The 72,089-nt window shown below is 48.3% G+C and overlaps 2 non-coding genes across 2 annotated transcripts; both read left to right on the forward strand.

The window, feature by feature from the left end:
- Nucleotides 1–8,940: 8,940 nt before the first annotated feature.
- Nucleotides 8,941–9,013, forward strand: Trnak-cuu (transfer RNA lysine (anticodon CUU)). The gene has a single exon. It is a non-coding gene; the product is annotated as a tRNA-Lys (tRNA).
- Nucleotides 9,014–23,512: 14,499 nt separating this feature from the next.
- Nucleotides 23,513–23,585, forward strand: Trnak-cuu (transfer RNA lysine (anticodon CUU)). Its single transcript has one exon. It is a non-coding gene; the product is annotated as a tRNA-Lys (tRNA).
- Nucleotides 23,586–72,089: the final 48,504 nt, after the last annotated feature.

Below are 72,089 nucleotides of genomic sequence, written 5' to 3' on the forward strand. Positions count from 1 at the left end.
CCGCGTGGCCTAATGGTTAAGGCGTCGGACTTTGGATCTGAAGATTACAGGTTCGAATGCTGTCACGCTCGTGTTTTTCCAGTTCTGAAAAAGAAACATACCGTTTTAATGTAGCAATTGAGCAGTACGAAACCGTCTCAATGTTGCTGTTGACCATTTATTGCTTGGAGATGCTCTTGAGCTTGAATAACACACACAACAAGACTGGTGTTAACTAGCGAAATGGTCGGCAGAGTGCCGACACCGCGAGTTTTGACTGGCACTTGCACATCTAAAACACCGTCGGAAAGTAACTCGTTCGGCTTTTGAGTCACATAAAGTATGTGTGTTAATTTTGACGCCACTAGCTCTGCATGTTGTCATGCAATTTCTTTACCTCTCAGAAATCATTATGACATAAAAGTGAAGTACGTGACGAGTGTAACGTCAGGAAAACATTAGGCAGCATGGAGAGATTCTGTATGGGACCACCCAACCCAAACGAGTACTGTGTGACGTGCTACCCGGCAGCTACTCACCGAGGTAGCAGGCTAGCTCAGTCGGTAGAGCGTCAGACTCTTAATCCCAGGGTCTTGGGTTCGAGCCACACACTGGGCGGAACGGAATTTTTTCCGCTGCAGATGTAAATTACCGTTTTTCTGATTAACGAGATGTAAAGGAAATAGCAACTTTAAACTTTGCCTACGTCTCTGTCAGTCGCAAGGAAACTGTATTTGAAGTTGAAGGTGATTTTGTAGACATGTGTGAAAGACATGTTCTGAAATGCAAGTGTTGTTGTTTGGAGAGCACATCGGTTACGTGTCAGATGTGTAGCCAAGCAGTAATGGGTCGCCATAGCTGCAAATATTTGCCGGTAATATGAAGTGTTGTCAGCTGACGTCTGATGATGCAGACGACCGTAAGGACGAAGTACCCAAGAGTGCCGCTAGGCCGCGCCTCTTTAGCTCTGTGGTAGAGCACTGCTCTAATAAACCAGCGGACGTAAGTTCCATTCTCACATGACAAAGATGAATTTTGAAAATCAGTTGCGCGTCGTGGCCGTATAGCAAACAGCATCTGTGATGACGAACAATTAGCGGCAGGCGTTTTTTTAAGAATTACTCTCAGATGTGATTAAGGCGAATGGCACAAATAAAGCATTTACCAAAGTAGTCTAAATTACATTTTATAGATGTATTTCTCACATATCTCAGAGCCTGTCGTCGTCGTCGTCGTCGTCGCCGTCGTCGCCACTTCTGCAGAAGTAGCAAATGGCCATCGTAGCAAATGCAGCGAGGCACGCCCTGCATTCGATTCCGAATGCACAAAGTGTGTGGTCTTGTTTCTCAGTGTATATTTGGTCGGTCTCGTAAGAGGTTGAATGTAACGAATGGGTGGGAAAGAGCAAGGGGCAGCGGCTGTGTAGAACGAAAATACAAATCCTCAGGGATGTGAGCGTTACGAGATGAGTCGTATACATGTTATAGTTGGTCGTCAGTGACCGTGTGGCCTAATGGATAAGGCGTCGGACTTCGGATCTGAAGATTACATGTTCGAATGCTGTCACGCTCCTGTTTTTCCAGTTCTGAAAAAGTTACATACCGTTTTAATGTAGCAATTGAGCACTACGAAACCGTCTGAATGTTGCTGTTGACCATTTATTGCTTGGAGATGCTCTTGAGCTTGAATAACACACACAACAAGACCGGTGTTAACTAGCGAAATGGTCGGCAGAGTGCCGACACCGCGAGTTTTGACTGGCACTTGCACATCTAAAACACCGTCGGAAAGTAACTCGTTCGGCTTTTGAGTCACATAAATTGTGTTTGTTAATTCTGACGCCACTAGCTCTGCATGTTGTCATGCAATTTCTTTTCCTCTCTGAAATGATTATGACATAAAAGTGAGGTACGTGACGAGTGTGACGTCAGGAAAACATTAGGCAGCATGGAGAGATTCTGTATGGGACCACCCAACCCAAACGAGTACTGTGTGACGTGCTTCCCGTCAGGTATTGACCGAGGTAGCCGGCTAGCTCAGTCGGTGCCGGCCGTGGTGGTCTCGCGGTTCTAGGCGCGCAGTGCGGAACCGTGCGACTGCTACGGTCGCAGGTTCGAATCCTGCCTCGGGCATGGATGTGTGTGATGTCTTTAGAAAACCGTCAGTCGAGGCGCGGCCGTCGTGCAGGTCGGACGTGCCTGGAGCGTTGTTTACGTGCTCAGTTGCGGCTTGCGGTGCGGCACGTGGTGAGTCGAGGGCCGTTGCGGCGCGCAAACATCTTGTTTGTAACGAATAGAACCTAACATGGATCACCCAGAGCGGAAAGATACTTTGAAGTTTATGTTTGATGGAAGTTTTTCTCGACCGAAATATTACGAAGTCGAACGATTTCTCGATGAAGACGTAAAATTGCCTCCCACCGATATCATTGGTATCCATTTGTCTATTGTCAGTAGCACAGTTTATATCAAATTGCGTGACCCAGAATTGTGCGACAAAATCATCGATTCATGTGGCGGTACCTATAAATTTCGACACAGTGACGGGAATGTTGGTGAGGTGACTGTTGTCCACGCTGGTCTTGGTATTCGTACCGTCAGGATTTTCGAGTTGCCTTTTGAAATCTCGGCTGAACAAATTAATGCTTCTATTAAGTCCTACGGCAAAATTATCAGTAACATTGCCGAAAAGTTGGCCCCGTTCCATTAGTACCCTGTTTTGAACGGTGTGCGGCAAATTAAGATCGAATTGCAACGGCATATTCCGTCCTACCTAACGATTTGTGGATATAGGGCGATAATCATATATGAGGGACAGCCTCGTACATGTTCAGGCTGTAATTCCACGGGACACGTCCGGGCACAGTGCATCCAACGACGTGTAACGCAGCTGCCTGCGGGTGAACTGGGCCCTCCCCCGCAACCGACAATATTACCGACTACTTATGTAGCGGCGGTCCGTGCAAATACACCCACTGCGTCGGCTGCGGAAGTCGGACTTAGTGTGGCCGATGTTACGAATGACGGAGATGTACCTATGGAAATCTCTACCGCTCAGGAAGCCTTGCCGGTCGCTGGCTTGCTAGCCGCGGTGCCCCGTGACGCCTCACGTGAGGAAGCCAGGGTTGACGTTGTGGAGGCGGCCACTACCGCCACTGACAGCCAGCAAGAGACAGAGACTCTTCCTCTTCCTTTAAAGAATGCGGAAGCCTCTGTCAGTGGGTCCTCCCCGAAAAAGCACAAGAAACGTCGGATCGCTCGTCCGGCGGCAGCTCAATCGGCACCTCCCTTGCGTGAAAAGGCCAAACACGCGGGCCGCATGATCTGCGATGACACTTCGGGGACCGAAGATTGTCTTCCGTCGTTGGCCTCACCCATGAATATTGACGATGATGTATCCAACCTTGACACGGGGAGGGCACATATTAGTGCACCACCGCGGACGGCCCAAGTTGCAGATTTGCAGGGTGACGGCCCGCAATGCGGTTCCGGAACTGCTGCAGCAGGCGCGACGACGGCTGTGTCTGTCGATAATTGGGCGGATGATATTGAAGATATGACTGGCAATCCCAAGCGTGAAGAACCGATGGCAACTGGTGATACGCTGCTTACGTCTCGGCGCAATGCAGCGTCCACGGACGGCGACGTCTAGACTTATACGACCTCCGAAGCGGACGACTGTTGAAGGGATAAAAATCGTACCTGTTTTCATCTGCAGATGACCACTCATCCCACATCGCTCCGTTCACGACAATCCTATAAGATTTCTACCATAAATGTTAACCGCATTATCTCTCAAGCAAAAATCCACAGCCTTCGACATTATTTACGGGCCGCTGATATAGATATTCTGTTCGTACAGGAAGCACTGACTCCACTCCTAGCCGACGTCCCCGGTTATGACGCCATTGTCAATATAGGGACGGAGGCAGGTACGATCATTCTGTATCGGGAAGGCATTGAATGTTCTTGTTTGTCCATGTTACCTACCGGACGAGGCATTGCCGCACAGTTCCTTGATGTACTCCTTCTTAATGTGTACGCCCCTTCCGGTTCCAACGCGCGAGCGGCGAGGAGGGAGTTTTACACGGGTGAGATAGCGAATCTAATCACCGACTTGCGTCTGCGTATTATTATGGGTGGTAACTTTAACTGCGTATTGCGCCGCACCGATCAAACGCCGAACTTTAACTTCAGCCAGGAACTGCTAACACTGGTTACAGAATTGCAGTCAGTCGACACGTGGGCGACCTTACACCCAGATGAAGTTGCCTTTACTCACTTTACGCAGACATCTTCCAGCAGGTTAGATCGCATATATGTGCAACGCGGTCTTTTAGCCGACGTGGGAACTTGCGAATATTGGCCCGTTAATTTCAGTGACCATATCGCTTACCACATCGTCTTTAATCACACACCGCAGAAAGTTTATAGAGGCTTCGGACGATGGCAACTCAACTGTCGCCTCTTACAAGACGCCACTTTAGAGCGTGAGATCCGGTCAGTTTGGCACTCCGTAACATCAAGCAGGCCCACGTATTCCACGTGGATTGATTGGTGGACGCTTCATGCAAAGGGGAAACTCATTACTTGCATCAAGCACCACGCCCGGATTCGTGCTCGCGGTGAGAAGGAAATCACTGAATTCTATTTCTGTGCCCTGCGAGAATTGTACCGGGATTATCATCAGGTGCCTAATAACATCACGCACGTACGCAGACTCCAAGCCAAGATTACATCCTTGACGGGCTGCACCGCCGTCGGCCACCAGATTCGAGCACGTGACTCCACAAACTTGACGCAACAGCAGACGTCAGTCCATCATATCGTCCAACAGTTACGTGCAGCGCGTAGGAAACTTATTCATAAGTTGCAGGATGCAGACGGTGCTTGTTATACCCTACAGCGAGACATCAAAAACCATGTTACCAACCACTTTGCTGCACTTTACACCTGTGCTGGTGTACCACATGAGAAAGTGCGGGAATGGTATCATTATGGACCCCCGCCGTACCGCTTTACCGACGACCTCAATCGGGACCTGCTTGCTCCCTTTACCAAAGAAGAACTGAAGGATGCCCTGCTTGCTGCGCCACGAAATAAATCTCCGGGCACGGACGGGCTCTCTGTCGAGTTTTACGTCAAATATTGGCCTATATTAGGGGACGAACTCACAGAGATGTACAATGAAGTACTACGTGGGATTGCTGTACCCCCAGCCTTCACAGAGGGGTTAACTGTTTTAATACCTAAGACGCCGACGCCGACCACCACCAAAGATCTGCGGCCCATTACTCTGCTCAATGCCGACTTTAAGCTTCTGACGCGCGCCCTCAATGCCCGATTACGGCAGCTGTTACCCTATCTTCTGGGACCATACCAAATGAGTGCGATCCGTGGTCGGTCGCTGTCCACCATTTTGGCGCTATATCGGGATCTCGTCTCCCTCACCTGGGCCACCCGCACTCCTATGGCCATAGCATTTCTTGACTTCGATAAGGCTTACGATCGAGCTGACTATCTCAGTGGCGTGATGGGATCAATGGGCTTCAGTCTTAATTTTATCCACCTCATCAACAACTGTATCAGTGGTACCCGTACACGCTTCCTGATCAATAATACATTGACGGAGTACGTCCAGCTCTCACGGGGTATCAAGCAAGGCTGTCCTCTTTCAACGACGCTCTATGCGATCCTCATGGAACCCTTGTTGCGCCATCTACATCATAGCCTCCCTGGATTCCAGTTTTATGGTATCAAGTCTGTGGTCCAAGCTTACGCAGACGATGTCAGCGTGCTTCTTAACGACGTTCGCGATGTCACCGCAGCGAAACGCATTCTTGAGGAATTCCAAAGAGATAGTGGTGCCATGTTAAACGCCAATAAATCCGCCGCCTTAACGCTTGGTCAAGAACGATCTATCACAGGCGACGCTTGGCTGCCCTGTGTACAGTCTAGAAAACACCTTGGTCTCTACGTTACGGCCCGGCCTCTGGACATGTCTCACAAAAATTGGATACCCAAAATTCAGGCGATAAAAGCACTCCAGCGCGACAAGAACATGCGACACCTCGATCGTCTGCAGCGAGCCTTTTTCGTCAACTCTTATGCCCTCTCCAAATTACAATTTGTTGCCGCCGTCCTACCTATGCCACCCACAGTAGCAAGATCACTCCTAGCGGCGGCCGCCTGGTACGTCTGGAAGCTCAATATTTTTAAGGTTTCCTTCACCACGACAGCACTGCCATGCGATATGGGAGGCCTTGGCTTGAAAAACCCCGGCATTCATGCCCTAGCCCTGTATCTGAAACGCTCATGGCAGATACTCACCGCCAGCGAGGACACCGTCACGAAGCGGCTCTATCAACTGTCCCGCCCCCGCAACTTATCTCCGCCTGTGGACATTGGCCACGTCGGCCCGCACTTTCAGCATATAGCACTGTATTACCTTGAAAGTAGCTATCTCGACGACGAGCTTTTCAAGAAGCCGACGGTAAAACTGTACCGCCACTTACTTCGGCCGTCACTGCCTGGCCCCTTGGAAAAGAAGTATCCGGCTTGCAATTGGTCCCTCGTTTGGGCTAACATCCATAATCCAACGCTTCCGACAGATGTCCGCTCCAAATGGTATGACGTGGTCGCTGAAACTATTCCGACGAAAGAAAAGCGGCACAGGATTAATCTTGCACCCAGTCCCTACTGCGACTTGTGCCACATGGTTGAGACTATTACACATCTGTTTGTCTGCAAGGATCAAGGGCACATCTGGAATTGGACGCGCAAAAAACTCGCTGTGCTCAACCGGACTGCGCCTCATGTGATTCAGATCCACGACATTCTGCGCCCGGACTACCGACTCTTCCCTGCAGCCAAACATAACAGCTACCTATGGCTCATGGGACATTTTATCCACTTTATTCTGTCCGGCAGTGCGCCTAATAATGTCTTAGATTTTCAAGTATATCTCTCACACCGACACTGGCGCACAACCAACAAATAATGGCACCGGTATCAGTCAACATTTCAAAATTTTCTTCACATCGTCCTTGAGATGAAGTAGGACGTGGATAACATGAATATCTGTTATAACAATTCGTTTTTCCTGTACTATAGTCAAGGTTATACCCACTGCAAAGACTTCCATTTGTCTCATTGTGATTCTGAATAAAGCAACGTATGAGATCAAGAATATGTCCTTCCCAGGAGCAGTTATTTCTACGACATATTAAATTTGGTGTATTTTGAATGAAACAAAAGCGCAAAACAGACGGCAGAAACGAGCAAAGAAGATGGATAGAAAACAAACGAATATACAAATTACAATGAACAAAAAAAATGCAAATTTAAAAAAAAGCAAAAAAAAGAAAAAAAGTGGTAGAGCGCTGGTCTGATAAACCAGGGGTTGTAAGTTCCATCCTCACAGGAGATAAAAAAAAAAAAAAATCGGTAGAGCGTCAGACTCTCAAACCAGGATCGCGGGTTCGAGCCACACGCTGGGCGGAACGGAATTTTGTTCCGCTGCAGATGTAAATTACCCCTTTTCAGATTAACGAGATGTAAAGGAAATAGCAACTTTAAACTTCGCCTACGTCTCTGTCAGTCGCAAGGAAACTGTATCTGAAGGTGAAGGTGATTTTGTAGACATGTGTGAAAGACATGTTCTGAAATGCAAGTGTTGTTGTTTGGAGAGCACATCGGTTACGTTTCAGATGTGTAGCCAAGCAGTAATGGGTCGCCATAGCTGCAAATATTAGCCGGTAATATGAAGTGTTGTCAGCTGAAGTCTGATGATGCAGACGACCGTAAGGACGAAGTACCCAAGAGTACCGCTAGGCCGCGCCTCTTTAGCTCAGTGGTAGAGCACTGCTCTATTAAACCAGCTGTCGTAACTTCCATCCTCAAAGGAGAAAGATGAAATTTGAAAATCAGTTGCGCGTCGTGGCCGTATAGCAGACAGCATCTGTGATGACGAACAATTAGCGGCAGGCGTTTTTTTAAGAATTACTCTCAGATGTGATTAAGGTGAATGGCGCAGATAAAGCATTTGCCAAAGCGGTTCAGCATAAGGTGGGACGAGGCAGTTTGAATTACATTTTATAGATGTATCTCTCACATATCTCAGAGCCTCTCGCGATATTCGTCGTCGTCGTAGCCTCTCGCGATATTCGTCGTCGTCGTCGCCGCCGCTGCTGCTTCTGCAGAAGTAGCAAATGGCAATCGTAGCAAATGCGGCGAGGGACGCCCTGCCTTCGATTCCGAATGCACAATGTGTGTGGTCTTGTTTCTCAGTCTATATTTGGTCGGTCTCGTAAGAGGTTGTATGTAACGAATGGGTGGGAAAGAGCAACGGGAAGCGGCTGTGTAGAACGAAAACACAAATCCTCAGGGGTGTGAGCGTTTCGAGATGAGTCGTATACATGTTATAGTTGGTCGTCAGTGACCGTGTGGCCTAATGGATAAGACGTCGCACTTCGGATCTGAAGATTACAGGTTCGAATGCTGTCACGCTCGTGTTTTTCCAGTTCTGAAAAAGAAACATACCTTTACAATGTAGCAATTGAGCAGTACGAAACCGTCTTCATGTTGCTGTTGACCATTTTTTGCTTGGAGATGCTCTTGAGCTTGAAACACACACTACAAGACCGGTGTTAACTAGCGAAATGGTCGGCAGAGTGCCGACACCGCGAGTTTTGACTGGCACTTACACATCTAAAACAACGTCGGAAAGTAACTCGTTCGGCTTTTGAGTCACATAAAGTATGTGTGTTAATTTTGACGCCACTAGCTCTGAATGTTGTCATGCAATTTCTTTACCTCTCAGAAATGATTATGACATAAAAGTGAAGTACGTGACGAGTGTGACGTTAGGAAAACATTAGGCAGCATGGAGAGATTCTGTATGGGACCACCCAACCCAAACGAGTACTGTGTGACGTGCTACCCGGCATGTGTTCACCGAGGTAGCCGGCTAGCTCAGTCGGTAGAGCGTCAGACTCTTTTTCTTAGGGTCGTGGGTTCGAGCCACACGCTGGGCGGAATTCAATTTTGTTCCGCTGCAGATGTAAATTACCGTTTTTTTGATTAACGAGATGTAATGGAAATAGCAACTTTAAACTCTGCCTACGTCTCTGTCAGTCGCAAGGAAACTGTATTTGAAGGTGAAGGTGATTTTGTAGACATGTGTGAAAGACATGTTTTGAAATGCAAGTGTTGTTGTTTGGACGTAGTTCCGCTTCAGACGCCGTGCAGTGTGGACGTGCCTAGTCTTCCGCTCCGCCGTAGCGTTACGTATAGTGGGATATCGTTTGTTGACGTGTAGTGTTGTACCTTCTTTAAGTTTTTCTCCGTCGTTGTTTCGTTCCTTGTGTTACTTTCTGTGTGTATTTCAGTGTTTTTTGTGTAGCGGTTTAGACCGCGTAATTTTTGAAAATGTCGTTTCAGGTTATTCCTCGTCAGGCTACAGTTAGTTTTGCTTTCGACAAGTCCACCCGCGATGTGCAACATAGTTCCCTTGAGATTCATGATTGGTTAGTAGATAGCCTTGGCTTTAATTGGGATCAGGTGCACACTGCATATTTTGATACAGAACTCTATGTTTTCTTTGTTAAATTTATGGACCCCCTTCAGGTTGATAAAATTATTTCCAAATTTGGTCATCAGGTTCTCTTTCGGCATCGGGATGATTCTCCCAGTACCGTACTGCTTTCAAATGCTTCCATTACGTACACCAGTGTTCGTGTTTACAACCTTTTGCCGGAGGTGGATAATGTGTATCTTAAGGAAGGTTTACTCAAGTATGGTGATGTTAAGAGTATTCGCCTTGAACGCTGGTCCAGCCAACATCGCCTGCAGTGTTACAGTGGCATTCGTTCCGTCGAAATGCACGTGAAGCAGAATATTCCCTCGCACCTGCAGATCGGTGGATATCGTGTCCATGTAACATATAGTGGTCAGGTTGGCACCTGTTTTTTTTTTTTGTAATGAGAGTGGCCACGTGCGTACCAACTGTCCGCGGAGGGTTTTTGTGTTAAAAAATTCTCTCGAACAGCGTCGCAAGTTAACGGTCGCTGACCTCGTTGCAGGTGGTTCTGCTCTTGGTGTCGAACAGTCCAGTGGTAGTAGCGCCAAGCCGCAGGTTGTGCACGCCCCTGACACAGAATTTCCTCCTTTACGTGCCAAATCTGATGTTGTTCAGTCGGTTCCTCAGGTGGGTGAGCCGCTTTTGAATAATAAACGGCGTCGCGCACAAGATGGAAATAGTACGGATGAGGATCTCCCCGAGATGCCCCAATCCGAGAGACCGACATCCTCCGAGCCACAGAGTAGTGTAGATGCTCCCTGTTCCCCAGAAGTAGCTGTTCCGGTAGCGGCTGCTGACGCCCCTCCGGCTTCCGACACAGCTTCTCTCGAGTCGGCTCGTCGGTCGGGCCTGTTGGCGCAGCCTTCCGAACCGACTTCGTTGTCACAACAAGTTGAGTCGCAACAACTTCCTGCTTCGCTGCCCCGCACCTCTGCCAGCGGAACTGCTCCGCTTCCTTCCAACATAGCTGTTTCTGAGCTTCCTGCTCACGTTTCGCCTCCGTGTAGTCCATGTTTGCCGGAAGCTAATACTGGTGTAGACCAGTCCGTTTCGTCGGATGTTTCCCCCGCGACCCCGGACCCTGACTGTGGACCGGCGCGGGTATTGTCAGATACAGAACTTGACCCTCCTACGTCATCGGCGGCTGCCGCTTCCTTGCCCGTCAGCCGACGCAAATTGCGCGTTCAGCCGAACGTCAATGCTGTTCGTAAAAAACCGAAACGTAAGGGATCCGCGGAAGGGGTTAGCAGTCCTCCTCCCTCGGATGCCTCCGTCTCCCCTGCTATGGACTGTGATGTTGATGCGTCGGTGTAGGTGATTTCTTCCCTCGCTTTTCTCTCCATGGTTCAAGCATACACCTTTCTTACCTTTAATGTTAGCCGTATTGAGTCCGACGTTCTCATTGCCTCTTTGCGGCAGTTTCTTTACGACTCCTGTGCGGACGTAGTATTTTTGCAGGAAGTATTGTTTTCTGATCTCTCTCTACCTGGATTTCAAACTGTTTTTAATGTCGCACCGGAGAATTCAACAGGAACTACTCTTTTCTTTCGAGAAGGTATTCCTATTACTGACATTGAATTCCTTGACTCTGGCCGTGGGATTGGTTGTCGTCTTTTTGATCTCCACCTAGTTGTTTTGTATGCCCCCTCTGGTTCGGGTCGCACTGTGGCTCGATCGCGCTTTTATAAGGAAGAGCTTATTTATCTTTTACGCAAGAGTCCTCGGAGTCTCCTGCTCGGAGGCGATTTTAATTGTGTTTTACGCCCTGAAGACCAGTCCCCCAATTTTAATTATTGCCGAGATTTACATGACTTGGTTCATACGATGCACCTGCGTGATGTTTGGGAACACAAATATCCAACCCTGGTGAAATTTACGTATTTTACCGCGTCCTCATGCAGTAGACTCGACAGATTCTACTTCTCTGATTTTTTATGTGATAACATTCTTTCTGTCGATGTTATTCCTACTAGTTTTTCTGACCATTGTGCTTTTACTGCAACTGTAAATCTTAGTCACCAACCAGCAAAACTTTATCGTTCCCAGTGGATGTTAAATGTTTCCCACCTTGCTGACAGTGCCATTGATGAAGTTGTAAGTGCCGTGTGGGAGCGATGTCTTCGCTCCGTCCCGCGTTACCCCTCCTTGCTCGTTTGGTGGACTGCGTTTGCCAAGCCCAAGATTCGTCAGACTTTGATTTTTTACTGTGCCGCAAGGGCGCGTGATTTTAAGAACACGTATGAATTTTACTACTCTGTCCTGCGTGAACTGTATGACGCGGCGGGTCCTTCTCCTCTGCGGATCCATGATGTTCGTCGTATTAAAGCCAAGCTCTTGACCCTCAAACGACGACAGTTGGATGGTCTGCGAGTAAAGTCGAAACCTCACTCTCTTGTTGAAGGTGAACTGACTTCTTTGCACCACCTGCTGCGGCATCAGACTCGACGTCGTCGCTCCTTCATCTCTTCTCTTATGGTGGATGATGGACGACAGCTTATTGCACAGGAGGAACTGACTCGTGCTCTTCATCAGTATTACGCTAGTCTCTATTCTGCCGATGATTCTGGTGCGTCACTTTCTGATGATGTCCTTGAGGATCTTCCTGCGACAATCACGCCTGACGCGAACGGCGACTTTCTCCGGGAGTTGCAGGTAGATGATGTTTTTGATTTTATTGCTCACTCTCCGTCCGGTAAATCGCCGGGTCCAGACGGCCTGCCTAAATAATTTTATCTCCGTTTTTGGCCTCTTTTGGGTGGCACTTTTACGCAGATTTTAAATGAGATTGTCAGGGGGATGGATGTGCCTGCCGATTTTAAAGTAGGGAAAATTGTTTTGATTCCGAAGTCCACTGGTCGTTTACCTACTGCCAATCTTCGTCCGCTCACATTGCTGAACTTTGATTACAAGACAGCTGCTAGAGCACTCAATAGTCGATTGTCTTCACTGCTTCGGGGTGTGATTGATGAACATCAATGTTGTTTTCCTGGTAGATCTATTCTGACCCCAGTAGCCGAATATCGGGATGTTGTATCGGTTGCGGCGGTTACAAACGTTCATTGTGCCTTTGCTTTCCTCGATTTTTATAAGGCTTTTGACCACGTCAGTCATGTGTTTTTGGATCATGTTTTAGATACAATAGGTTTTAACGCTTCATCACGTGGTGTTCTTGGTAATTTGTATAGGGGAATAACTGCTCGGGTGTCAGTCAATGGGCAGCTGACGCCGCCCTTTGCTATCCACCGAGGGGTACCTCAGGGTAGTCCGCTCTCTATGTCGCTATTCATATTGTCCCTGGAACCGCTGCTTCGGACTCTTGCTTTCAAGCTTCAGGGTATGACCCTCTCTGGTGGGAAGCTCACTGTTAAGGCGTACGCGGACGATGTCGTTGTTCTCCTCCGTCAACGTGATGATATCACATTGTTGAAAGGGGCATTCGATGCATACTGTTGTGTCTCTGGAGCGCGTCTTAATCAGGGTAAGTGTAAGTTCCTTGATATTCGAGGGCCACTTTTGTCGATCGCCATACGTCATTAGGGATTACCATTGATCGGTGTCCTATAAAAATGGCAGCTCTTAATTGGAAATCTGTCACCGAGAAGATACAGGGGGCTCTGATGGTCCATGAGCAGCGCTCTGCTACCATTTTACAAAAAATCAGAATTTTAGACACATACGTGTTATGTAAAGCCTATTATGTTGCTCAGCTGTTCCCCCTTCCCATTATGGTGGCGAAACGGTTGCGCCAATTGTCTAGCAGGTTTATATGGAAGGGTCATCTATTCAAGTTGCGTTACGAGGTTATGACGAAACCGCGTATCTCCGGAGGCTTGGGCCTCACTGACATTACTCGCAAGGCATCTGCCTTGTACGTCCGCCGTACGACTCTAATTGTTACGCAAGAAGTGACTTCAATTACATCCAGACTTTTTACTGCTGTGCGTCCGAAGAGCCTTGCTCCACCTGTCGACGTCGGTCGCCTCAATTTTAAGTTGAAACAAGTCCGGGAATTTTATATTGCGGTTAGTTACCTCGGTGACGTCTTCTTGCGACGACCGGTGCCAACGACCAAGAGCTTGATTGCCCGTTGGGAGGGGCTGGCCGGTCCCAGTCCAATCGAACAGGCGTCTCCATCAGTGTCCTGGAACAACGTCTGGAAGAATGTTAGTCTGCCGATCCACACTATGGCTGTGGCGTCCACGTGGTGTAGGGTAGTTAATGGTTTGGTCCCCACCAACGTACGACTGCACCGTATTGGTCTTTCTGACACAGACAACTGCACTCGGTGTGGTCTCCTGGACACACTTGAGCATCGATTCACCTGCAGTGGGCACCTTGCTAATTGGATTTGGCTCAGGAAACAACTGGCTTTTGTCACTAGGACTGCCGAAACGGCTTATACCATTGACATCATCGTACGGCCCGATTCTTCCTTTTATCCGCGAACGAAGCTCAATACCGTTATGTGGTTGCTTGGACACTTCGTACATTTTGTTATTAGTTGTCATGAAGAGGATGAACACCTAACGTTTCGACAGTACATTCTTGCTGCTTACTGGAACCTATTGCGCATGCCAGGACTCCGTGAAGATTTTGGAAATGTGCTTAGCCTGACATTTGAAAGGGAGGGTGTTGGCTAAGGTCGCCTGTGTTAGCCGATTTCCTATATACTGTTTCTGGATTTGCCACCTTTCTGTAAACTACTTTTCTAAACCTGGACTGAAGTTTTCGTGGATATTTAGGACGAACAAGAAAAACAAACGTGAGACCAAGAACCAAGACAGTAGGGGAAAGTACGACGCCGTAGTACAGGTGCCATTCGGAAGCAGGACGGTGGAGTCATCGTGGCCAGGCCTCGGGTTTCGACCCCTGCCCGCTTTGATTCCGCAGTCCTGAATCTGAGTGTCACCCCTAAATTTTAAACTATGGCATATCAAGTAATACAAAAAAAGAAAGGAAAAATAAAATGAAACAACAAGAAAAAGATGGGAAAGGTGAAGAAAAATTAAAAAAAAAATGGATAAGGCGTCGGACTTCGGATCTGAAAAAAAAAGTGGTAGAGCACTGGTCTAGTGAACCAAGGGTCGTGAGTTCCATCCTCAAAGGAGGCCGTATAGCAAACAGTATCTGTGATGACGAACAATTAGCGACAGGCGTTTTTTTAAGAATTACTCTCAGATGTGATTAAGGTGAATGGCGCAGATAAAGCATTTGCCAAAGCGGTTCAGCATAAGGTGGGACGAGGCAGTTTGAATTACATTTTATAGATGTATTTCTCACATATCTCAGAGCCTGTCGTCGTCGTCGTCGTCATCGTCGTCGTCGTCGTCGTCGTCGTCGTCGCCGCCGCTTCTGCAGAAGTAGCAAATGCGGCGAGGAACGCCCTGCCTTCGATTCCGAATGCACAAAGTGTGTGGTCTTGTTTCTCAGTCTATATTTGGTCGGTCTCGTAAGAGGTTGAATGTAACGAATGGGTGGGAAAGAGCAAGGGGCAGCGGCTGTGTAGAACGAATGTTGTCATGCAATTTCTTTACCTCTCAGAAATGATTATGACATAAAAGTGAAGTACGTGACGAGTGTGACGTTAGGAAAACATTAGGCAGCATGGAGAGATTCTGTATGGGACCACCCAACCCAAACGAGTACTGTGTGACGTGCTAACTGGCATGTATTTACCGAGGTAGCCGGCTAGCTCAGTCGGTAGAGTGTCAGACTCTTGTTCCCACGGTCGTGGGTTCGAGCCACACGCTGGGCGGAACGGAATTTTGTTCCGCTGCAGATGTAATTTACCGTTTTTCTGATTAACGAGATGTAATGGAAATAGCAACTTTAAACTCTGCCTACGTCTTTGTCCGTCGCAAGGGAACTGTATTTGAAGGTGAAGGTGATTTTGTAGACATGTGTGAAAGACATGTTCTGAAATGCAAGTGTTGTTGTTTGGAGAGCACATCGATAACGTATCAGATGTGTAGCCAAGCAGTAATGGGTCACCATAGCTGCAAATATTTGCCAGTAATATGAAGTGGTGTCAGCTGAAGTCTGATGATGCAGGCGACGGTAAGGACGAAGTACCCAAATGTACCGCTGGTCCGCGCCTCTTTAGCTCAGTGGTAGAGCACTGCTCTAATAAACCAGGGGTCGTAAGATCCATTCTCACTGGAGAAAGATGAATTTTGGAAATCAATTGCGCGTCGTGGCCGTATAGCAAACAGTGTCTGTGATGACGAACAGTTAGTGACAGGCGTTTTATTAAGAATTACTCTCAGATGTGCTTAAGGCGAATGGCGCAGATAAAGCATTTGCCAAAGCGGTACAGCATAAGGTGGGACGAGTCAGTCTGAATTACATTTTACAGATGTATTTCTCACATATCTCAGATCCTCTCGCGGTCGTCGTCGTCGTCGTCGTCGTCGTCGTCGTCGTCGTCGTCGTCGTCGTCGTCGTCGTCGTCGTCGTCGTCGCCGCCGCCACTTCTGCAGAAGTAGCAAATGGCCATCGTAGCAAATGCGGCAGGGACGCCCTGCCTTCGATTCCGAATGCACAAAGTGTGTAGTCTTGTTTCTCAGTCTATATTTGGTCGGTCTCGTAAGAGGTTGAATGTAACGAATGGGTGGGAAAGAGCAAGGGGCAGCGGCTGTGTAGAACGAAAACACAAATCCTCAGGGGTGTGAGCGTTTCGAGATGAGTCGTATACATGTTATAGTTGGTCGTCAGTGACCGTGTGGCCTAATGGACAGTCGCCTTTCGGCACGCTAGCGGCACGGACGTCTTGTTTACGTCCTCGCCTCGCAGCTAGCTCGCGGAGTTGTTTACGTGATTCTGCCGTCTTAGCGCGCTATATTTCATTCGACAGAGAATGGCTTATGCCCACCGAAAATCGACACTGAAGATTAGCTTTGCACCTGATTATGCCCGACCAAAAGCACTGGAAATCGAACAGTTTATCAGAGATGAAGTCAAGATTGACTGCAACGATCTTGTTGGCATCCACCTTTCTATAGTGAGCAGTGTGGTATACGTGAAATTGGTCAACGAAGACATATGTGAAAAAATTCTAGATGCAACTCGAAGTGGTCTTAAGTTCCGTCACTCTGATGGACACATTGGTGACGTAACTGTGGAACATGCGGGACTTGGACTGCGCACGATACGTGTTTTTGAACTCCCTTTCGAGGTGCCTTCAGAGGTAGTGGTATCTGCATTCCATCCATATGGAAAAGTGATTAGCCACACAGCTGAGAAGTGGGTTCAGTTCACTACATACCCGGTTCTCAATGGAGTACGGCAGATCCGCATAGAACTAACCAAACATGTGCCGTCCTACTTATATATTGGTGGCTGCCGTGCAATTATTATTTATGATGGACAGCCGAAGACATGCTCGGGATGTGGCAAAGAAGGACACCTCCGTTCCAGCTGTCTGCAGCGCAGAATCACACAGTTACCGCCTGGGGACCTGCCGGCCACGACCGCTCCGACGTCGCTACCGCTGACGTTTGTCGAAGCTCTCCATAGCGACCCCCGACCGCGAACACCACTGGCTCCTAATACTGGTACATCGTCGTCTCCGGTACTGCCTCAGGCTGTTGCGGACGGACCGACGCCCTTGCCTCCTCCTCCCGACGTGTGCAGTGGTGAGCAATCTCAAGGACAGGGGATGGCCCTTGACTCCATGTTTGTGCCTACCGATGCTTTTGTGCCTGAACATCCGGATCCCCAGGTGTCTTCGGACACTGAAGATCACGTGCGCAAGCAACGGTCGCCGAAGAGACGTCGGAAACGGCGGATCGCCCCGTCTGACACCTGCAGGACGCAGTCTCAAGACGATGAAGATCAAAATTATCAAGTTGTTCCCCCGAAGGACGAATCCGTGGTGGAAGCACCAACTTGCACTCCGTCGGACGTACAACCATCCTTGCATGCACCAGGCGCTGTACCTATGGACGTTGAACAACAGCTGAGCCAGGACAACTCTTCCACCACCGACGTGACACTGCCTTCGGACTCTGCTGGTACTCCACTGGACGCACACCATCCACGCACCCTTGCGTGGTATGACGATGTAGCCGACGAAACACCAACTAGTGAGACAGCCGCGAATGCCGCTGCTCCAGCCCACAACTCCTAATCGACAGGGTTACAGGATGGGGATGTGCAGCCTACTGGGACAACATTCTTGTTCGCTGCTGCTCTTCGTGCCTCCATGAGCGTCCCTGTAGTCCCAATTCTACGACAAGCTTACAGGATTGGCTCCATCAATGTCAACACCATTGGCACCCCTGTCAAACTACAACTGCTCCGTGATATGTTGAGGGCGTCGGACCTAGATGTTGCCCTTTTGCAGGAAGTTCGCCTGGCGACGTTTCCTAATGTCTATGGCTATGTTTCCTACCTCACGCCGTGTGCCGACGGTGGCAGTGGGACAGCTATTCTTTTAAAGGAAGGCATTGATGTAGATGACGTGATTTACCTACCATCAGCTAGGGGTCTTGCTGTGACTTTCCACGGTGTTCGAGTCATCAATGTTTACGCTCCCTCGGGCACGGCCAAGCGACGGGAGCGGTCGCGATTCTATTCAGAACAGATCGCTCCTTTGTTTGTCGGACGCTACGACCATATTGTTCTTGGCGGCGACTTCAATTGTGTGTTATCCCAAAAGGACCAACATCCCCATTTCACCACATGCCAGGAACTCAAGCTGCTTGTGCATGAACTGAAACTCACCGATACTTGGGACCGCGTGCATGGCGATCGGCCTGGGTATACGTACGTCACCAGCCATTCAGCAAGTCGTCTTGACCGTGTCTACGTGTCCCCAGGACTCGTAACTGCCACGCTTGACGCTGAGTTATGGCCTACCGCCTTTTCCGACCATATCGCCTACATTTGCACTGTTTCGCTCCAGAGGCAGAAGGTGTGGCGCGGTCGAGGCCTGTGGAAGCTGAATGTGGCCCATCTCAAGGATCCGGAATGTAGGCAGGTCGTAGAGACGACGTGGAACAACTGTGTGAGACGCCTTCCAGCGTATCCTTCAACACTTCGGTGGTGGATCGACTGCGCCAAGCCTATGATGAATTACGGTCGCGATAAAATGTTATGGCACCGACATACCATGGAATACTATTTCACAATTCTCCGGGAACTCTCAAACCTTGCCCCCTCAGTTCAACGACAGGTTGAAATTCAACGTATTAAGGCGAAGATAATTTCTCTTATGCGTCACCGCCTTGAAGGCACAGTAGTACGCGCAAGATGTCACGAATGTGTACCAGGAGAGCTCCCGTCCATGCATCATGTTATCCGAGAGAAGCAGCGGTGTCGTAGAAAGTTGATCAACGCCCTCGACATGCCAGATGGTCGTCGATTGACGTCCCAGAATGACATCGTAAGAGCCTTTGTGGATCACTACAACGAGTTCTATGCAGCAGAGGACCGGAACGTGGCGGTAATGTCTGATGTCCTCCGTTCCTTGACAGATACCCTGGACGAGTCTGCTGCGGAGATTCTCACGGCGACAATTACGGCTGATGACGTCGCCGATGCTCTTCATAAGGGTGCGGCAAACAAAGCCCCAGGTCCAGATGGGTTCCCGCTGGAGTTTTACCACACATTTCATGACATCATGGGCTCACGCTGGACTGCGATGTATGAAGAACTGATGAACCCTGACTTTCCTCTCCCACCCGAATTCGTAGAAGGCTTGCTTATCCCGGTCCCCAAGCCATCGGGAGGTCGAGGAGTGGAACATTATCGGCCGCTGACCATGTTAAATTGTGACTTCAAGATTCTTACCCGGATTCTTAGCGCTCGCATTAGGCGCGTCGTCCCTCAAGTTATCTCTCTGGATCAAACGTGCTTTGGAGGTGATAGTAACATTCAGACGGCACTCAGCGATTACCGTGACGTTATAGCCCTGACCATGACATGTCGCAGTCGTGGTGCCTTAGTGACAGTGGACTTCGACCACGCCTTTGATAGAGTGAGTCATGACTTTCTCGAAAACGTACTCCGACGGATGGCCTTTCCCCACAGGTTTATACACCTCGTCTTGCGGCTTCTCCGAGGTGCCACGTCGCGGGTGCTGGTCAATGGCCGTGTGGCGGGCCCTATTAACGTCATGCGGTCGGTCCGTCAAGGATGTCCGCTGTCGATGCTGCTTTTCGCCATTGCCCTTGAGCCACTATTACACGGTTTGAGGAGCCGGTTGACAGGCATAACAATGAGGGGGACTTCTTTCATCTGCCGCGCCTATGCAGATGACTTGGTGTTCTTGGTTCTATCGGAGGATGAAGTGCGAGAGGCACTGGCGTGGATCAACCAGTACGGGGCTGCTGCGGGCAGCCGTGTGAACCTGACGAAATCTAGTGCTATGTCCGTCGGTAGAGGCCTTCCAGCTGAGAGTGTGGCACCATTGCCATTAGTGGACAAGCTCAAATGTTTGGCGATCACCTTCACGCGTGATATACAGCGCACGATCTCATTTAACTACAAACGCCTGCTTCAAGCTATCCGCACGAACGTTCGTGGCAACCTCCTGAGAGCATTGGACATGTTACAAAGGGTGGATTTTGTTAACACTCATCTAGTCTCGCGACTACCCCATTTAGCACAGATTTTACCGATGCCAAAGGCAATGGCACACAGACTTCAGGCAGCGTTCGGCTACTTTGTTAGCGCGGGTCTTATCTTCAAAGTCCGCTACGACACGCTGACACTTCCTCCTCGAGATGGCGGCCTCGGCCTTGTCAACGTCCGAGCGAGAGCAGCTGCCCTTTATGTAAGTACGATGGTTAAATCGTGGATCCGCCGCCGAAACGGATTATCGGGAAGCCTGATTGATGAAGTGGCCCCTCCCTCTCGAGTGGCACCCGTTGCAGTAGCCCATATTTCTTCCCCTCTCTCACATATCCGGACCTTTTTCATCGAATACAGTTATGTCCATGCCGACTTGCCTAGTACCAGACCCCTATGGCACGTGATGTTTACCGAATCATGATGAGAAATCACACTCGGAATGTTGTGGAAAGGCGATATCCTACGATCGCATGGCCCGTGGTATGGCGTTCTGTACACCATATATACCTAGACACGAGCGCACGTGCGACCTGGTATTTGGTCGTTAATGGAAAATACATGACACAACTTCGTCTACATGCCATAAAAATGACAGATTCGCCGCTGTGTCCTCGCTGTCAAACGCTTGATACGGACGAACATCGACTGATGTGTGGATCTTCTGCAGAGGTGTGGCAGCTGATTCAGAAGATACTTGCCTTTCTTCTACGTACGGCTCCCCATGCCATTACACCGAAATCTCTTCTGTTCCCAGATGAGACATACTTCCCAAGTACGAAGACCAACGCTGTGATCTGGATAAAAGGTCTCTCGATCTCTTATTTGTTCCATGAAGGTGATAAGAGTGTCCTTGATTTTTGGACATTCCTGCAAGATCGCTTTACTTTTCTCATGCACCATCCGCGATACCGTCAGTACTATGCCAACTTTTTGGGTAGTGCCTTCTTCGATCCCCCCTGCAGCTGGGGTGTCCCAGGTATGAGAAGATGACTTCAATGAGAGTGTGTAATACCAGGACTCAGTCCCATGTACCGGAAAATGCAATATTCTTCGTGAAGACGTGCCTGGAACATGCCTGACTGCCTTGGGATTCGGTGTGCGTCTACCCACAAGTTGGCGGGACGCGGATGCTGCTTTGTCTGTTCTGCCAGGAGGGCGTTTTCTTTAATTCCTATAATTCCCTTTCTATTTTATATGTTACTGATGGTAATTCCACATAATTTTTTTTTTTCGCCTGGAGGGCGTCATATGTGATATGAACAAATATATGTAAAATAAACAAAAAAAAAAGGCTCTCAGTAAAAAAAAAGAAAAAAATAAAAAATAAAAAAAGGCGCGCAGTCCGGAACCGTGCGACTAAAAAAAAAAAAATGGATAAGGCGTCGCACTACGGATCTGGAGATTACAGGTCCGAATGCTGTCACGCTCGTGTTTTTCCAGTTTTGAAAAAGAAACATACCGTTATAATGTAGCAATTGAGCAGTACGAAACCGTCTGAATGTTGCTGTTGACCATTTTTTGCTTGGAGATGCTCTTGATCGTGAATAACACACACAACAAGACCGGTGTTAACTAGCGAAATGGTCGGCAGAGTGCCGACACTGCGAGTTTTGACTGGCACTTGCACATCTAAAACAACGTCGGAAAGTAACTCGTTCGGCTTTTGAGTCACATAAAGTATGTGTGTTAATTTTGACGCCACTAGCTCTGCATGTTGTCATGCAATTTCTTTACCTCTCAGAAATGATTATGACATAAAAGTGAAGTACGCGACGAGTGTGACGTTAGGAAAACATTAGGCAGCATGGAGAGATTCTGTATGGGACCACCCAACCCAAACGAGTACTGTGTGACGTGCTACCCGGCAGGTATTCACCGAGGTAGCCTGCTAGCTCGGTCGGTAGAGCGTCAGACTCTTAATCCCATGGTCGTGGGTTCGAGCCACACGCTGGGCGGAACGGAATTTTGTTCCGCTGCAGATGTAAATTACCGTTTTTCTGATTAACGAGATGTAATGGAAATAGCAACTATATTCTGCCTACGTCTCTGTTAGTCGCAAGGAAACTGTATTTCATGGTGAAGGTGATTTTGTAGACATGTGTGAAAGACATGTACTGAAATGCAAGTGTCGTTGTTTGGAGAGCACATCGGTTACGTGTCAGATGTGTAGCCAAGCAGTAATGGGTCGCCATAGCTGCAAATATTAGCCGGTAATATGAAGTGTTGTCAGCAGAAGCCTGATGATGCAGACGACCGTAAGGACGAAGTACCCAAGAATACCGCTGCTCCGCGCCTCTTTAGCTCAGTGGTAGAGCACTGCTCTAATAAACCAGGGGTCGTAAGATCCATTCTCACAGGAGAAAGATGAATTTTGGAAATCAATTGCGCGTCGTGGCCGTATAGCAAACAGTGTCTGTGTGACGAACAGTTAGTGACAGGCATCTTATTAAGAATTTTTCTCAGATGTGATTAAGGCGCATGGCGCAGATAAAGCATTTGCCAAAGCGGTACAGCATAAGGTGGGACGAGTCAGTCTGAAGTACATTTTATAGATGTATTTCTCACATATCTCAGAGCCTCTCGCGGTCGTCGTCGTCGTCGTCGTCGCCGCTTCTGCAGAAGTAGCAAATGGCCATCGTAGCAAATGCGGCAGGGACGCCCTGCCTTCGATTCCGAATGCACAATGTGTGTGGTCTTGTTTCTCAGTCTATATTTGGTCGGTCTCGTAAGAGGTTGTATGTAACGAATGGGTGGGAAAGAGCAACGGGAAGCGGCTGTGTAGAACGAAAACACAAATCCTCAGGGGTGTGAGCGTTTCGAGATGAGTCGTATACATGTTATAGTTGGTCGTCAGTGACCTTGTTGCCTAATGGATAAGGCGTCGAAATTCGGATCTGAAGATCACAGGTTCGAATGCTGTCACGCCCGTGTTTTTCCAGTTATGAAAAAGAAACATACCGTTATAATGTAGCAATTGAGCAGTACGAAACCGTGTGAATGTTGCTGTTGACCATTTTTTGCTTGGAGATGCTCTTGAGCTTGAAACACAGACAACAAGACCGGTGTTAACTAGCGAAATGGTCGGCAGAGTGCCGACACCGCGAGTTTTGACTGGCACTTGCACATCTAAAACAACGTCGGAAAGTAACTCGTTCGGCTTTTGCGTCACATAAAGTATGTGTGTTAATTTTGCCGCCACTAGCTCTGCATGTTGGCATGCAATTTCTTTACCTCTCAGGAATGATTATGACATAAAAGTGAAGTAGGTGACGAGTGTGACGTTAGGAAAACATTAGGCAGCATGGAGACATTCTGTATGGGACCACCCAAACCAAACGAGTACTGTGTGACGTGCTACCAGGCAGGTATTCACCGAGGTACCCGGCTAGCTCAGTCGGTAGAGCGTCAGACTCTTTTTCTTAGGGTCGTGGGTTCGAGCCACACGCTGGGCGGAATTCAATTTTGTTCCGCTGCAGATGTAAATTACCGTTTTTTTGATTAACGAGATGTAATGGAAATAGCAACTTTAAACTCTGCCTACGTCTCTGTCAGTCGCAAGGAAACTGTATTTGAAGGTGAAGGTGATTTTGTAGACATGTGTGAAAGACATGTTCTGAAATGCAAGTGTTGTTGTTTGGACGTAGTTCCGCTTCAGACGCCGTGCAGTGTGGACGTGCCTAGTCTTCCGCTCCGCCGTAGCGTTACGTATAGTGGGATATCGTTTGTTGACGTGTAGTGTTGTACCTTCTTTAAGTTTTTCTCCGTCGTTGTTTCGTTCCTTGTGTTACTTTCTGTGTGTATTTCAGTGTTTTTTGTGTAGCGGTTTAGACCGCGTAATTTTTGAAAATGTCGTCTCAGGTTATTCCTCGTCAGGCTACAGTTAGTTTTGCTTTCGACAAGTCCACCCGCGATGTGCAACATAGTTCCCTTGAGATTCATGATTGGTTAGTAGATAGCCTTGGCATTAATTGGGATCAGGTGCACACTGCATATTTTGATACAGAACTCTATGTTTTCTTTGTTAAATTTATGGACCCCCTTCAGGTTGATAAAATTATTTCCAAATTTGGTCATCAGGTTCTCTTTCGGCATCGGGATGATTCTCCCAGTACCGTACTGCTTTCAAATGCTTCCATTACGTACACCAGTGTTCGTGTTTACAACCTTTTGCCGGAGGTGGATAATGTGTATCTTAAGGAAGGTTTACTCAAGTATGGTGATGTTAAGAGTATTCGCCTTGAACGCTGGTCCAGCCAACATCGCCTGCAGTGTTACAGTGGCATTCGTTCCGTCGAAATGCACGTGAAGCAGAATATTCCCTCGCACCTGCAGATCGGTGGATATCGTGTCCATGTAACATATAGTGGTCAGGTTGGCACCTGTTTTTTTTTTTTTTGTAATGAGAGTGGCCACGTGCGTACCAACTGTCCGCGGAGGGTTTTTGTGTTAAAAAATTCTCTCGAACAGCGTCGCAAGTTAACGGTCGCTGACCTCGTTGCAGGTGGTTCTGCTCTTGGTGTCGAACAGTCCAGTGGTAGTAGCGCCAAGCCGCAGGTTGTGCACGCCCCTGACACAGAATTTCCTCCTTTACGTGCCAAATCTGATGTTGTTCAGTCGGTTCCTCAGGTGGGTGAGCCGCTTTTGAATAATAAACGGCGTCGCGCACAAGATGGAAATAGTACGGATGAGGATCTCCCCGAGATGCCCCAATCCGAGAGACCGACATCCTCCGAGCCACAGAGTAGTGTAGATGCTCCCTGTTCCCCAGAAGTAGCTGTTCCGGTAGCGGCTGCTGACGCCCCTCCGGCTTCCGACACAGCTTCTCTCGAGTCGGCTCGTCGGTCGGGCCTGTTGGCGCAGCCTTCCGAACCGACTTCGTTGTCACAACAAGTTGAGTCGCAACAACTTCCTGCTTCGCTGCCCCGCACCTCTGCCAGCGGAACTGCTCCGCTTCCTTCCAACATAGCTGTTTCTGAGCTTCCTGCTCACGTTTCGCCTCCGTGTAGTCCATGTTTGCCGGAAGCTAATACTGGTGTAGACCAGTCCGTTTCGTCGGATGTTTCCCCCGCGACCCCGGACCCTGACTGTGGACCGGCGCGGGTATTGTCAGATACAGAACTTGACCCTCCTACGTCATCGGCGGCTGCCGCTTCCTTGCCCGTCAGCCGACGCAAATTGCGCGTTCAGCCGAACGTCAATGCTGTTCGTAAAAAACCGAAACGTAAGGGATCCGCGGAAGGGGTTAGCAGTCCTCCTCCCTCGGATGCCTCCGTCTCCCCTGCTATGGACTGTGATGTTGATGCGTCGGTGTAGGTGATTTCTTCCCTCGCTTTTCTCTCCATGGTTCAAGCATACACCTTTCTTACCTTTAATGTTAGCCGTATTGAGTCCGACGTTCTCATTGCCTCTTTGCGGCAGTTTCTTTACGACTCCTGTGCGGACGTAGTATTTTTGCAGGAAGTATTGTTTTCTGATCTCTCTCTACCTGGATTTCAAACTGTTTTTAATGTCGCACCGGAGAATTCAACAGGAACTACTCTTTTCTTTCGAGAAGGTATTCCTATTACTGACATTGAATTCCTTGACTCTGGCCGTGGGATTGGTTGTCGTCTTTTTGATCTCCACCTAGTTGTTTTGTATGCCCCCTCTGGTTCGGGTCGCACTGTGGCTCGATCGCGCTTTTATAAGGAAGAGCTTATTTATCTTTTACGCAAGAGTCCTCGGAGTCTCCTGCTCGGAGGCGATTTTAATTGTGTTTTACGCCCTGAAGACCAGTCCCCCAATTTTAATTATTGCCGAGATTTACATGACTTGGTTCATACGATGCACCTGCGTGATGTTTGGGAACACAAATATCCAACCCTGGTGAAATTTACGTATTTTACCGCGTCCTCATGCAGTAGACTCGACAGATTCTACTTCTCTGATTTTTTATGTGATAACATTCTTTCTGTCGATGTTATTCCTACTAGTTTTTCTGACCATTGTGCTTTTACTGCAACTGTAAATCTTAGTCACCAACCAGCAAAACTTTATCGTTCCCAGTGGATGTTAAATGTTTCCCACCTTGCTGACAGTGCCATTGATGAAGTTGTAAGTGCCGTGTGGGAGCGATGTCTTCGCTCCGTCCCGCGTTACCCCTCCTTGCTCGTTTGGTGGACTGCGTTTGCCAAGCCCAAGATTCGTCAGACTTTGATTTTTTACTGTGCCGCAAGGGCGCGTGATTTTAAGAACACGTATGAATTTTACTACTCTGTCCTGCGTGAACTGTATGACGCGGCGGGTCCTTCTCCTCTGCGGATCCATGATGTTCGTCGTATTAAAGCCAAGCTCTTGACCCTCAAACGACGACAGTTGGATGGTCTGCGAGTAAAGTCGAAACCTCACTCTCTTGTTGAAGGTGAACTGACTTCTTTGCACCACCTGCTGCGGCATCAGACTCGACGTCGTCGCTCCTTCATCTCTTCTCTTATGGTGGATGATGGACGACAGCTTATTGCACAGGAGGAACTGACTCGTGCTCTTCATCAGTATTACGCTAGTCTCTATTCTGCCGATGATTCTGGTGCGTCACTTTCTGATGATGTCCTTGAGGATCTTCCTGCGACAATCACGCCTGACGCGAACGGCGACTTTCTCCGGGAGTTGCAGGTAGATGATGTTTTTGATTTTATTGCTCACTCTCCGTCCGGTAAATCGCCGGGTCCAGACGGCCTGCCTAAATAATTTTATCTCCGTTTTTGGCCTCTTTTGGGTGGCACTTTTACGCAGATTTTAAATGAGATTGTCAGGGGGATGGATGTGCCTGCCGATTTTAAAGTAGGGAAAATTGTTTTAATTCCGAAGTCCACTGGTCGTTTACCTACTGCCAATCTTCGTCCGCTCACATTGCTGAACTTTGATTACAAGACAGCTGCTAGAGCACTCAATAGTCGATTGTCTTCACTGCTTCGGGGTGTGATTGATGAACATCAATGTTGTTTTCCTGGTAGATCTATTCTGACCCCAGTAGCCGAATATCGGGATGTTGTCTCGGTTGCGGCGGTTACAAACGTTCATTGTGCCTTTGCTTTCCTCGATTTTTATAAGGCTTTTGACCACGTCAGTCATGTGTTTTTGGATCATGTTTTAGATACAATAGGTTTTAACGCTTCATCACGTGGTGTTCTTGGTAATTTGTATAGGGGAATAACTGCTCGGGTGTCAGTCAATGGGCAGCTGACGCCGCCCTTTGCTATCCGCCGAGGGGTACCTCAGGGTAGTCCGCTCTCTATGTCGCTATTCATATTGTCCCTGGAACCGCTGCTTCGGACTCTTGCTTTCAAGCTTCAGGGTATGACCCTCTCTGGTGGGAAGCTCACTGTTAAGGCGTACGCGGACGATGTCGTTGTTCTCCTCCGTCAACGTGATGATATCACATTGTTGAAAGGGGCATTCGATGCATACTGTTGTGTCTCTGGAGCGCGTCTTAATCAGGGTAAGTGTAAGTTCCTTGATATTCGAGGGCCACTTTTGTCGATCGCCATACGTCATTAGGGATTACCATTGATCGGTGTCCTATAAAAATGGCAGCTCTTAATTGGAAATCTGTCACCGAGAAGATACAGGGGGCTCTGATGGTCCATGAGCAGCGCTCTGCTACCATTTTACAAAAAATCAGAATTTTAGACACATACGTGTTATGTAAAGCCTATTATGTTGCTCAGCTGTTCCCCCTTCCCATTATGGTGGCGAAACGGTTGCGCCAATTGTCTAGCAGGTTTATATGGAAGGGTCATCTATTCAAGTTGCGTTACGAGGTTATGACGAAACCGCGTATCTCCGGAGGCTTGGGCCTCACTGACATTACTCGCAAGGCATCTGCCTTGTACGTCCGCCGTACGACTCTAATTGTTACGCAAGAAGTGACTTCAATTACATCCAGACTTTTTACTGCTGTGCGTCCGAAGAGCCTTGCTCCACCTGTCGACGTCGGTCGCCTCAATTTTAAGTTGAAACAAGTCCGGGAATTTTATATTGCGGTTAGTTACCTCGGTGACGTCTTCTTGCGACGACCGGTGCCAACGACCAAGAGCTTGATTGCCCGTTGGGAGGGGCTGGCCGGTCCCAGTCCAATCGAACAGGCGTCTCCATCAGTGTCCTGGAACAACGTCTGGAAGAATGTTAGTCTGCCGATCCACACTATGGCTGTGGCGTCCACGTGGTGTAGGGTAGTTAATGGTTTGGTCCCCACCAACGTACGACTGCACCGTATTGGTCTTTCTGACACAGACAACTGCACTCGGTGTGGTCTCCTGGACACACTTGAGCATCGATTCACCTGCAGTGGGCACCTTGCTAATTGGATTTGGCTCAGGAAAGAACTGGCTTTTGTCACTAGGACTGCCGAAACGGCTTATACCATTGACATCATCGTACGGCCCGATTCTTCCTTTTATCCGCGAACGAAGCTCAATACCGTTATGTGGTTGCTTGGACACTTCGTACATTTTGTTATTAGTTGTCATGAAGAGGATGAACACCTAACGTTTCGACAGTACATTCTTGCTGCTTACTGGAACCTATTGCGCATGCCAGGACTCCGTGAAGATTTTGGAAATGTGCTTAGCCTGACATTTGAAAGGGAGGGTGTTGGCTAAGGTCGCCTGTGTTAGCCGATTTCCTATATACTGTTTCTGGATTTGCCACCTTTCTGTAAACTACTTTTCTAAACCTGGACTGAAGTTTTCGTGGATATTTAGGACGAACAAGAAAAACAAACGTGAGACCAAGAACCAAGACAGTAGGGGAAAGTACGACGCCGTAGTACAGGTGCCATTCGGAAGCAGGACGGTGGAGTCATCGTGGCCAGGCCTTGGGTTTCGACCCCTGCCCGCTTTGATTCCGCAGTCCTGAATCTGAGTGTCACCCCTAAATTTTAAACTATGGCATATCAAGTAATACAAAAAAAGAAAGGAAAAATAAAATGAAACAACAAGAAAAAGATGGGAAAGGTGAAGAAAAATTAAAAAAAAATGGATAAGGCGTCGGACTTCGGATCTGAAAAAAAAAAGTGGTAGAGCACTGGTCTAGTGAACCAAGGGTCGTGAGTTCCATCCTCAAAGGAGGAAGTCGAATTTTGGAAATCAGTTGCGCGTCGTGGCCGTATAGCAAACAGTATCTGTGATGACGAACAATTAGCGACAGGCGTTTTTTTAAGAATTACTCTCAGATGTGATTAAGGCGAATGGCGCAGATAAAGCATTTGCCAAAGCGGTACAGCATAAGGTGGGACGAGGCAGTCTGAATTACATTTTATAGATGTATTCTCACATATCCCAGAGCCTCTCGCGGTCGTCGTCGTCGTCGCCGCCGGCGCCGCCGCTTCTGCAAAAGTAGCAAATGGCCATCGTAGCAAATGCAGCGAGGGACGCCCTGCCTTCGATTCCGAATGCACAAAGTGTGTGGTCTTGTTTCTCAGTCTATATTTGGTCGGTCTCGTAAGAGGTTGAATGTAACGAATGGGTGGGAAAGAGCAAGGGGCAGCGGCTGTGTAGAACGAAAACACAAATCCTCAGGGGTGTGAGCGTTTCGAGATGAGTCGTATACATGTTACAGTTGGTCGTCAGTGACCGTGTGGCCTAATGGACAGTCGCCTTTCGGCACGCTAGCGGCACGGACGTCTTGTTTACGTCCTCGCCGCGCAGCTCGCTCGCGGAGTTGTTTACGTGATTCTGCCGTCTTAGCGCGCTATATTTCATTCGACAGAGAATGGCTTATGCCCACCGAAAATCGACACTGAAGATTAGCTTTGCACCTGAATATGCCCGACCAAAAGCACTGGAAATCGAACAGTTTATCAGAGATGAAGTCAAGATTGACTGCAACGATCTTGTTGGCTTCCACCTTTCTATAGTGAGCAGTGTGGTATACGTGAAATTGGTCAACGAATACATATGTGAAAAAATTATAGATGCAACTCGAAGTGGTCTTAAGTTCCGTCACTCTGATGGACACATCGGTGACGTAACTGTGGAACATGCGGGATTTGGACTGCGCACGATACGTGTTTTTGAACTCCCTTTCGAGGTGCCTTCAGAGGTAGTGGTATCTGCATTCCATCCATATGGAAAAGTGATTAGCCACACAGCTGAGAAGTGGGTTCAGTTCACTACATACCCGGTTCTCAATGGAGTACGGCAGATCCGCATAGAACTAACCAAACATGTGCCGTCCTACTTATATATTGGTGGCTGCCGTGCAATTATTATTTATGATGGACAGCCGAAGACATGCTCGGGATGTGGCAAAGAAGGACACCTCCATTCCAGCTGTCTGCAGCGCAGAATCACACAGTTACCGCCTGGGCACATGCCGGCCACGACCGCTCCGACGTCGCTACCGCTGACGTTTGTCGAAGCTCTCCATAGCGACCCCCGACCGCGAACACCACTGGCTCCTAGTACTGGTACATCGTCGTCTCCGGTACTGCCTCAGGCTGTTGCGGACGGACCAACGCCCTTGCCTCCTCCTCCCGACGTGTGCAGTGGTGAGCAATCTCAAGGACAGAGGATGGCCCTTGACTCCATGATTGTGCCTACCGATGCTTTTGTGTCTGAACATCCGGATCCCCAGGCGTCTTCGGACACTGAAGATCACGTGCGCAAGCAACGGTCGCCGAAGAGACGTCGGAAACGGCGGATCGCCCCGTCTGACACCTGCAGGACGCAGTCTCAAGACGATGAAGATCAAAATTATCAAGTTGTTCCTCCGAAGGACGAATCTATGGTGGAAGCACCAACTTGCACTCCGTCGGACGTACAACCATCCTTGCATGCACCAGGCGCTGTACCTATGGACGTTGAACAACAGCTGAGCCAGGACAACTCTTCCACCACTGACGTGACACTGCCTTCGGACTCTGCTGGTACTCCACTGGACGCACACCATCCACGCACCCTTGCGTGGTCTGACGATGTAGCCGACGAAACACCAACTAGTGAGACAGCCGCGAATGCCGCTGCTCCAGCCCACGACTCCTAATCGACAGGGTTACAGGATGGGGATGTGCAGCCTACTGGGACAACACTCTTGTTCGCTGCTGCTCTTCGTGCCTCCATGAGCGTCCCTGTAGTCCCAATTCTACAACAAGCTTACAGGATTGGCTCCATCAATGTCAACACCATTGGCACCCCTGTCAAACTACAATTGCTCCGTGATATGTTGAGGGCGTCGGACCTAGATGTTGCCCTTTTGCAGGAAGTTCACCTGGCGACGTTTCCTAATGTCTATGGCTATGTTTCCTACCTCACGCCGTGTGCCGACGGTGGCAGTTGGACAGCTATTCTTTTAAAGGAAGGCATTGATGTAGATGACGTGATTTACCTACCATCGGCTAGGGGTCTTGCTGTGACTTTCCACGGTGTTCGGGTCATCAATGTTTACGCTCCCTCGGGCACGGCCAAGCGACGGGAGCGGTCGCGATTCTATTCAGAACAGATCGCTCCTTTGTTTGTCGGACGCTACGACCATATTGTTCTTGGCGGCGACTTCAATTGTGTGTTATCCCAAAAGGACCAACATCCCCATTTCACCACATGCCAGGAACTCAAGCTGCTTGTGCATGAACTGAAACTCACCGATACTTGGGACCGCGTGCATGGCGATCGGCCTGGGTATACGTACGTCACCAGCCATTCAGCAAGTCGTCTTGACCGTGTCTACGTGTCCCCAGGACTCGTAACTGCCACGCTTGACGCTGAGTTATTGCCTACCGCCTTTTCCGACCATATCGCCTACATTTGCACTGTTTCGCTCCAGAGGCAGAAGGTGTGGCGCGGTCGAGGCCTGTGGAAGCTGAATGTGGCCCATCTCAAGGATCCGGAATTTAGGCAGGTCGTAGAGACGACGTGGAACAACTGTGTGAGACGCCTTCCAGCGTATCCTTCAACACTTCGGTGGTGGATCGACTGCGCCAAGCCTGCTTTACGTCGTTCTATGATGAATTACGGTCGCGATAAAATGTTATGGCACCGACATACCATGGAATACTATTTCACAATTCTCCGGGAACTCTCAAACCTTGCCCCCTCAGTTCAACGACAGGTTGAAATTCAACGTATTAAGGCGAAGATAATTTCTCTTATGCGTCACCGCCTTGAAGGCACAGTAGTACGCGCAAGATGTCACGAATGTGTACCAGGAGAGCTCCCGTCCATGCATCATGTTATCCGAGAGAAGCAGCGGTGTCGTAGAAAGTTGATCAACGCCCTCGACATGCCAGATGGTCGTCGATTGACGTCCCAGAATGATATCGTAAGAGCCTTTGTGGATCACTACAACGAGTTCTATGCAGCAGAGGACCGGAACGTGGCGGTAATGTCTGATGTCCTCCGTTCCTTGACAGATACCCTGGACGAGTCTGCTGCGGAGATTCTCACGGCGACAATTACGGCTGATGACGTCGCCGATGCTCTTCATAAGGGTGCGGCAAACAAAGCCCCAGGTCCAGATGGGTTCCCGCTGGAGTTTTACCGCACATTTCATGACATCATGGGCTCACGCTGGACTGCGATGTATGAAGAACTGATGAACCCTGACTTTCCTCTCCCACCCGAATTCGTAGAAGGCTTGCTTATCCCGATCCCCAAGCCATCGGGAGGTCGAGGAGTGGAACATTATCGGCCGCTGACCATGTTAAATTGTGACTTCAAGATTTTTACCCGGATTCTTGGCGCTCGCATTAGGCGCGTCGTCCCTCAAGTTATCTCTCTGGATCAAACGTGCTTTGGAGGTGATAGTAACATTCAGACGGCACTCAGCGATTACCGTGACGTTATAGCCCTGACCATGACCTGTCGCAGTCGTGGTGCCTTAGTGACAGTGGAATTCGACCACGCCTTTGATAGAGTGAGTCATGACTTTCTCGAAAACGTACTTCGACGGATGGCCTTTCCCCACAGGTTTATACACCTCGTCTTGCGGCTTCTCCGAGGTGCCACGTCGCGGGTGCCGGTCAATGGCCGTGTGGCGGGCCCTATTAACGTCATGCGGTCGGTCCGTCAAGGATGTCCGCTGTCGATGCTGCTTTTCGCCATTGCCCTTGAGCCACTATTACACGGTTTGAGGAGCCGGTTGACAGGCATAACAATGAGGGGGACTTCTTTCATCTGCCGCGCCTATGCAGATGACTTGGTGTTCTTGGTTCTATCGGAGGATGAAGTGCGAGAGGCACTGGCGTGGATCAACCAGTACGGGGCTGCTGCGGGCAGCCGTGTGAACCTGACGAAATCTAGTGCTATGTCCGTCGGTAGAGGCCTTCCAGCTGAGAGTGTGGCACCATTGCCATTAGTGGACAAGCTCAAATGTTTGGGGATCACCTTCACGCGTGATATACAGCGCACGATCTCATTTAACTACAAACGCCTGCTTCAAGCTATCCGCACGAACGTTCGTGGCAACCTCCTGAGAGCATTGGACATGTTACAAAGGGTGGATTTTGTTAACACTCATCTAGTCTCGCGACTACCCCATTTAGCACAGATTTTACCGATGCCAAAGGCAATGGCACACAGACTTCAGGCGGCGTTCGGCTACTTTATTAGCGCGGGTCTTATCTTCAAAGTCCGCTACGACACGCTGACACTTCCTCCTCGAGATGGCGGCCTCGGCCTTGTCAACGTCCGAGCGAGAGCAGCTGCCCTTTATGTAAGTACGATGGTTAAATCGTGGATCCGCCGCCGAAACGGATTATCGGGAAGCCTGATTGATGAAGTGGCCCCTCCCTCTCGAGTGGCACCCGTTGCAGTAGCCCATATTTCTTCCCCTCTCTCACATATCCGGACCTTTTTCATCGAATACAGTTATGTCCATGCCGACTTGCCTAGTACCAGACCCCTATGGCACGTGATGTTTACCGAATCATGATGAGAAATCACACTCGGAATGTTGTGGAAAGGCGATATCCTACGATCGCATGGCCCGTGGTATGGCGTTCTGTACACCATATATACCTAGACACGAGCGCACGTGCGACCTGGTATTTGGTCGTTAATGGAAAATACATGACACAACTTCGTCTACATGCCATAAAAATGACAGATTCGCCGCTGTGTCCTCGCTGTCAAACGCTTGATACGGACGAACATCGACTGATGTGTGGATCTTCTGCAGAGGTGTGGCAGCTGATTCAGAAGATGCTTGCCTTTCTTTTACGTACGGCTCCCCATGCCATTACACCGAAATCTCTTCTGTTCCCAGATGAGACATACTTCCCAAGTACGAAGACCAACGCTGTGATCTGGATAAAAGGTCTCTCGATCTCTTATTTGTTCCATGAAGGTGATAAGAGTGTTCTTGATTTTTGGACATTCCTGCAAGATCGCTTTACTTTTCTCATGCACCATCCGCGATACCGTCAGTACTATGCCAACTTTTTGGGTAGTGCCTTCTTCGATCCCCCCTGCAGCTGGGGCGTCCCAGGTATGAGAAGATGACTTCAATGAGAGTGTGTAATACCAGGACTCAGTCCCATGTACCGGAAAATGCAATATTCTTCGTGAAGACGTGCCTGGAACATGCTTGACTGCCTTGGGATTCGGTGTGCGTCTACCTACAAGTTGCCGGGACGCGGATGCTGCTTTGTCTGTTCTGCCAGGAGGGCGTTTTCTTTAATTCCTATAATTCCCTTTAAACATTTAAAAAAAAACTTATAAAAATGCTTTATTGACAAAATTTCACAGGGTAATCACCAGTCGCCCCAATCTATAAATTCATTGTACTATTCTAGTTCATTTTACTGTTTAATTTTATTTAAATCAAGGCTATTGCCTAGGAACTTGTTTTTTGTTGTCTGAATACATGTGTTGATACCACGGTGATACTGTTATGTTGTGGTAAATAAACTTTGTTCTTCAAAAAAAAAAAAAAAAAAAAAAACTGCGCAACGCTACGCGCTGTTAGGATCCAGCTGTCGCTGCCCGACACTACAATGGCAGACAACAATGCAAACTAAACACAGACTGCGCACAGCACAGCCAGTGATTTTTCATACCGAGTGCTAAGCGGAGTTTTCAAAAAAAAAAAAAAAAAAAATGGATAAGGCGTCGGACTTCGGATCTGAAGATTACAGGTCGAATGCTGTCACGCTCGTGTTTTTCCAGTTCTGAAAAAGAAACATACCGTTATAATGTAGCGATTGAGCAGTACGAAACCGTCTGAATGTTGCTGTGGACCATTTTTTGCTTGGAGATGCTCTCGAACTTGAATAACACACACAACAAGACCGGTGTTAACTAGCGAAATGGTCGGCAGAGTGCCGACACCGCGAGTTTTGACTGGCAGTTGCACATCTAAACAACGTCGGAAAGTAACTCGTTCAGCTTTTGAGTCACATAATGTATGTGTGTTAATTTTGACGCCACTAGCTCTGCATGTTGTCATGCAATTTCTTTACCTCTCAGAAATGATTATGACATAAAAGTGAAGTACGTGACGGGTGTGACGTTAGGAAAACATTAGGCAGCATGGAGAGATTCTGTATGGGACCACCCAACCCAAACGAGTACTGTGTGACGTGCTACCCGGCAAGTATTCACCGAGGTAGCCGGCTAGCTCAGTCGGTAGAGCGTCAGACTCCTAATCCCAGGGTCGTGGGTTCGAGCCACACGCTGGGCGGAACGGACTTTTGTTCCGCTGCAGATGTAAATTACCGTTTTTTTGATTAACGAGATGTAATGGAAATAGCAACTTTAAACTTTGCCTACGTCTCTGTCAGTCGCAAGGAAACTGTATTTGAAGGTGAAGGTGATTTTGTAGACATGTGTGAAAGACATGTTCTGAAATGCAAGTGTTGTTGTTTGGAGAGCACATCGGTTACGTGTCAGATGTGTAGCCAAGCAGTAATGGGTCGCCATAGCTGCAAATATTAGCCGGTAATATGAAGTGTTGTCAGCTGAAGTCTGATGATGCAGACGACCGTAAGGACGAAGTACCCAAGAGTACCGCTAGGCCGCGTCGCTTTAGCTCAGTGGTAGAGCACTGCTCTAATAAACCAGGCGTCGTAAGTTCCATCCTCAAAGTAGAAAGATGAATTTTGGAAATCAGTTGCGCGTCGTGGCCGTATAGCGAACAGTCTCTGTGATGACGAACAATTAGTGACAGGCGTTTTTTTAAGAATTACTCTCAGATGTGATTAAGGCGAATGGCGCAGATAAAGCATTTACCAAAGCGGTATAGCATAAGGTGGGACGAGGCAGTCTGAATTACAATTCATAGATGTAATTCTCACATATCTCAGAGCCTCTAGCGGTCGTCGTCGTCGTCGTCGTCGTCGTCGTCGTCGTCGTCGCTTGTGCAGAAGTAGCAAATGCGGCGAGGGACGCCCTGCCTTCGATTCCGAATGCACAAAGTGTGTGGTCTTGTTTCTCAGTCTATCTTTGGTCGGTCTCGTAAGAGGTTGAATGTAACAAATAGGTGGGAGAGAGCAAGGGGCAGCGGCTGTGTAGAACGAAATCACAAATCCTCAGGGGTGTGAGCGTTTCGAGATGAGTCGTATACATGTTATAGTTGGTCGTCAGTGACCGTGTGGCCTAATGGATAAGAAGTCGCACTTCGGATCTGAAGATTACAGGTTCGAAAGCTGTCTCGCTCGTGTTTTTCCAGTTCTGAAAAAGAAACATACCGTTATAATGTAGCGATTGAGCAGTACGGAACCGTCTGAATGTTGCTGTTGACCATTTTTTGCTTGGAGATGCTCTTGAACTTGAATAACACACACAACAAGACCGGTGTTAAGTAGCGAAATGGTCGGCAGAGTGCCGACACCGCGAGTTTTGACTGATACTTGCACATCTAAAACAACGTCGGAAAGTAACTCGTTCGGCTTTTGAGTCACATAAAGTATGTGTGTTAATTTTGACGCCACTAGCTCTGCATGTTGTCATGCAATTTCTTTACCTCTCAGAAATGATTATGACATAAAAGTGAAGTACGTGACGAATGTGACGTCAGGAAAACATTAGGCAGCATGGAGAGATTCTGTATGGGACCACCCAACCCAAACGAGTACTGTGTGACGTGCTACCCGGCAGGTATTGCCCGAGGTAGCTGGCTAGCTCAGTCGGTAGAGCGTCAGACTCTCAACCCAGGATCGTGGGTTCGAGCCACACGCTGGCCGGAACAGAATTTTGTTCCGCTGCAGATGTAAATTACCCCTTTTCAGATTAACGAGATGTAATGGAAATAGCAACTTTAAACTTTACCTACGTCTCTGTCAGTCTCAAGGAAACTGTTTTTGAAGGTGAAGGTGATTTTGTAGATATGTGTGAAAGACATGTTCTGAAATGCAAGTGCTGTTGTTTGGAGAGCACATCGGTTACGTGTCAGATGTGTAGCCAAGCAGTAATGGGTCGCCATAGCTGCAAATATTAGCCGGTAATATGAAGTGTTGTCAGCTGAAGTCTGATGATGCAGACGACAGTAAGGACGAAGTACCCAAGAGTACCGCTAGGCCGCGCCTCTTTAGCTCAGTGGTAGAGCACTGCTCTATTAAACCAGCTGTCGTAAGTTCCATCCTCAAAGTAGAAAGATGAAATTTGAAAATCAGTTGCGCGTCGTGGCCGTATAGCAGAAAGCATGTGTGATGACGAACAATTAGCGGCAGGCGTTTTTTTTTAAGAATTACTCTCAGATGCGATTAAGGTGAATGGCGCAGATAAAGCATTTGCCAAAGCGGTTCAGCATAAGGTGGGACGACGCAGTTTGAATTACATTTTACAGATGTATTTCTTACACATCTCAGAGCCTCTAGCGGTCGTCGTCGTCGTCGTGGTCGTCGTCGCCGCCGCCGCTTCTGCAGAAGTAGCAAATGACCATCGTAGCAAATGAGGCGAGGAACGCCCTGCCTTCGATTCCGAATGCACAAAGTGTGTGGTCTTGTTTCTCAGTCTATATTTGGTCGGTCTCGTAAGAGGTTGAATGTAACGAATGGGTGGGAAAGAGCAAGGGGCAGCGGCTGTGTAGATCGAAAACACAAATCCTCAGGGGTGTGAGCGTTTCGAGATGAGTCGTATACATGTTATAGTTCGTCGTCAGTGACCGTGTGTCCTAATGGATAAGGCGTCGGACTTCGGACCTGAAGATTACAGGTTCGAATGATGTCACGCTCGTGTTTTTCCAGTTCTGAAAAAGAAACATGCCATTTTAATGTAGCCATTGAGCAGTACGAAACCGTCTGAATGTTGCTGTTGACCATTTTTTGCTTGGAGTTTCTCCTGAGCTTGAAACACACACAACAAGACACTAGCAAAATGGCCGGCACAGTGCCGACACCGCGAGTTTTGACTGGCACTTGCACATCTAAAACAACGTCGGACAGTAACTCGTTCGGCTTTTGAGTCACATAAAGTATGTGTGTTAATTTTGACGCCACTAGCTCTGCATGTTGTCATGCAATTTCTTTACCTCTCAGAAAAGATTATGACATAAAAGCGAAGTACGTGACGTGTGTGACGTTAGGAAAACATTGGGCAGCATGGAGAGTTTCTGTATGGGACCACCCAACCCAAACGAGTACTGTGTGCCGTGCTACCCGGGAGGTATTCACCGAGGTAGCCGGCTAGCTCAGTCGGTAGAGCGCCAGACTCTTACTCCCAGGGTCGTGGGTTAGAGCCACATGCTGGGCGAAACGGAATTTGGTTCCGCATCAGATGTAAATTACCGTTTTTCTGATTAACGAGATGTAATGGAAATAGCAACTTTAAACGTTGCCTACGTCTCTATCAGTCGCAAGGAAACTGTATTTGAAGGTGAAGGTGAAGGTGATTTTGTAGACATGTGTGAAAGACATGTTCTGAAATGCAAGTGTTGTTGTTTGGAGAGCACATCGGTTACGTTTCAGATGTGTAGCCAAGCAGTAATGGGTCGCCATAGCTGCAAATATTAGCCGGTAATATGAAGTGTTGTCAGCTGAAGTCTGATGATGCAGATGACCGTAAGGACGAAGTACCCTAGAGTACCGCTAGGCCGCGCCTCTTAAGCTCAGTGGTAGAGCACTGCTCTGATAAACCAGGGGTCGGAAGTTACATCCTTACAGGAGAAAGATGAATTTTGGAGATCAGTTGCGCGTCGTGGCCGTATAGCGAACAGTCTCTGTGATGACGAACAATTAGCGACAGGCGTTTTTTTAAGAATTACTCTCAGATGTGATTAAGGCGAATGGCGCAAATAAAGCATTTGCCAAAGCGGTACAGCATAAGGTGGGACGAGGCAGTCTGAATTACATTTTATAGATGTATTTCTCACATATCTCAGAGCCTGTCGTCGTCGTCGTCGTCGTCGATGTCGCCGCCGCCTATTCTGCAGAAGTAGCAAATGGCCATCGTAGCAAATGCGGCGACGGACGCCCTGCCTTCGATTCCGAATGCACAAAGTGTGTGGTCTTGTTTCTCAGTCTACATTTGGTCGGTCTAGTAAGAGGTTGAATGTAACGAATGGGTGGGAAAGAGCAAGGGGCAGCGGCTGTGTAGAACGAAAACACAAATCCTCAGGGGTGTGAGCGTTTCGATATGAGACGTATATATGTTATAGTTGGTCGTCAGTGACAGTGTGGCCTAATGGATAATGCGTCGGACTTAGGATCTGAAGATTACAGGTTCGAATGATGTCACGCTCGTGTTTTTCCAGTTCTGAAAAAGAAACATACCGTTTTAATGTAGCAATTGAGCAGTACGAAACCGTCTGAATGTTGCTGTTGACCATTTTTTGCTTGGAGTTGCTCCTGAGCTTGAAACTCACACAACAAGACCGGTGTTAACTAGCGAAATGGTCGGCAGAGTGCCGACACCGCGGGTTTTGACTGGCACTTGCACATCTAAAACAGCGTCAGAAAGTAACTCGTTCGGCTTTTGTGTCACATAAAGTATGTGTGTTAATTTTGACGCCACTAGCTCTGCATGTTGTCATGAAATTTCTTTACCTCTCAGAAATGATTATGACATAAAAGTGAAGTACGTGACGAATTTGACGTTAGGAAAACATTAAGCAGCATGGAGAGATTCTGTATGGGACCACCCAACCCAAACGAGTACTGTGTGCCGTGCTACCCGGCAGGTATTCACCGAGGTAGCCGGCTAGCTCAGACGGTAGAGCGTCAGACTCTTTCTCCCAGGGTCGTGGGTTCGAGCCACATGCTGGGCGAAAAGGAATTTTGTTCCACTGCAGATGTAAATTACCGTTTTTCTGATTAACGATATGTAATGGAAATAGCAACTTTAAACTTTGCCTACGTCTCTGTCAGTCGCAAGGAAACTGTATTTGAAGGTGATGGTGATTTTGTAGACATGTGTGAAAGACATGTTCTGAAATGCAAGTGTTGTTGTTTGGAGAGCACATCGGTTACGTGTCAGATGTGTAGCCAAGCAGTAATGGGTCGCCATAGCTGCAAATATTAGCCGGTAATATGAAGTGTTGTCAGCTGAAGTCTGATGATGCAGACGACCGTAAGGACGAAGTACCCAAGAGTACTGCTAGGACGCGCCTCTTTATCTTAGTGGTAGAGCACTGCCCTAATAAACCAGGGGTCGGAAGTTCCATCCTCACAGGAGAAAGATGAATTTTGGAAATCAGTTGCGCGTCGTGGCCGTATAGCGAACAGTCTCTGTGATGACGAACAATTAGCGACAGGCGTTTTTTTAAGAATTACTCTCAGATGTGATTAAGGCGAATGGCGCAAATAAAGCATTGGCCAAAGCGGTACAGCATAAGGTAGGACGAGGCAGTCTGAATTACATTTTATAGATGTATTTCTCACATATCTCAGAGCCTGTCGTCGTCGTCGTCGTCGTCGTCGCCGCCGCTTCTGCAGAAGTAGTAAATGGCCATCGTAGCAAATGCGGCGAGGGACGCCCTGCCTTCGATTCCGAATGCACAAAGTGTGTGGTCTTGTTTCTCAGTCTACATTTGGTCGGTCTCGTAAGAGGTTGAATGTAAGGAATGGGTGGGAAAGAGCAAGGGGCAGCCGCTGTGTAGATCGAAAACACAAATACTCAGGGGTGTGAGTGTTTCGAGATGAGTCGTGTACATGTTATAGTTGGTTGTCAGTGACCGTGTGTCCTAATGGATAAGGCGTCGGACTTCGGATCTGAAGATTACAGGTACGAATGCTGTCACGCTTGTGTTTTTCCAGTTCTGAAAAAGAAACATACCGTTTTAATGTAGCAATTGAGCAGTACGAAACCGTGTGAATGTAGCTGTTGACCTTTTTTGCTTGGAGTTGCTCCTGAGCTTGAAACACACAGAACAAGACCGGTGTTAACTAGCGAAATGGCCGGCACAGTGCCGACACCGCGAGTTTTGACTGGCACTTGCACATCTAAAACAATGTCGGAAAGTAACTCGTTCGGCTTTTGAGTCACATAAAGTATGTGTGTTAATTTTGACGCCACTAGCTCTGCATGTTGTCATGCAATTTCTTTACCTCTCAGAAATGATTATGACATAAAAGTGAAGTACGTTACGAGTGTGACGTTAGGAAAACATTAGGCAGCATGGAGAGATTCTGTATGGGACCACCCAACCCAAACGAGTACAGTGTGCCGTGCTACCCGGCAGGTATTCACCGATGGAGCCGGCTAGCTCAGTCGGTAGAGCGTCAGACTCTTACTCCCAGGGTCGTGGGTTCGAGCCACATGCTGGGCGAAACGGAATTTTGTTCCGCTGCAGATGTAAATTACCGTTTTTCTGATTAACGAGATGTAATGGAAATAGCAACTTTAAACTTTGCCTACGTCTCTGTCAGTCGCAAGGAAACTGTATTTGAAGGTGAAGGTGATTTTGTAGACATGTGTGAAAGACATGTTCTGAAATGCAAGTGGTGTTGTTTGGAGAGCACATCGGTTACGTGTCAGATGGGTAGCCAAGCAGTAATGGGTCGCCATAGCTGCAAATATTAGCCGGTAATATGAAGTGTTGTCAGCTGAAGTCTGATGATGCAGACGACCGTAAGGACGAAGTACCCAAGATTACCGCTAGGCCGCGCCTCTTAAGCTCAGTGGTAGAACACTGCTCTAATAAACCAGGGGTCGGAAGTTACATCCTCACACGAGGAAGATGAATTTTGGAAATCAGTTGCGCGTCGTGGCCGTATAGCGTACAGTCTCTGTGATGACGAACAATTAGCGACAGGCGTTTTTTTAAGAATTACTCTCAGATGTGATTAAGGCGAACCAAAGCGGTACAGCATAAGGTGGGACGAGGCAGTCTGAATTACATTTTATAGATGTATTTCTCAAATATCTCAGAGCCTCTCGCGGTCGTCGTCGTCGTCACGTCGCCGCCGCCGCCGCCGCCGCCGCCGCCGCCGCAGCCGCCGCTTCTGCAGAAGTAGCAAATGGCCATCGTAGCAAATGCGGCGAGGGACGCCCTGCCTTCGATTCCGAATGCACAAAGTGTGTGGTCTTGTTTCTCAGTCTACATTTGGTCGGTCTCGTAAGAGGTTGAATGTAACGAATGGGTGGGAAAGAGCGAGGGGCAGCGGTTGTGTGGATCGAAAACACAAATCCTCAGGGGTGTGAGTGTTTTGAGATGAGTCGTATACATGTTATAGTTGGTCGTCAGTGACCGTGTGTCCTAATGGATAAGGCGTCGGACTTCGGATCTGAAGATTACAGGTTCAAATGATGTCACGCTCGTGTTTTTCCAGTTCTGAAAAAGACACATACCGTTTTAATGTAGCAATTGAGCAGTACGAAGCCGTCTGAATGTTGCTGTTGACCATTTTTTGCTTGGAGTTTCTCCTGAGCTTGAAACACACACAACAAGACACTAGCAAAATGGCCGGCACAGTGCCGACACCGCGAGTTTTGACTGGCACTTGCACATCTAAAACAACGTCGGAAAGTAAGTCGTTCGGCTTTTGAGTCACATAAAGTATGTGTGTTAATTTTGACGCCACTAGCTCTGCATGTTGTCATGCAATTTCTTTACCTCTCAGAAATGATTATGACATAAAAGTGAAGTACGTGACGAGTGTGACGTTAGGAAAACATTAGGCAGCGTGGAGAGATTCTGTTGGGACCACCCAACCCAAACGAGTACTGTGTGCCGTGCTACCCGGCAGGTATTTTCCGAGGTAGCCGGCTAGCTCAGTCGGTAGAGCGTCAGACTCTTACTCCCAGGGTCGTGGGTTCGAGCCACACGCTGGGCGAAACGGAATTTTGTTCCACTGCAGATGTAAATTACCGTTTTTCTGATTAACGAGATGTAATGGAAATAGCAACTTTAAACTTTGCCTTCGTCTCTGTCAGTCGCAAGGAAACTGTATTTGAAGGTGAAGGTGATTTTGTAGACATGTGTGAAAGACATGTTCTGAAATGCAAGTGTTGTTGTTTGGAGAGCACATCGGTTACGTGTCAGATGTGTAGCCAAGCAGTAATGGGTCGCCATAGCTGGAAATATTAGCCGGTAATATGAAGTGTTGTCAGCTGAAGTCTGATGATGCAGACGACCGTAAGGACGAAGTACCCAAGAGTACCGCTAGGCCGCGCCTCTTTAGCTCAGTGGTAGAGCACTGCTTTAATAAACCAGGGGTCGGAAGTTCCATCCTCACAGGAGAAAGATGAATTTTGGAAATCAGTTGCGCGTCGTGGCCGTATAGCGAACAGTCTCTGTGATGACGAACAATTAGCGACAGGCGTTTTTTTAAGAATTACTCTCAGGTGTGATTAAGGCGAATGGCGCAAATAAAGCATTTTTTTTTTTTAAAAAAAAACCTTTATTAATAATACGACACAACATTAATTTAATTATACAACATCTTAATATATAAATAAGTATGATACAAAAGTCAAATACAAGAAACTATTCCCATACTATTAACCCACCACCTCAAATAATTAGTGGGTCCTTAATACAAACTACTAATTGGCAGTGTATTACTTGTACGGCACTAACTACGGGCATGATTAATAAGCTACTTGTTAGACTACCTTACATGACTAACTAGTGTGATCTGCAGTGTTACAGTATGTGCCAGAAGTTATGCATACAAACCTACTGTTATTTAGCCTGCCCACCGAGCTAACCCCAGTGGGCGTGCCCCTGGCACTGGGCTGGCTACGACTTTTACTTCACTGCAGTCCCTACCTTGTTTGTATGTTAGTATTTCTAGTTCTTACTTAAGCTACTTTCTACTCAAAAATAGTTGTGCGATAATTCCAAGTCCGGGTAGTGCACCTGCCGTCCTTGTCCGAAGACGCGGCGGATTCCAGCCATGAAATGGCTGGCCAGATCCGCGCCTGGCGGTAGTGCAGGTGCAGCTTGGTCAAGTTCGGTTTGGTATTTGATTAGTTCCTTGCCCTAATAAAGTCCCTCATGACTTTCATCGAGATCTCATTTGCCAGACTGTTGAGGACTCTGAAAGTGTCGGCACGCCGCAGCAAGGTATATGTATCTTGGCTAGGAAGTTGCGCTCTAAGTTCACTTGCCACTCCATCATACAACGTGCAGTTGTAGATGACGTGTTCGGGAGTACCTTCCGGAGCACCACAGTCACACGCTGGTGTCGCCTGTTTACCAAATCGGCAAAGGTATGCCGGATATGGCCCATGTCCTGTCAGGAAGTGCAGCAGACCCCTACTTGGCTGAAAGTATCCCATTTTTAACCTTTCTGCAACATCTGGAAGTAACTCAAAAACTCGTCTCCCTGTTCCTTCCCCTTCCCACTGACTTTGCCATAGTTCCTCCCCCCTTCTCTTGATTGCGTATTTGTCCCCTACTTGCACACCCATGATTTCCCTAGTCTTTTCAATTTTCCCCTTTGTTACCCAATACCACGCTGCCTGCTCCCTAATTTTTATATCAAGGGGACATAATCCCATAATAACTAGCAACGCCCCCCCAGGAGTAGTTCTGTATGCCCCAGCAGACCTTAGTAGCATACTTCGCTGCACCCTCCTCACGGCCATGGCAGGCGCCACCCTCGTGAGCCTGTGTGCCCAGACCCCACTGGCATACCCTACTAAGGAAGTCAGAATACTATTATGATATAATTTTATAAGGTGGGGGGGTAAGTGAAATCTTTTGTGTCCTATGTTTATTAAGTTGTTAAGGATTTCTATCGCGCGCTGTGCAATCATTTCTATGTGCGTCGCGTAATTCCATTTTTCGTCTATTACTACTCCAAGATACCTAGCTTCGCGTCGCCGGAGAACTGGGGCTCCCGCAATCCTGACAGTTGGATTTCTTATCAGACTGCCTTTTAGTAGAAGATATGTTGATTCGTGTGGTGCGATTTTCATTTTTGCCTCTCGGCACCATTCCTGGAGAATTTGCATTGACCTTTCCACTTTTGGCTCTAAGTCTTCTCGGCTACGGCCACCTACCAGCAGGAGGAGGTCGTCAGCGTAGGCTATCACGTCTAGCACATCTCTACATTGTTGTAACCTGACTAACAGGGGCTCTATGTTTACGTCCCAAAAGAGTGGCCCCAGGACCGATCCCTGGGGGCACCCCTTCGTACAGGTCTTACTTACTCTCTCGCTAGGCGATGATAGCCAGACCTCCCTGTCCATGCAATAGCTCCTCAGACAGCCATACAGGGGCCCTGGACACTCCATCTCACGCAAACGCGAGAAGAGCGAGGGCCACCAGAGGTTGTCAAAGGCGCCACTGATGTCCACCATGATGCCTACGACATACTTGTGCGTGGATGAGCCACAGACCTCAGCCGCCAGGGCGATTGCGTCAGACGCTGATCGCCCCGGCCTAAAGCCGAACTGCCTGTCACTCATTCCACGCAGCATCCTATGTGCGGTCAGTCTGTCCGCCAGCAGCCTCTCCAGCAGCTTCCCCATGATGTCTAACAGGCATATAGGTCTATAGGATTTGGGATCCATGGGGTCCTTGTAGTTTCCTTTTTGTATGATTACTACATTTGCAGTCTTCCACACTCTCGGAAATTTCCCAGCTGTGAGACACTCATTGAAGAGCCGCGTTAGAGGAGCTACCAGCTGTGGGGCGAGGAACTGTACCACCTCCGCTACAATGCCGTCCGGTCCTGGCGCCTTCCCCTTCTTTAATGATTTGATATGTGCTGCGACTTCTGCTTCAGAGAAAGGGTACACTCTAGTATCATTGGTATATTCTAGAGAATCCTCCCTGCGGATTTGCCTTTGAGAGTCATCATCATCATGTTCATCATCGTCCGGTAGCAGAGTGCGCAGGAGAACTTCAGCAGTTTCCTTCCACGACTCTGTCACTCGGTCTCCATCTCGGATGGTCGAGAGAACCGCGGGGGATTTAACCTTTTCCCTTACGAGTTTGTAGGGTATTCCCCAGGGATCGGTATCGAGCTGATTTAGCACATACTTCTCCCAACTCCTTGTTCTTACTTCCTTTAATTCCCTTTGAAAATTTTCTTTCTCATCTCTGTAACGCTGCAGCCAGTATTGCTTCTCTTGCCAGACGGCACTTCGCTGGTAATACCTCCTTGCCCGTCTTACAGACCGACGCATACCTTCCAGTTCGGCAGTCCATGGTGATGGTGAGGCCGCCACGGCCCTCCTCCTGGTTGGCACGGCGACCTTTACCGCCCTAACGATGGAGCCTACCAGTTCTTCGGCGTACCTGTCGACATCCAGGCCACCCTCAGGCAACGGAGGAACGTCATACTCCTGAGCCAGGCATTCCCAATTTGTCTTGTGAAAGTTGTATTGAATCTCCCACCCCAGGTCCCAGCGGCACTCTTCATCTCCTATGCAAAAAGTAATCAAGTTGTGATCGCTTGTGGTAGCGTGCTCTATCACATTCCAGCTGTGGATGAGGTTTATAGCATTCGGTGTTGCTAACGTCACATCGATGTTGGTGCCTTGTCCCCCTCCTCCAGCATAGGTGGGGGGGTTCCCTGCTTTATTTACTACCACCAGCTGTGACGCCATTATTGCTTCCTCTGCCCTTTCACCATTTTCGTCCCTGGTGCCGCTGTGCCATAGGGGGGATTTCGCGTTCATGTCTGCTGTTACTATTACCTTACACCCACGTAACGCCATCATTACCCTAGAGAGATGTTCTATGAAATGTTCGAAATTTCCCCCGTACTGAAAGTACATATTAACAATATACAATATCCCGGCGGGTGACTGCAACTCGATGACGTTACAGTGGCAATCAGAGAGTTGCGCTATTTTTGTGGCTCTAAGGGCCTTATTTGTTATTACTATTAACGCCCTTGGCTCCTCTCCTGTAAAGATGGTTTGCCATGTTTTCGACATGAATGATATTTGCCCGGCCCAGTAGTATGGCTCCTGTAGACAGACTACATCTAGTCTCCTCTCCTCCACTACTTTTCGGAGTTCCTGCATGACCAGCCGACTATTATGAGTGTTTAGCTGCCCTACCGTGATTGAATTTAGGGTTGTCATTAAGGAAAGTAAGTGTGAAAGTAACATTCAGGCCATGATTTGTTAAAGTCGAATGCTACTCTACCATTAGCTAGGACAGCCTGTGCGTAAATTTCGTCCAGCTTGAACTCTTCACCTCTTCTCTCAAATACTTTCTTCAGCAGGTCATGCAGGGCTCCGAAATCAGTGGGAAGATTCACTGACTTCAGCTGTATTCTATCTACAGCCTCCATCGCCGTGAAGGTGACCATTCTGCCATGTTCATGACCTACGCGTACGACGTGCCTCAACGCTGTAGTGAGGATCGCTGGTTGCTCCAGACGCGATAGCTGCATCGCGAACTCCAAGTTGGGATAGACCCGTCTTGGGTCCGCTCCTACAGCCGGTTTATCGTCTTGCAGCTGTGCCATACTTGTGCTCGTAGTGGTGCTTGTGACTGTGCTGTCTTGCAGGGTAAAAGTTGGAAGACTCCCTGGGACAGGAGCAGAACTGTTCCTTCCGGGTAATGATTGAGGCTGTGAGCCTGGGTTAACTGCTTTTTCGTCATGCTCCTCATTTTCTTCTTCAGGTTCTGTTTGAATACAAAGATCAACCATTTTTACTTCCTGTGTCCCTTTTAATTCAAGCTTTGAGACGAAAGTTTCAGCTTCAGGGTTTAATTTTGAGTGAGGAGCTGGAGATGCTGAGGGTGGAGACTCACTAGCAGCCCAGAAGTCGTCTACAATTACCTCAACTTCTTTTATTTCTTGCATTATTTCTCTTATCTCTTTGAATCTCGGATCAGAGTCAGTTTGTGTACTGAAGTCAATCATCGTTGCTTTTCGCTCTTGCATTTGTTTTAGAGACTTCAAAAATTTATTAAATCTTTCTGCCCTTCCAGCGTCCCTTTTTCTTTTGCTGGGAGACTTCCTTTTGATGTTCGTCCTTCTTATGTTACCAGCATCAGCCATAGTCAATTCGGGATATGAGTCTCTGCTCTAGCAGTTTGTAGGTCGGGCAGTTTCTTCCTGCCATACCACAGGTTTTCTTTCCTCTCCGTGTGCATGGAATGCACACCACGGACTTCTTACATTCCTTCCTCATATGTTCCTCCTCTCCGCATCTGGAGCAAGCAGGTTTCCTACTACAGTATTTGTGTATGTGATCAATATCCCCACAGTTCTGACACCGGGGGACAACAAGGTAGTCCTTGACATTAACGGAGTGAAAACCTATGTATACCCTGCCCATAGCTGTCAATTTCCTCCATAGGGATCCTGTAACTTCTGCTACGTGGTGGACTGTATCTTTATCCTTAGGCCCAGTTTTAAACCTAAGTTTAAAGTCTTTTAGGAAAGTTTCCATGTTGCCTTCTGAGTCAAAGTTTTGTTCATAGATCGTCTTACACAGGTCCTCGTCCGTTATGGACTTTGGCACATCATAAAGAATGACCAAGGGGTTCTTCTTACGGGGAGGTTCACATCTGACTGCCTTACATAGCTGTTGATTCGCCAAAAGCTTGTTTTTGTCCTCCTCAGTGGCAACATCGACAATCACTACATTCTTTGTAGCCTTAATCCTATTAATTTTAATTTTATCCTTAACTGGGTTGACTGAAGTCGCGAAAACTTCTTGGACCTTCTTTATGTTCTGGCCAGGCATTGGTCTCAAAAAGACCGCTGTTTCCGGCCGCTTGGACACCTTGACGATAGTTTCCCTAGTTGTGGGGGCCTTGGATGCAGCTTGCGCCGCGACCCCGGCCCATGTCCTAGCAGGCTGTTTCCGGAGCCTTTCATTCTCTCTTTCAAGCTCCTCTATTCGACCTTCGAGTTTGGCGTTGGCTATTGCCCATGCCGCCAACTCGTTTTTCAGGGCCTGTACCGCAGTTTGACTGATTTTACCGTTCTTTACGTTATGGTCCAGGAACTGGCTTAATCTGAGATGCCTTTCCATGCTGCATTCTACCATTGCCTGACCCAGGCCTTCCTGTGGCGAGGGATCAGCTAGCGTCGAAAGCCTCGCAGGCGCACTCAATTCGCTTGTCTCGTTTGTAGCCATCATCATTATTTGACAAGCGAAAAAAAAGGGGTGGGAACCCGTCTCTTTCCCCGGACCGGTTCCTCTGGCATGGGGGGGGGGGACTAAAAAAAAAAAACTGCAGCTCGCTCACCAACCTCGCCCCTAGGTCAAGAGCGTTCCTGAGCTGTCAGGTTCAGCGCACCGTTTCCAACGCACTGGTCCTCTTCAGCGGCCTCCTCATCGACGATTTCACCCAGCGATCACCGGCAAGTGCACCCCGCACTCCGGAGAAGCGGATGCACTTCTCGCCCTTCGCCGCCTACTCGCCCGAGCTTCCACCTTTCGGCCAAGGACCCGCTCCTACTCAGGTGGCGGGCCGGTCACCCAGTCTTTCGGCGGTCTGGACCCAGCTAACCTGGCCCAGACGATGTCACCACCATCTGGGTTTGGCAGACCACGCCTCGGTTATCCAGAGGACGGCGAAGCACCCTTGCCGAATCGCGCCGAGGTCCCACGCCGACAAAAGAGGTCGCCAGCATGCGGGGCACCTGATGGTCTGTGCCCTGCGTAAAAATAGGGGAGGGGAGGGGAGCAGAAGCTACCCAGTGGTGGGAAGTCGCCAAGGCGCCATCACCCACCCCCGAGCAGCCCCACTCGACCCTCCCCTCCCCAGGGACAGATGTTGTGTCCCTCTTGCGCAGCTTCCCCTGCGCCATGCACCCTTTGCTTTCGCCTTGGGTTGGGAGACATTTAACGTCGTCCAGGACGTGAGGAACGTCGGCAGCCGGACTGCAGGGCCCCAGGAAAGCCGTGAGGCTCACCCTCATACCCTCGCCCGACCACCGGGCTCAACTCAAGGGAGACAGGTGGAGTGTCTCCCGTAACGCAGCTACCCCTGCGCCATGCACCCTTTGCTTTCGCCTGGGTTGGGGGCGTTTTACGTCCTACCATGACGGGAGTTTAACGTCCTTCCTTGACACACGACAACCCTCACGAGTCCACAGCCCAGAGATAGACATGACTGGGTCTTATATTGTGGAGTTCGACATCATCGAGACGGTGCGGCACTCAAGCCCGAGTTACGTTCCCCATGGGGGTCTCCACACGTACCGGGGGATCATGACCGACCACGTCTCACCCACCGCTTTTGCTAGTTCACGGTGGGCCAGTGCAGACCGTGAGGATTGCACCCAGTTAAGGGCTAGCCTTTTAACGTCATGCATGGACGGCCCTTCCCGTGTTAGCTTCACTCCTTTCGACGGAGCTACTGAGCGCCAGGGCCACGTCAAGGCAACGGGATAGGACATTGCGGTCCCCGCCCCACTCAGGTTCCTCTGAGCCAAGAGCACTTCAGACGTGTCTGAGGATTTCCAGGAATCAGAGGGTCTCCTGGCGGTTTTAACCCAGTTTCGGAAGGCAACACACCTCCCCCAGGTGACGCCACGCAGACTGCTTTCCCAGCGAAAGCATTTGCCAAAGCGGTACAGCATAAGGTGGGAAGAGGCAGTCTGAATTACATTTTATAGATGTATTTCTCACATATCTCAGAGCCTCTCGCGGTCGTCGTCGTCGTCGTCGTCGTCGGCGCCGCCGCCGTCGCCGCCGCCGCCGCCGCCGCCGCCGACGCCGCCGCCGCTTCTGCAGAAGTAGCAAATGGCCATCGTAGCAAATGCGGCGAGGGACGCCCTGCCTTCGATTCCGAATGCACAAAGTCTGTGGTCTTGTTTCTCAGTCTACATTTGGTCGGCCTCGTAAGAGGTTGAATGTAACGAATGGGTGGGAAAGAGCAAGGGGCAGCGGCTGTGTAGAACAAAAACACAAATCCTCAGGGGTGTGAGTGTTTCGAGATGAGTCGTATGCATGTTATAGTTGGTCGTCAGTGACCGTGTGTCTTAATGGATAAGGCGTCGGACTTCGGATCTGAAGATTACAGGTTCGAATGATGTCACGCTCGTGTTTTTATCAGGTTCTGAAAAAGAAACATAACGTTTCAATGTAGCAATTGAGCAGTACAAAACCGTCTGAATGTTGCTGTTGACCATTTTTTGCTTGGAGATGCTCTTGATCGTGAATAACACACACAACAAGACCGGTGTTAACTAGCGAAATGGTCGGCAGAGTGCCAAAACCGCGAGTTTTGACTGGCACTTGCACATCTAAAACAACGTCGGAAAGTAACTCGTTCGGCTTTTGAGTCACATAAAGTATGTGTGTTAATTTTGACGCCACTAGCTCTGCATGTTGTCATGCAATTTCTTTACCTCTCAGAAATGATTATGACATAAAAGTGAAGTACGTGACGAGTGTGACGTTAGGAAAACATTAGGCAGCATGGAGAGATTCGGTATGGGACCACCCAACCCAAACGAGTAGTGTGCCGTGCTACCCGGCAGGTATACACCGAGGTAGCCGGCTAGCTCAGTCGGTAGAGCGTCAGACTCTTACTCCCAGTGTCGTGGGTTCGAGCCACACGCTGGGCGAAACGGAATTTTGTTCCGCTGCAGATGTAAATTACCGTTTTTCTGATTAACGAGATGTAATGGAAATAGCAACTTTAAACTTTGCCTACGTCTCTGTCAGTCGCAAGGAAACTGTATTTGAAGGTGAAGGTTATTTTGTAGACATGTGTGAAAGACATGTTCTGAAATGCAAGTGTTGTTGTTTGGAGAGCACGTCGGTTACGTGTCAGATGTGTAGCTAAGCAGTAATGGGTCGCCATAGCTGCAAATATTAGCCGGTAATATGAAGTGTTGCCAGCTGAAGTCTGATTATGCAGACGACCGTAAGGGCGAAGTACCCAAGAGTACCGCTAGGACGCGCCTCTTTAGCTCAGTGGTAGAGCACTGGTCTAATAAACCAGGCGTCGGAAGTTAAATCCTCACAGGAGAAAGACGAATTTTGGAAATCAGATGCGCGTTGTGGCCGTATAGCGAACAGCCTCTGTGATGACGAACAATTAGCGACAGGCGTTTTTTAAGAATTCCTCTCAGATGTGATTAAGGCGAATGGCGCAAATAAAGCATTTGCCAAAGCTGTACAGCATAAGGTGGGACGAGGCAGTCTGAATTACATTTTATAGATGTATTTCTTACATATCTCAGAGCCTCTCGCGGTCGTCGTCGTCGTCGTCGGCGCCGACGCCGTCGCTTCTGCAGAAGTAGCAAATGGCCATCGTAGCAAATGCGGCGAGGGACGCCCTGCCTTCGATTCCGAATGCACAAAGTGTGTGGTCTTGTTTCTCAGTCTACATTTGGTCGGTCTCGTAAGAGGTTGAATGTAAGGAATGGGTGGGAAAGAGCAAGGGGCAGCGGCTGTGTAGAACGAAAACACAAGTCCTCAGGGGTGTGAGTGTTTCGAGATGAGTCGTATACATGTTATAGTTGGTCGTCAGTGACCGTGTGTCCTAAGGGATAAGGCGTCGGACTACGGATCTGAAGATTACAGGTTCGATTGATGTCACGCTCGTGTTTTTCCAGTTCTGAAAAAGAAACATATCGTTTTAATGTAGCAATTGAGCAGTACGAAAACGGCTGAATGTTGCTGTTGACCATTATTTGCTTGGAGTTGCTCCAGAGCTTGAAACACACACAAGAAGAGCGGTGTTAACTAGCGAAATGGTCGGCACAGTGCCGACACTGCGAGTTTTGACTGGCACTTGCACATCTAAAACAACGTCGGAAAGTAACTCGTTTGGCTTTTGAGTCACATAAAGTATGTGTGTTAATTTTGACGCCACTAGCTCTGCATGTTGTCATGAAATTTCTTTACCTCTCAGAAATGATTATGACATAAAAGTGAAGTACGTGACGAGTGTGACGTTAGGAAAACATTAGGCAGCATGGAGAGATTCTGTATGGGACCACCGAACCCAAACGAGTACTGTGTGACGTGCTACCCGGCAGGTATTCACCAAGGTAGCCGGCTAGCTCAGTCCGTAGAGCATCAGACTCTTAATCCCAGGGTCGTGGGTTCGAGCCACACGCTGGGAGGAACGGAATTTTGTTCCGCTGCAGATGTAAATTACCGTTTTTCTGATTAACGAGATGTAATGGAAATAGCAACTTTAAACTTTGCCTACGACTTGGTCAGTCGCAAGGAAACTGTATTTGAAGGTGAAGGTGATTTTGTAGACATGTGTGAAAGACATGTTCTGAAATGCAAGTGTTGTTGTTTGGAGAGCACGTCGGTTACGTGTCAGATGTGTAGCTAAGCAGTAATGGGTCGCCATAGCTGCAAATATTAGCCGGTAATATGAAGTGTTGTCAGCTGAAGTCTGATTATGCAGACGACCGTAAGGGCGAAGTAACCAACAGTACCGCTAGGACGCGCCTCTTTAGCTCAGTGGTAGAGCACTGGTCTAATAAACCAGGCGTCATAAGTTCTATCCTCATACGAGAAAGCTGAATTTTGGAAATCAGTTGCGCGTTGTGGCCGTATAGCAAACAGTATCTGTGATGACGAACAATTAGCGACAGGCGTTTTTTTAAGAATTACTCTCAGATGTGATTAAGGCGAATGGCGCAGATAAAGCATTTGCCAAAGCGGTACAGCATAAGGTGAGACGAGGCAGTCTGAATTACATTTTATAGATGTATTTCTCACATATCTCAGAGCCTCTCGCGGTCGTCGTCGTCGTCGTCGTCGTCGTCGTCCTCGTCGTAGTCGTCGCCGCCGCCGCCGCTTCTGCAGAAGTAGCAAATGGCCATCGTAGCAAATGCGGCGAGGGACGCCCTGCCTTCGATTCCGAATGCACAAAGTGTGTGGTCTTGTTTCTCAGTCTACATTTGGTCGGTCTCGTAAGAGGTTGAATGTAACGAATGGGTGGGAAAGAGCAAGGGGCAGCGTCTGTGTAGAACAAAAACACAAATCCTCAGGGGTGTGAGTGTTTCGAGATGGGTCAAATGCATGTTATAGTTGGACGTCAGTGACCGTGTGTCCTAATGATTAAGGCGTCGGACTTCGGATCTGAAGATTACAGGTTCGAATGATGTTACGCTCGTGTTTTTCCAGTTCTGAAAAAGAAACATACCGTTTCAATGTAGCAATTGAGCAGTACAAAACCGTCTGAATGTTGCTGTTGACCATTTTTTGCTTGGAGATGCTCTTGATCGTGAATAACACACACAACAAGACCGGTGTTAACTAGCGAAATGGTCGGCACAGTGCCGACACCGCGAGTTTTGACTAACACTTGCACATCTAAAACAACGTCGGAAAGTAACTCGTTCGGCTTTTGAGTCACATAAAGTATGTGTGTTAATTTTGACGCCACTAGCTCTGCATGTTGTCATGCAATTTCTTTACCTCTCAGAAATGATTATGACATAAAAGTGAAGTACGTGACGAGTGTGACGTTAGGAAAACATTAGGCAGCATGGAGAGATTCGGTATGGGACCACCCAACCCAAACGATTAATGTGTGCCGTGCTACCCTTCAGGTATTCACCGAGGTAGCCGGCTAGGTCAGTCGGTGGTAGCCAGTCGGCTTTCGGCCGTGGTCGCGTGCGGACCGGCTCCGCGCGCCGGACAGCGCACCGTAGTTTGTTTACTTCCGCGTCGCGGTATTTCGTGTTGTGTAGCGTCCATTTCTATTGCACCTCATGTCGCACTGTTACCGCCGAGCGACAGTTAAAGTAACATTCCAAGCCGAACATGCTAGACCACGCGCTTTTGAAATTGAGCAATTCATTCGCGAAGAGCTACGTCTGGACCCTCAGGAAGTGATAGGTATTCATTTCTCTATCACTAGCAGCATCGTCTATATTAAGATGACGACGGAGGAAGCGTGTGCTAACGTAGTTCGACAACACGCACGCGGACTCAAGTTCAAACATTCTGACGGGCATATTGGAGAGGTGACGGTCGATCACGCTGGTTTCGGACTTCGAACAATCCGGGTTTTTGAGCTCCCTTTCGAAGTGCCGCAAGATGTGGTCGTCAAAGCTTTCCGACCCTATGGCAATGTTGTGGGGCACATCGCGGAGAAATGGCAGACATTCACGACATACAACGTGTTGAATGGTGTCCGCCAAATCAAAATCGAACTCTCCAAACATGTACCATCCTATCTGCTGATAGGTGGCGTGCGAGCCATCGTTATGTATGATGGCCAGCCGCGGACGTGTGCCGGTTGCGGACAGGAGGGCCATGTTCGGTCAGAATGTCTCCACCGACGTTTGCTCCAGGTCCCGACCAGTGACTCAGCTACCAAAGTGACGGCCGCTTCTTTACCAGATAGGTACGCCACAGCCGTACGCAGCCCCGATGCGTCACTTCAGGAAGCACCTCTTCTCCACCCGGCCTTCCCCACTGGAAATGACGGTGCTGCCATGGCCTCACCGGCACCATCTCCTCTGACGGCTACGACACCACCAACTCTCCAGAGCTCGATGGACATCGACGCGAATGCGGTGCCTACCTCTGCCTTTCTTCAGACTGGCGCGACCTCGGACATCGAACATCCACATTCTTATTCAGAACAGCACCTCCGAAAGCAACGGTCGCCCAGAAAACGGAAGAGGAGGAGTCAAACGCCATCTGACGACACACTTCTTCATGTGGCATCACAGGCAGTGGAGCTGATACACGACAGTGATCTCCCTTCGAGCGTTCTGACGACAGGAGAGGCTGCTCCTGATGTCCCATCTGAAGAACGATCTCACACGAATATGACGGATTCCAAGGAGGGTGCCTCCCTGGACCCCACTACAGCAGCGTCGCTACAACTCGCCCTCGAGGAGTGTGACAGTCGCTCACCGTCTGTTCCAGTCTCCTGGGCTGATGATATCGACGAAGGAGCAGTTCGAGATGGTGGTCCTCCCATCAGGCAGTGCCCCATGGAGGTGCCTGACCCACCTTCCAGCCAGTGATTACGACAACGGTGACTACGTCAGATGTTACACGCCAGCCAGACATCTCTGCCGGAACATCTGTGCCAGTGGTGGGAGCACGCCCCCAACATTACCGCATAGCGACGATGAATCTGGCCACCATTCGGGCCCCCCATAAACTGGCAATGTTCCGTGAGACCATTTATGCTGCTGATGTCGACATTGCCCTCCTCCAAGAAGTGTTTGTCGCCGATTTCCATGCCCCCACTGGCTACGTGGCACACATCTCCCATGCTTCTGACAACGGTAGTGGAGTTGCCATCCTCCTCCGTTCTGGACTCCCTGCTGAAGATGTAGTGTACCTCGCTAATGCTAGGGGTATGGCTCTCACGCTGTTCGGCGTCCGTATCCTCAATGTATATGCGCCGTCCGGCTCCAGTCGACGTCGTGATCGACACACTTTCTTTGCTGACGAGGTAACGCCGCTGTTTGAGGGTCCCCTAGATGATATGGTCCTCGGTGGCGATTTCAACTCCACGCAAAGGCCTGAAGATCAATTACCGCATCATTCCCCTTGTGCGGCCCTCTCCGTCATCATCGACAGACTCCAGCTTGTTGACACATGGACAAAGGTGCATGGCACCCGTGCAGGTTTCACATATTATACGGCGCATTCATCTAGTCGTCTCGATCGTATATACCTCACACGTTCCCTTGCTGCCGACACTCGACATGCCGAAGTATGGCCTCTGGCTTTCTCTGACCATGACGCCTACATCTGCGATGTCGTCCTCGCCCGCCAACAAGTGTGGCACAGCCGCGGCTTGTGGAAATTCAACGTTTCCCACCTGACTGTCCCTGACTGCCGACGAATCGTTGAGGATGCGTGGGCCCTCTGTCATCGTTGTCGCCCCGCCTACGCATCCACCTTATCGTGGTGGGTCTCATGCGCGAAACCAGCTCTGCGCAGGGCGCTGATAGGATATGGCAAAGACTTCAAAGCCTGGCAAGCGAGCACCATGGACTTTTATTTTGCAGTCCTTCGTGACTGCACTTCGATGGCCTTCTCTCCTGATCGTCAGATGATGGTGCATCGTGCTAAAGCGCAGATCACTTCCCTCACGCGACGGCGCTTAGAAGGGACTCTTGTCAGATCCTGCACCCGTGACCATATGCCTCATGAAACGCCATCGATGTACCACCTTCTCAGGGAACGCCGACGTCGTCGTCGAACCCTCATCCACGATCTCACAGATGCGGAAGGACGACGACACACTATGCAATGCGACATTGGTCACGCTTTCTATTCTCATTTCCGTCAACTGTTCGCTGCCGTCCCTCATCCCCCGACCTTAATTGAGGAGGTGGCAGCAATGACTGTCAACACCATGCCAGAGGATGTGGCTCAAGAACTTCAGGAACAAGTGACCTCTGATGAAGTCCTAGATGCAATCAAGGTGGGGGCTGCCAACAAGTCCCCTGGACCTGACGGCCTCCCCCTCGACTTTTACAAGTATTTTAGCTACCTTTTGTTACCTGCTTGGACGTCCATCTGTCGTGAATTGATGTCACCCACAACGATGATCCCAGCCACCTTCCTTGATGGGGTCATCATCCTGGTCCCTAAGCCACATGGGCGATCACGGATCTGTGATTACCGGCCCATCACTCTACTCAACAGTGACATGAAAATTTTCACCCGTTTGTTGGCCTCACGCCTCAAGAAGGCAGCAAGATCCGTCACCTCCCTTGATCAGACTTCGTTGGGCGGTGACAATAACATCCATACGGCCCATTGCCGTTATAGGGACATGATTGCGCTCGCGCGCTCGCGACATTTACCTGGCGCATTGGCATCGCTTGACTTCCGTCAAGCTTTCGACCGTGTCGACCATACTTTTCTGAAATCGGTCCTCCAACACATGGGTTTTCCGGTTCGTACAATCACCGTGGTAATGCGGCTCTTGAGCGGCGCAACATCAAGAATACTCTGTAATGGTCGCCTCACCGCGCCTCTAGCGATCGAGCGCTCTGTCCGACAGGGATGCCCACTTTCCACGATACTGTATGCTTTGGCATTAGAGCCCCTCCTACAGGGGCTTCGCCAACGCCTGGTGGGCCTGACATTGCATGGGCACCGCTTCTGTTGTACAGCCTATGCTGACGATCTAGTCCTCTACCTCCGCAATGAAGACGATGTTCGCGCTGCTCTGACTTGGGTGACGACTTATGGGGAGGCATCGGGCAGTTCTCTTAACATTTCCAAATCGAAGGTTCTGCTCATTGGTGAGGGTCTACCAGAAAGATCTGTCGCTCCTCTAAGTGTGGCCACCAGCGTCCGCTGTTTGGGCATTGATTTTATGAATGACCTCCGTCGCTCAGCGGCAACCAACGGTCGACGTCTCCTACAAACGATCAGGGCTGGCCTTGTGGACCACCGGCTTCGATCCCTCGACATTATACAGCGCGCGCAATACGTGAATGTTTATCACGCCTCACGCATCCCCCATGGGGCACAAGTGTTCCCGGTTCCGATTACCCTCGCACGTCGTATGTTGATGGCGATGGGATCCTTTGTCTGTGCCGGGATGTTATTTAAAGTTCAATATTCCTCCCTTGCCCTCCCGCGGGAGCGTGGTGGAGTGGGCTTATTCCATGTGCCAGACAGAGTTACCGCACTTTTTGTTAGCTCCCAACTGAAAGTCTGGCGTCGCTGCCCGACGAGCCTGACCGGACTGCTTTTGCGTAAATACGCACCAGTCTCCATGTCAGCCCCGGTCATGTTATCCGACATTCCACCCCCCTTTTATCACTTTCGGTACTTCTTCTTTGAAATCAGTTACATTCTACACTCCTTACCCCTTCTCCGTATACTCCAGACAAAGACTGTATACGACACCTTACAAAAGTGTCAAACCCCCAACCCCATTGAACACAAGTTTCCCCAGATCATATGGCGCCGTGTGTGGAAAGCAGTGCATGCTGGTTACCTCGACACCAGCGTTCAGTCCACCTGGTATATCACCGTCAATGGCAAACAGGTCAACCAGTCTCGTTTGCACCGCATCCGCCTTGCTGACACACCACTCTGTGTTCACTGTGGTGTAGAGGACACGGACGCTCATCGGTTCTCATGTGGTCCGTCTGCTGACGTCTGGAGGCTCGCGCAGCGTATCCTGGCTTTCCTCACCCGACAGCCGCCTGCTCAGATTACTTTCCTGACGCTTCTATTCCCGGATGTGATTCATTACCCCACAACAAAAACTAATGCCGTGAATTGGATACGCGGTCATACAGTCCGCTACCTTTTTGGGCCCGATGAGAAATCAAAACTAGGTTATTGGACGTACCTTAACGATCGACATTGTGCACTTGTTCGCAACCCCAGATACAAACAGTTCTTTTCCAATTTTCTTCGGAGCGCCTTTCATGACCCGCCTTCCAGCTGGAACGTCCAAGCCATGAGATGCTGATGCTTTTTTGCCGATATGATGTTCTGAACGTACTACACACGGAATCCCCACTAAAATTTCGAGAAGACATATTTCGATGTTCCGCCAATCAGACGGCGCAAGCGACTCCTAGAATTCTGGTGCAACGACTGCCATAATACAAAAAAAATGAATAAATAAAAACATACATACAAAAAAAAAGAAAAATAAACAAAACAAAAATGCAATACAATACATTATAAAAAAAAGTTCCTGTTCACAACAAAATTCATTTTTTTATCGCTACTCTCTATGTTTCTTCCCCCCTACTAACTTCCTTTCCTACACCTTTGCAGTAAAAGGTTAGTTGTTTTGGAATAGGTGTAGATAGGTGCCAACGCCTGAAGAGGTGCATTTAATTTTATTTTTTTGTTAGAATACAAGTGGCTGTGGCAAATAGACATTTTTTTTGTAGTTTTTCCTTTCCTGTCTAGATAAAAAAAAAGGGGGTAGCGTCTTATTAGAAATTTAAAAAAATAAAAATAAAAAAAACAAAAAAAAGTCGCTAGAGCGTCAGACTCTTACTCCCAGGGTCGTGGGTTCGAGCCACATGCTGGGCGAAACGGAATTTTGTTCCACTGCAGATGTAAATTACCGTTTTTCTGATTAACGAGATGTAATGGAAATAGCAACTTTAAACTTTGCCTACGTCTCTGTCAGTCGCAAGGAAACTGTATTTGAAGGTGAAGGTGATTTTGTAGACATGTGTGAAAGACATGTTCTGAAATGCAAGTGTTGTTGTTTGGAGAGCACGTCGGTTACGTGTCAGATGTGTAGCTAAGCAGTAATGGGTCGCCATAGCTGCAAATATTAGCCGGTAATATGAAGTGTTGTCAGCTAAAGTCTGATGATGCAGACGACCGTAAGGACGAAGTACCCAAGAGTACCGCTAGGCCGCGCCTCTTTAGCTCAGTGGTAGAGCACTGGTCTAATAAACCAGGCGTCGGAAGTTCCATCCTCACAGGAGAAAGATGAATTTTGGAAATCAGTTGCGCGTTGTGGCCGTATAGCGAACAGCCTCTGTGATGACGAACAATTAGCGACAGGCGTTTTTTTAAGAATTACTCTCAGATGTGATTAAGGCGAATGGCGCAAATAAAGCATTTGCTAAAGCGGTACAGCATAAGGTGGGACGAGGCAGTCTGAATTACATTTTACAGATTTATTTCTTACATATCTCAGAGCCTCTCGCGGTCGTAGTCGTCGCCGCCGCTTCTGCAGAAGTAGCAAATGGCCATCGTAGCAAATGCGGCGAGGGACGCCCTGCCTTCGATTCCGAATGCACAAAGTGTGTGGTCTTGTTTCTCAGTCTACATTTGGTCGGTCTCGTAAGAGGTTGAATGTAAGGAATGGGTGGGAAAGAGCAAGGGGCAGCGGCTGTGTAGAACGAAAACACAAGTCCTCAGGGGTGTGAGTGTTTCGAGATGAGTCGTATACATGTTATAGTTGGTCGTCAGTGACCGTGTGTCCTAAGGGATAAGGCGTCGGACTTCGGATCTGAAGATTACAGGTTCGAATGATGTCACGCTCGTGTTTTTCCAGTTCTGAAAAAGAAACATACCGTTTTAATGTAGCAATTGAGCAGTACGAAACCGTCTGAATGTTACTGTTGACCATATTTTGCTTGGAGTTGCTCCTGAGCATGAAACACACACAACAAGACCGGTGTTAACTAGCGAAATGGTCGGCACAGTGCCTACACCGCGAGTTTTGACTGGCACATGCACATCTAAAACAACGTCGGAAAGTAACTCGTTCGGCTTTTGAGTCACATAAAGTATGTGTGTTAATTTTGACGCCACTAGCTCTGCATGTTGTCATGCAATTTCTTTACCTCTCAGAAATGATTATGACATAAAAGTGAAGTACGTGACGAGTGTGACGTTAGGAAAACATTAGGCAGCATGGAGAGATTCGGTATGGGACCACCTAACCCAAACGAGTACTGTGTGCCGTGCTACTCGGCAGGTATTCACCGAGGTAGCCGGCTAGCTCAGTCGGTAGAGCGTCAGACTCTTACTCCCAGGGTCGTGGGTTCGAGCCACATGCTGGGCGAAACGGAATTTTGTTCCACTGCAGATGTAAATTACCGTTTTTCTGATTAACGAGATGTAATGGAAATAGCAACTTTAAACTTTTCCTACGTCTCTGTTAGTCGCAAGGGAACTGTATTTGAAGGTGAAGGTGATTTTGTAGACATGTGTGAAAGACATGTTCTGAAATGCAAGTGATGTTCTTTGGAGAGCACATCGGTTACGTGTCAGATGTGTAGCTAAGCAGTAATGGGTCGCCATAGCTGCAAATATTAGCCGGTAATATGAAGTGTTGTCAGCTGAAGTCTGATTATGCAGACGACCGTAAGGGCGAAGTACCCAAGAGTACCGCTAGGACGCGCCTCTTTAGCTCAGTGGTAGAGCACTGGTCTAATAAACCAGGCGTCATAAGTTCCATCCTCACACGAGAAAGCTGAATTTTGGAAATCAGTTGCGCGTTGTGGCCGTATAGCAAACAGTATCTGTGATGACGGACAATTAGCGACAGGCCTTTTTTTAAGAATTACTCTCAGATGTGATTAAGGCGAATGGCGCAGATAAAGCATTTGCCAAAGCGGTACAGCATAAGGTGAGACTAGGCAGTCTGAATTACATTTTATAGATGTATTTCTTACATATCTCAGAGCCTCTCGCAGTCGTAGTAGTCGCCGCCGCTTCTGCAGAAGTAGCAAATGGCCATCGTAGCAAATACGGCGAGGGACGCCCTGCCTTCGATTCCGAATGCACAAAGTGTGTGGTCTTGTTTCTCAGTCTACATTTGGTCGGTCTCGTAAGAGGTTGAATGTAAGGAATGGGTGGGAAAGAGCAAGGGGCAGCGGCTGTGTAGAACGAAAACACAATTCCTCAGGGGTGTGAGTGTTTCGAGATGAGTCGTATACATGTTATAGTTGGTCGTCAGTGACCGTGTGTCCTAAGGGATAAGGCGTCGGACTTCGGATCTGAAGTTTACAGGTTCGAATAATGTCGCGCTCGTGTTTTTCCAGTTCTGAAAAAGAAACATACCGTTTTAACGTAGCAATTGAGCAGTACGAAACCGTCTGAATGTTACTGTTGACCATTTTTTGCTTGGAGTTGCTCCTGAGCATGAAACACACACAACAAGACCGGTGTTAACTAGCGAAATGGTCGGCACAGTGCCGACACCGCGAGTTTTGACTGGCACTTGCACATCTAAAACAACGTCGGAAAGTAACTCGTTCGGCTTTTGAGTCACATAAAGTATGTGTGTTAATTTTGACGCCACTAGCTCTGCATGTTGTCATGCAATTTCTTTACCTCTCAGAAATGATTATGACATAAAAGTGAAGTACGTGACGAGTGTGACGTTAGGAAAACATTAGGCAGCATGGAGAGATTCTGTATGGGACCACCCAACCCAAACGAGTACTGTGTGACGTGCTACCCGGCAGGTATTCACCGAGGTAGCCGGCTAGCTCAGTCGGTAGAGCATCAGACTCTTAATCCCAGGGTCGTAGGTTCGAGCCACACGCTGGGCGGAACGGAATTTTGTTCCGCTGCAGATATAAATTACCGTTTTTCTGATTAACGAGATGTAATGGAAATAGCAACTTTAAACTTTGCCTACGTCTCTGTCAGTCGCAAGGAAACTGTATTTGAAGGTGAAGGTGATTTTGTTGACATGTGTGAAAGACATGTTCTGAAATGCAAGTGTTGTTGTTTGGAGAGCACATCGGTTACGTGTCAGATGTGTAGCTAAGCAGTAATGGGTCGCCATAGCTGCAAATATTAGCCGGTAATATGAAATGTCGTCAGCTGAAGTCTGATTATGCAGACGACCGTAAGGGGGAAGTACTCAAGAGTACCGCTAGGACGCGCCTCTTCAGCTCAGTGGTAGACCACTGGTCTAATAAACCAGGCGTCCTAAGTTCCATCCTCACAGGAGAAAGCTGAATTTTGGAAATCAGTTGCGCGTTGTGGCCGTATTGCAAACAGTATCTGTGATGACGAACAATTAGCGACAGGCGTTTTTTTAAGAATTACTCTCAGATGTGATTAACGCGAATGGCGCAGATAAAGCATTTGCCAAAGCGGTACAGCATAGGGTGGGACGAGGCAGTCTGAATTACATTTTATAGATGTATTTCTCACATATCTCAAAGCCTCTCGTCGTCGTCGTCGTCGTCGTCGTCGTCGTCGTCGTCGTCGTCGTCGTCGTCGCCGCCGCCGCTTCTGCAGAAGTAGCAAATGGCCGTCGTAGCAAATGCGGCGAGGGACGCCCTGCCTTCGATTCCGAATGCACAAAGTGTGTGGTCTTGTTTCCCAGTCTATATTTGGTCGGTCTCGTAAGAGGTTGAATGTAACGAATGGGTGGGAAAGAGCAAGGGGCAGCGGCTGTGTAGAACGAAAACACAAATCCTCAGGGGTGTGAGCGTTCCGATATGAGTCGTATACATGTTGTAGTTGGTCGTCAGTGACCGTGTGACCTAATGGATAAGGCGTCGGACTTCGGATCTGAAGATTACAGGTTCGAATGATGTCACGCTCGTGTTTTTCCAGTTCTGAAAAAGAAACATACCGTTTTAATGTAGCAATTGAGCAGTACGAAACCGTCTGAATGTTGCTGTTGACCATTTTTTGCTTGGAGTTGCTCCTGAGCTTGAAACACACACAACAAGACCGGTGTTAACTAGCGAAATGGTCGGCACAGTGCCTACACCGCGAGTTTTGACTGGCACATGCACATCTAAAACAACGTCGGAAAGTAACTCGTTCGGCTTTTGAGTCACATAAAGTATGTGTGTTAATTTTGACGCCACTAGCTCTGCATGTTGTCATGCAATTTCTTTACCTCTCAGAAATGATTATGACATAAAAGTGAAGTACGTGACGAGTGTGACGTTAGGAAAACATTAGGCAGCATGGAGAGATTCTGTATGGGACCACCCAACCCAAACGATTACTGTGTGACGTGCTAACTGGGAGGTACTCACCGACGTAGCCGGCTAGCTCTGTCGGTAGAGCGTCAGACTCTTAATCCCAGGGTCGTGGGTTCGAGCCACACGCTGGGCGGAACGGAATTTTGTTCCGCTGCAGATGTAAATTACCGTTTTTCTGATTAACGAGATGTAATGGAAATAGCAACTTTAAACTTTGCCTACGTCTCTGTCAGTCGCAAGGAAACTGTATTTGAAGGTGAAGGTGATTTTGTTGACATGTGTGAAAGACATGTTCTGAAATGCAAGTGTTGTTGTTTGGAGAGCACATCGGTTACGTGTCAGATGTGTAGCTAAGCAGTAATGGGTCGCCATAGCTGCAAATATTAGCCGGTAATATGAAATGTCGTCAGCTGAAGTCTGATTATGCAGACGACCGTAAGGGGGAAGTACTCAAGAGTACCGCTAGGACGCGCCTCTTCAGCTCAGTGGTAGACCACTGGTCTAATAAACCAGGCGTCCTAAGTTCCATCCTCACAGGAGAAAGCTGAATTTTGGAAATCAGTTGCGCGTTGTGGCCGTATTGCAAACAGTATCTGTAATGACGAACAATTAGCGACAGGCGTTTTTTTAAGAATTACTCTCAGATGTGATTAACGCGAATGGCGCAGATAAAGCATTTGCCAAAGCGGTACAGCATAGGGTGGGACGAGGCAGTCTGAATTACATTTTATAGATGTATTTCTCACATATCTCAAAGCCTCTCGCGGTCGTCGTCGTCGTCGTCGTCGTCGTCGTCGTCGTCGCCGCCGCCGCTTCTGCAGAAGTAGCAAATGGCCGTCGTAGCAAATGCGGCGAGGGACGCCCTGCCTTCGATTCCGAATGCACAAAGTGTGTGGTCTTGTTTCCCAGTCTATATTTGGTCGGTCTCGTAAGAGGTTGAATGTAACGAATGGGTGGGAAAGAGCAAGGGGCAGCGGCTGTGTAGAACGAAAACACAAATCCTCAGGGGTGTGAGCGTTCCGATATGAGTCGTATACATGTTGTAGTTGGTCGTCAGTGACCGTGTGACCTAATGGATAAGGCGTCGGACTTCGGATCTGAAGATTACAGTTTCGAATGATGTCACGCTCGTGTTTTTCCAGTTCTGAAAAAGAAACATACCGTTTTAATGTAGCAATTGAGCAGTACGAAACCGTCTGAATGTTGCTGTTGACCATTTTTTGCTTGGAGTTGCTCCTGAGCTTGAAACACACACAACAAGACCGGTGTTAACTAGCGAAATGGTCGGCACAGTGCCTACACCGCGAGTTTTGACTGGCACATGCACATCTAAAACAACGTCGGAAAGTAACTCGTTCGGCTTTTGAGTCACATAAAGTATGTGTGTTAATTTTGACGCCACTAGCTCTGCATGTTGTCATGCAATTTCTTTACCTCTCAGAAATGATTATGACATAAAAGTGAAGTACGTGACGAGTGTGACGTTAGGAAAACATTAGGCAGCATGGAGAGATTCTGTATGGGACCACCCAACCCAAACGATTACTGTGTGACGTGCTAACTGGGAGGTACTCACCGACGTAGCCGGCTAGCTCTGTCGGTAGAGCGTCAGACTCTTAATCCCAGGGTCGTGGGTTCGAGCCACACGCTGGGCGGAACGGAATTTTGTTCCGCTGCAGATGTAAATTACCGTTTTTCTGATTAACGAGATGTAATGGAAATAGCAACTTTAAACTTTGCCTACGTCTCTGTCAGTCGCAAGGAAACTGTATTTGAAGGTGAAGGTGATTTTGTAGACATGTGTGAAAGACATGTTCTGAAATGCAAGTGTTGTTGTTTGGAGAGCACATCGGTTACGTGTCAGATGTGTAGCTAACAGTAATGGGTCGCCATAGCTGCAAATATTAGCCGGTAATATGAAGTGTTGTCAGCTGAAGTCTGATTATGGAGACGACCGTAAGGGCGAAGTACCCAAGAGTACCGCTAGGACGCGCCTATTTAGCTAAGTGGTAGAGCACTGGTCTAATAAAAGAAGGCGTCGTAAGTTCAATCCTCACAGGAGAAAGCTGAACTTTGGAAATCAGTTGCGCGTTGTGGCCGTATAGCAAACAGTATCTGTGATGACGAACAATTAGCGACAGGCGTTTTTTTAAGAATTACTCTCAGATGTGATTAAGGCGAATGGCGCAGATAAAGCATTTGCCAAAGCGGTACAGCATAAGGTGGGACGAGGCAGTCTGAATTACATTTTATAGATGTATTTCTCCCATATCTCAGAGCCTGTCGTCGTCGTCGTCGTCGTCGTCGTCGTCGTCGTCGTCGTCGTCGTCGTCGCCGCCGCCGCTTCTGCAGAAGTAGCAAATGGCCATCGTAGCAAATGCGGCGAGGGACGCCCTGCCTTCGATTCCGAATGCACAAAGTGTGTGGTCTTGTTTCTCAGTCTACATTTGGTCGGTCTCATAAGAGGTTGAATGTAACGAATTGGTGGGAAAGAGCAATGGGCAGCGGCTGTGTAGAACGAAAACACAAATCCTCAGGGGTGTGAGCGTTTCGATATGTGTCGTATACTTTTTATAGTTGGTCGTCAGTGACCGTGTGGCCTAATGGATAAGGCGTCGGACTTCGCATCTGAAGATTACAGGTTCGAATGGTGTCACGCTCGTGTTTTCCAGTTCTGAAAAAGAAACATATCGTTTTAATGTAGCAATTGAGCAGTACGAAACCGTCTGAATGTTGCTGTTGACCATTTTTTGCTTGGAGTTGCTCCTGAGCTTGAAACACACACAAGAAGGCCGGTGTTAACTAGCGAAATGGTCGGCAGAGTGCCGACACCGCGAGTTTTGACTGGCACTTGCACATCTAAAACAACGTCGGAAAGTAACTCGTTCGGCTTTTGAGTCACATAAAGTATGTGTGTTAATTTTGACCACACTAGCTCTGCATGTTGTCATGCAATTTCTTTACCTCTCAGAAATGATTATGACATAAAAGTGAAGTACGTGACGAGTGTGACGTTAGGAAAACATTAGGCAGCATGGAGAGATTCTGTATGGGACCACCCAACCCAAACGAGTACTGTGTGACGTGCTACCCGGCATGTATTCACCGAGGTAGCCAGCTAGCTCAGTCGGTAGAGCGTCAGACTTGTAATCCCAGGGTCGTGGGTTTGAGCCACACGCTGGGCGGAACGGAATTTTGTTCCGCTGCAGATGTAAATTACCGTTTTTCTGATTAACGAGATGTAATGGAAATAGCAACTTTAATCTTTGCCTACATCTCTGTCAGTCGCAAGAAACTGTATTTGAAGGTGAAGGTGATTTTGTAGAAATGTGTGAAAGACAGGTTCTGAAATGCAAGTGTTGTTGTTTGGAGAGCACATCGGTTACGTGTCAGTTGTGTAGTTAAGCAGTAATGGGTCGCAATAGCTACAAATATTAGCCGGTAATATGAAGTGTTGTCAGCTGAAGTCTGATTATGGAGACGACCGTAAGGCCGAAGTACGCAAGAGTACCGCTAGGCCGCGCCTCTTTAGCTCAGTGGTAGATCACTGGTGTAGTAAACCAGTGGTGGTAAGTTCCATCCTCAGAGGAGGAAGACGAATTTTAGAAATCAGTTGCGCGTTGTGGCCGTATAGCAAACAGTATCTGTGATGACGAACAATTAGCGACAGGCGTTTTTTTAAGAATTACTCTCAGATGTGATTAAGGCGAATGGCGCAGATAAAGCATTTGCCAAAGCGGTACAGCATAAGGTGGGACGAGGCAGTCTGAATTACATTTTATAGATGTATTTCTCACATATCTCAGAGCCTGTCGTCGCCGCCGCCGCCGCCCCTTCTGCAGAAGTAGCAAATGGCCATCGTAGCAAATGCGGCGAGGGACGCCCTGCCTTCGATTCCGAATGCATAAAGTGTGTGGGCTTGTTTCTCAGTCTACATTTGGTCGGTCTCGTAAGAGGTTGAATGTAACGAATTGGTGGGAAAGAGCAATGGGCAGCGGCTGTGTAGAACGAAAACACAAATCCTCAGGGGTGTGAGCGTTTCGATATGAGTCGTATACTTGTTATAGTTGTTCGTCAGTGACCGTGTGGCCTAATGGATAAGGCGTCGGACTTCGCATCTGAAGATTACAGGTTCGAATGATGTCACGCTCGTGTTTTTCCAGTTCTGAAAAAGAAACATACCGTTTTAATGTAGCAATTGAGCAGTAGGAAACCGTCTGAATGTTGCTGTTGACCATTTTTTGCTTGGAGTTGCTCCTGAGCTTGAAACACACACAAGAAGACCGGTGTTAACTAGCGAAATGGTCGGCACAGTGCTGACACCGCGAGTTTTGACTGGCACTTGCACATCTAAAACAACGTCGGAAAGTAACTCGTTCGGCTTTTGAGTCACATAAAGTATGTGTGTTAATTTTGACGCCACTAGCTCTGCATGTTGTCATGCAATTTCTTTACCTCTCAGAAATGATTATGACATAAAAGTGAAGTACGTGACGAGTGTGACGTTAGGAAAACATTAGGCAGCATGGAGAGATTCTGTATGGGACCACCCAACCCAAACGATTACTGTGTGACGTGCTACCCAGGAGGTATTCACCGAGGTAGCCGGCTAGCTCTGTCGGTAGAGCGTCAGACTCTTAATCCCAGGGTCGTGGGTTCGAGCCACACGCTGGGCGGAACGGAATTTTGTTCCGCTGCAGATGTAAATTACCGTTTTTCTGATTAACGAGATGTAATGGAAATAGCAACTTTAAACTTTGCCTACGTCTCTGTCAGTCGCAAGGAAACTGTATTTGAAGGTGAAGGTGATTTTGTAGACATGTGTGAAAGACATGTTCTGAAATGCAAGTGTTGTTGTTTGGAGAGCACATCGGTTACGTGTCAGATGTGTAGCTAAGCAGTAATGGGTCGCCATAGCTGCAAATATTAGCCGGTAATATGAAGTGTTGTCAGCTGAAGTCTGATTATGGAGACGACCGTAAGGGCGAAGTACCCAAGAGTACCGTTAGGACGCGCCTCTTTAGCTCAGTGGTAGAGCACTGGTCTAATAAACCAGGCGTCGTAAGTTCCATCCTCACAGGTGAAAGCTGAATTTTGGAAATCAGTTGCGCGTTGTGGCCGTATAGCAAACAGTATCTGTGATGACGAACAATTAACGACAGGCGTTTTTTTAAGAATTACTCTCAGATGTAATTAAGGCGAATGGCGCAGATAAAGAATTTGCCAAAGCGGTACAGCATAAGGTGGGACGAGGCAGTCTGAATTACATTTTATAGATGTATTTCTCACATATCTCAGAGCCTGTCGTCGTCGTCGTCGACGCCGCCGCCGCCGCCGCCGCCGCCGCCGCCGCTTCTGCAGAAGTAGCAAACGGTCATCGTAGCAAATGCGGCGAGGGACGCCCTGCCTTCGATTCCGAATGCACAAAGTGTGTGGTCTTGTTTCTCAGTCTACATTTGGTCGGTCTCGTAAGAGGTTGAATGTAACGAATGGGTGGGAAAGAGCAAGGGGCAGCGGCTGTGTAGAACGAAAACACAAATCCTCAGGGGTGTGAGCGTTTCGATATGAGTCGTATACTTGTTTTAGTTGTTCGTCAGTGACCGTGTGGCCTAATGGATAAGGCGTCGGACTTCGCATCTGAAGATTACAGGTTCGAATGATGTCACGCTCGTGTTTTCCAGTTCTGAAAAAGAAACATACCGTTTTAATGTAGCAATTGAGCAGTACGAAACCGTCTGAATGTTGCTGTTGACCATTTTTTGCTTGGAGTTGCTCCTGAGCTTGAAACACACACAACAAGACCGGTGTTAACTAGCGAAATGGTCGGCACAGTGCCGACACCGCGAGTTTTGACTGGCACTTGCACATCTAAAACAACGTCGGAAAGTAACTCGTTCGGCTTTTGAGTCACATAAAGTATGTATGTTAATTTTGACGCCACTAGCTCTGCATGTTGTCATGCAATTTATTTACCTCTCAGAAATGATTATGACATAAAAGTGAAGTACGTGACGAGTGTGACGTTAGGAAAACATTAGGCATCATGGAGAGATTCTGTATGGGACCACCCAATCCAAACGATTACTGTGTGACGTGCTACCCGGGAGGTATTCACCGAAGTAGCCGGCTAGCTCTGTCGGTAGAGCGTCAGACTCTTAATCCCAGGGTCGTGGGTTCGAGCCACACGCTGGGCGGAATGGAATTTTGTTCCGCTGCAGATGTAAATTACCGTTTTTCTGATTAACGAGATGTAATGGAAATAGGAACTTTAAACTTTGCCTACGTCTCTGTCAGTCGCAAGGAAACTGTATTTGAAGGTGAAGGTGATTTTGTAGACATGTGTGAAAGACATGTTCAGAAACGAAAGTGTTGTTGTTTGGAGAGCACATCGGTTACGTGTCAGATGTGTAGCTAAGCAGTAATGGGTCGCCATAGCTGCAAATATTAGCCGGTAATATGAAGTGTTGTCAGCTGAAGTCTGATTATGGAGACGACCGTAATGGCGAAGTACCCAAGAGTACCGCTAGGACGCGCCTCTTTAGCTCAGTGGTAGAGCACTGGTCTAATAAACCAGGCGTCGTAAGTTCCATCCTCACAGGAGAAAGCTGAATTTTGGAAATCAGTTGCGCGTTGTGGCCGTATAGCAAACAGTATCTGTGATGACGAACAATTAGCGACAGGCGTTTTTTTAAGAATTACTCTCAGATGTGATTAAGGCGAATGGCGCAGATAAAGCATTTGCCAAAGCGGTACAGCATAAGGTGGGACGAGGCAGTCTGAATTACATTTTATAGATGTGTTTCTCACATATCTCAGAGCCTGTCGTCGTCGTCGTCGTCGTCGTCGTCGTCGTCGCCACCGCCGCTTCTGCAGAAGTAGCAAATGGCCATCGTAGCAAATGCGGCGAGGGACGCCCTGCCTTCGATTCCGAATGCACAAAGTGTGTGGGCTTGTTTCTCAGTCTACATTTGGTCGGTCTCGTAAGAGGTTGAATGTAACGAATGGGTGGGAAAGAGCAATGGGCAGCGGCTGTGTAGAACGAAAACACAAATCCTCAGGGGTGTGAGCGTTTCGATATGAGTCGTATACTTTTTATAGTTGGTCGTCAGTGACCGTGTGGCCTAATGGATAAGGCGTCGGACTTCGCATCTGAAGATTACAGGTTCGAATGGTGTCACGCTCGTGTTTTCCAGTTCTGAAAAAGAAACATACCGTTTTAATGTAGCAATTGAGCAGTACGAAACCGTCTGAATGTTGCTGTTGACCATTTTTTGCTTGGAGTTGCTCCTGAGCTTGAAACACACACAAGAAG

This window comes from Schistocerca gregaria, chromosome 3 (genome assembly GCF_023897955.1).
Source record: "Schistocerca gregaria isolate iqSchGreg1 chromosome 3, iqSchGreg1.2, whole genome shotgun sequence".
NCBI lineage: Eukaryota > Metazoa > Arthropoda > Insecta > Orthoptera > Acrididae > Schistocerca > Schistocerca gregaria.